This window comes from Triticum urartu, chromosome 2A, assembly GCF_056163025.1.
Source record: "Triticum urartu cultivar PI428250 chromosome 2A, HENAU_Tu73, whole genome shotgun sequence".
Lineage (NCBI taxonomy): Eukaryota > Viridiplantae > Streptophyta > Magnoliopsida > Poales > Poaceae > Triticum > Triticum urartu.
The window spans coordinates 48269266-48341354 of NC_141874.1; the positions used below are offsets into that span (position 1 = coordinate 48269266).

General features: G+C 46.0%; 3 protein-coding genes and 1 pseudogene across 4 annotated transcripts; 2 read left to right on the forward strand and 2 right to left on the reverse strand.

Annotated features, from left to right (window-relative positions):
• Positions 1 to 1687: 1687 nt before the first annotated feature.
• LOC125540875 (uncharacterized) lies at positions 1688 to 3890 on the reverse strand. Its single transcript, XM_048704410.2, has 2 exons — positions 3665 to 3890; positions 1688 to 3553 (listed from the first exon to the last, which is right to left on the reverse strand). Exons 1-2 carry the CDS (start codon positions 3774 to 3776, stop codon positions 1779 to 1781), a joined length of 1887 nt encoding a protein of 628 aa, XP_048560367.2. The 5' UTR covers positions 3777 to 3890; the 3' UTR covers positions 1688 to 1778.
• A 28548-nt stretch (positions 3891 to 32438) lies between these two features.
• LOC125540876 (putative F-box/FBD/LRR-repeat protein At4g03220) lies at positions 32439 to 35171 on the forward strand (annotated as a pseudogene). The gene is made up of 2 exons (XR_015614992.1): positions 32439 to 34046; positions 34718 to 35171. The product of XR_015614992.1 is annotated as a putative F-box/FBD/LRR-repeat protein At4g03220 (transcript).
• Positions 35172 to 42603: 7432 nt separating this feature from the next.
• Positions 42604 to 43968, forward strand: LOC125540877 (dof zinc finger protein DOF5.7-like). The gene has a single exon (XM_048704413.2). The coding sequence runs from the start codon at positions 42802 to 42804 to the stop codon at positions 43780 to 43782; it is 981 nt and encodes a 326-aa protein (XP_048560370.2). The 5' UTR covers positions 42604 to 42801; the 3' UTR covers positions 43783 to 43968.
• Positions 43969 to 64934: 20966 nt separating this feature from the next.
• LOC147983579 (uncharacterized) lies at positions 64935 to 66233 on the reverse strand. The gene has a single exon (XM_087540782.1). The coding sequence runs from the start codon at positions 66231 to 66233 to the stop codon at positions 64935 to 64937; it is 1299 nt and encodes a 432-aa protein (XP_087396908.1).
• Between the last annotated feature and the right edge of the window lie 5856 nt (positions 66234 to 72089).

Consider the following 72089-nt stretch of genomic DNA (forward strand, 5'->3'; position numbering starts at 1 on the left):
ATCCCAGTTGCAAGTCCACCCTCGACACGCAACTGAGCACATAGTTGTTTGCTGTATTTTCTTGTGCGAGTTGAAAGCCCATGCTAGTCTATCGCAATTGGGCCTTTGTGGTTATTTTCTTCCCAGTTTCAAGCCCACCCTCAACGGATCCAAATTATCATTGACTCACAACGGGTCCCCGTAGTTGTTTTTGTCCCCGTTGCAAGCTTACCCTCGACTCGCAACTGCGCCCATTTTTTTTGTTGTTGTTAGCACAGTTGCATGTCCGTCCTCGACTCGCAACTGGGGCCCATTTTTTCTTGTTGTTATCACAGTTGCATGTCCCCACTCGACTCGCAACTTCCTCTTTTTTTATTTTCCCTTTCTTTTCAACTTTTTTCAGATGCATGACCTTTTTCAAAATTTGTTTTTTTAATTCATGAACTTTTTCCAAATTTCTTTAACCATTTTTCAAATTGTGAACTCTTTTTTCAAAAACAATATGAACATTTTTAATTTTCACTTTTTTCCTCAAATTACATCATTTGCCAAGTCGTGAACTTTTTCCAAATTCATTAATTTTTTAAGAATTTTTTCAAATTACGAACCTTTTCAAGTCGTGAACTTTTAAAACAATTATGAACCTTTTTAAATTCCTTATATTTTTATTTTAATGAACACTATTCAAATTTTTGTTTTTTAAGTCAGCGTTTGTTGGTCAATAGTCAATGCTTTTTAAATTCGCAAACTTTTCCAGATGTTCGTGAGGAAAAAGGAGCTAGCAACGCCCGCAAAAAAAGGAGCTAGCAACGAACCTGTAGCTACCTACACTACAATCCATGTGTCACAGTCTGTAGCGACTTCCCTCCAAAAAAAACCTGTGCGACCTAGTGACCTAGCGACGTGTAGCAATCTAAAACGCGGCCTAGCAAAAAAAAAATCTGTAGCAAAAAACCTTTAACAACCTAGCAGTCAACGAGGAGTGAAAACCAGTCAGCGGTGGTGCGAGCTGCCAATGGGCCATAGCCCGCGGGAAGGGCGTGAGCATCAAACAAGTCTCCGGCGCTTCGTTTGGTCCTGAGTTCGGTTCACAGGATGTGCTGAGCGTCTTAATTTTTTTGTTGCGCTCAAGCTGGCTGTGCAGCGCGACGGTTCACAAAAGAAACAAACAAACAATAGAACGAAGCGTCAAAAAAAACAATAGAACGATATTTGGTGGGCATGCCCTGATTCCTGCTGATGTCACAATTTAGATGTAGATATTATCTCACATCTAAATGAGATATAGATAGACCCTTCATATATATAGTCAGTAAACTATTTCACTAACTGGACGTACACCTTTTTAATTTGCTTCTACTAATTCCGAGTTGCCTATATTCCACCATAAATCTAAGTAAGTTATCGCACATTAGTCCTACAGTTGACTCTTTAAAGTTCACAATTTGAAGTAAATGTTACTCCCTACGTTCACAAATTTTTATCTAACTTTTTCTGAATCAGATGTAGACATGTTTATTGTTTGTTTATTCATTTTAGTCTGTATGTAGCTTATATTAAAATATTTAAAATATATTATATTTGTGAATGAAGAGAGTAGAGTACTTTGCCAAATCGTGGCTCCGCCCCTTGGTCAAGTCTCAAGTGGATGCCCCCCGCTACAACTACTCTCCCAAATTTTCTTGTTTCATGGCGAAAAGAAAAAGAATTTGGTGCCAAGACGAATCCTACAAAAAATCAGTTCTATACAAGTATACAACATGGGTTACACAATGGCCCGAGCCGAACCACCTCCATAATCAACCGCCGCCCTGTTGTCGCCGTCTCTTGGCCGCGAGCACTGCGAGAGCGAGCAAGATCACAGCAGGAGCAACCACCATGCCCAACGGGAACCTGCCACGCCGCCTGCGCCTCCGTCGTCCTTTCCCGCCACTGCGTCGCTTACCCTTGCGGCCACCCCCCTCGCCGTTGTCCTCATCACCGGTGCTACCATCTGATTCATCACTGCCATCAGATGGTTTTGCCTCTGCTGGTGCACTAGGTGGCTCCTGGACTGGTGTTGGGGCCACAGGTTGTGGCTCATGCGCTGGTGGTGGCTCCTCAACCGGTGGTGGCTCCACGGATGGCTCCTCCATGGGCGGCGGTTCCACGAGCGGGTCGATCGCTGCCGGAGGATCCTCGGCGGGTGGTGGCTCCTCAACTGGTGGTGGGTCCATCGGCGGCTCCTGCATGGGTGGCGGTTCCACGGGTGGGTCGACCGGCATCGGAGGATCCTCGGCAGGCGGTGGCTCCTCAACCAATGGTGGGTCCACCGGCGGCTCCTCTATGGGTGGCGGTTCCACAAGCGGGTTGACCTGCGCCGGAGGATCCTCGGCAGGTGGTGGCTCCACCGGCGGTTCCTCCATGGGAGGCGGTTCCACGGGCGGGTCGACCGGCGCCGGAGGATCCTCGACGGGTGGTGGCTCCTCAACCGATGGTGGGTCCACCGACGGCTCTTTGGTGGGTGGTGGCTCCTCAACCGGTGGTGGCTCCACCGGCGGTTCCTCCATGGGAGGCAGTTTCACGGGCGGGTCAACCGGTGCCAGAGGATCCTCAACCGATGGTGGGTCCACCGACGGCTCTTCGGCGGGTGGCTCCTCCATGGGCGGGTCGACCGGTGCTGGAGGCTCCTCCATGGGCGGGTCGACCGGTGCTGGAAGCTCCTCGGTGAGCGGTGGCCCCTCAACCGGTGGTGGGTCCATCGGTGGCTCTTCAACCGGTGGGTCTACGACAGGTGGTGGCTTGGGCTCCTCGATGACGTCGGGTGGCGTCTCGACCGGCGGGTGCCGGGGCTCCGGCTCGAACTCGACATCGCACGGGATGTCGACCGCCGGCTCTCCCACGTCGTCAGCCGATGGGTCGGACCCGAGCACTTCGATCGGCGTCTCCACCGGCAGCTCAGTGTACACCGGGACGTCGAACACGACGTCACACTCGATGTCGAGCACCGGAGGCTCCTCCTCCTCCTCGACCTCCATCGGCGTCTCGACCGCCACGTCCGTGATTATGGGATCCGGCCCATGAATCTCCACGAGCACGTCCTCCTGTATCTCCACGGGCGTCTCCACCGGCACGTCTCGAGGCGGCGGCTCAGGCTCGGACCCCGACGAATCGCCGTCGACGTCGACCCACTCCTCCTGCTCCAGCTCGAGGCTAGCCGACGACCACCCGTCGTCGAGCTCCACCTCCGTCCCGTCCGACGACGCGCACTCGTAGTCGTCCGTGCTCTCGACGTCGACGCGCGCCTCGTCGTCCGGCGGGGAGGCCTGCGGCTGCCGCAGCTTGGGCAGGATGATGACGAGCAGCTCGTCGTCCTCCTCGAACCCGACGGAGACCCGGCCCACGTCGACCCCGGCCGGCACGTCGAACACACGGCGGAAACCCTCCACCGCCCGCCGGTGCGCCACCCGCAGCCGCGTCCCGGCGCGCGCCGCCTCCACCGCGAGCCCGGCGCCGTCCTTCCGCGCGGTCACGTCGACGCGGATCTCCCTGCCGCCGTCGCCGACGCGGACCTCGATCGCATCCTTGTCATACCCTGCACGCACGCAAGAACGTCACCACCAACTCATCCGTGCTCGCATCAATGGCACACCAAACACGGTCGGTGCAGCGGCAGCGCAACTTCGAGGATGCATGCTTGGCTTACCTGGGAGGTGGGCGAGGACGAGGAAGGCGTCGTCGGTCTCGGTGGTGGTGAAGGCGAAGTCCTCGCCGGCGACGGCCGGGCGGGTCTCTTGCAGGGCGAGGTCGAGGTCCATGGCCTAGCTCGTAGCGCGTGTGCATCATCTGCAGTGGGAAGCTGGTTTCGTGTCGACCCAATAAACGTCGCGGCGCTCTGTACGTCAAATCCTAAGCGCGCGCGTGTGCACGGACGCCGGACATGACAGGTAATTTAGGATTGTGCGTAGGGTCCGATGCTTGGGATGCACGTATGCGTTCCTTGGCGACATGGGTTTGCGGGAGATGCTTGCGCTTTGGCGCACTGACAAGGCCAACGAAGGACAACGCACTTGAGAAAGAGAAGTTTGTTCCCTTCTTTCTCTTCTGATTCTATTCTTCTAGAACTACTTGGAGAACACGGCTCTGGCCTTTTTTCTTTTTGAGATCGGCTCAATATGCACTAATCAAAATGTTCGAAGGGATACAAAGGCCATCCGGGGTTCAACAAACCAAACCAGACGATTACACGCAAATTCTCATAGATGAAACACCAGCTAGAAGGAAATGCGCGCTTTGTTGTGCTGATGGATTCTTATTAGTTAACTTATACGAATATCCACATAACCTTTTCATTGATGTTGGATGGCAAGCGACTCGATTTAGAAAGAAGCAAAGTATCCGAAAATAGGAATATAGAAAATTAGAAACTCACAAACAGCCATTAAGAAAACTGCACACCATACACTGCTCAGGAAACCACAATTCTACACACTAGGACCGAATTATTCATACATGAAGTTGTAAAAGGGGAATGGGTTATATAATGGGAAACTCTTACGATCACCCGGTGGATCGCAGCGGCGCGTCCGCCACCTCCCCTATGTTACACGTGTTCAAGTGAGACCCCGCACTCGAACGCGCTTTTGCAACAGGAGCTATATTTCTGAAACATGTGTAGTGTTGCAATGGTCTACGACGGATCTACGTTTTATAACAAAACTTCTCTTACAAATTTTTTCTGCAACAAGACCTTAATTGCAGAAAACATTAAACTCAGTTGCAAAAAATGCAATAAAACAACTGTTGCAAAGAAATTCTGTAACAAGACCTATGTTGCAGAAATAATTCCGCAACAAGACATACGTTGCAGAAATAATTCTGTAAGAAGACCTGTGTTGCAATGGTGGGGCGCACCCGGCCGCTTGATGCGGCATCTGACGGCTCGCGACCCGGCTGGTCTATTAAAAAGATCAGCCGGCGGTTGCGTAGCACGTCCCTTATATAATTACTGGTACAATATACGACTATTTTACATGTCACGCTTGACAGCTTAATTACATTACCCAAGTTATTGCTTACTTGCTTTAGAAGAAAGAAGATACAACTTTTTAGATGAAAAGGCACCCGAAGTGCCTAAGTTTAACATTACTAAAGACCATTTAAGTTAAAATCAAAGTTTTTAAATAGCTGCTATCTGTTTGAGCACGGTGCATCTAAAGCATATTCATGTGTAATTGTCCGATAAGTTACAAAATAGTGGCCTATAGCGTCCTTTAGCTGATTCCACTACATGAGAAACGTTTTTTGTCTTCTGCTTCTCCATAAGCCGAGTGTAAATTATTGGCCACTCAGCTTATATTAGTGTCCCTTCCATGTACAACAAATATAAGCCCGCTCTTATATTCGAATTCAAGTTGAGTCCAGCTAGCCCTTATATTCAAATTCAAGCCGAGCCGAGACATTACTAAAGGAACTCTTGGTACACTCCTGTCCCTTCTTATTAATGAGCTAAATGAGTAACTCGTTAGCTCGGCTCGTTAAACTCGTTTCGTTAACAAGTTCAGATTAAAACTCGAATCGACATGTTAGTCACCGAGTTGGAGTTGAGTCGAGTCACGAGCTACTCGTTTAGCTTGTGAGTTTCGAGTTAAAATTCCAGCCCTAGTGTAAGCTGAGCCCAAACACCAAAGCACACGGCGGAGGAGGGACGCTCGGCTTATAGCACTCTACGCCGAGCAGCGACCAAAAATCACTTGGCTTATGCTAGGTTGTCGTATACAGTTATCACTTAAAGCAAAACATGTAAAAATGCATTCAACACCTCTTAGGGCATCCCAAAGCGGACCCTCAAACATCCTCAATCAGAAAGTTATTATGAAGCTCTTATCTCGGGATTTTGGGCTACCAGGAACCATAGAAACATGATCATATTTGAAGGTGATGCCATTGCTTTGCTCCATTGCTTGATGATGTTTAGAGGCTACTAGTCGAGTATTCTCCATAGCTTTCATGCAGCCAATAAACTAATTCAGTAACTGGAGTATACCTTTTAAATTTACTTCTACTAATTCTGAGTTGCCTAAACACTACCTGAGCTGCTTGAGCCTCGTACCCCTTCGCATGGGCGACCTGGGTGAACAGGAATACGGTTATCGCTGCCTCCCGTTGGCGCCGCCGCCGATCCTCCTTGTCTCCTATGGCCTTCGGGCTATGGAGCTGTGGTGGATCCAGGCCCTTGTAGATGGGAGGGCTCCGTTATTAGGTGTTTTTCCTGTTTGGTTAGAGTTTGTGTCATGCTCAGGAAGGCGAGGCGGTGGCGGCTTTCTAAAGATGGAATAAGATTCCTCGTCTAGCCCCGTCCCGGCGATACGTGTAGCATCGTCGGAGGGCGTATGGAAGTGTGTCTCTTACGGATCTCGCGTGATTCAGTCGGTGTTTGCCTTTGGTAAATCCGGTTGGATTCGGTCTTCGTTCGTTTACGTTCATGTGTTACAGGTTGGATCCTTCCGATCTCCACTTTGCTCATATGCGACAGTTGTCTCGAATGTGTTGGTCTTGTGAGACCTTAGCACAATGACTTCCCAACTGTCTACTGCAACAAGTTTTGCCCGGTTCCAGGGAGGGAAAGGCGATGACAATGGCGCACCTTCGGCTCACTCCAGTCCATCTAGTCATTTCTAGTTGATCTACGGACATGGATGTAATTTGTACTTTGTTTTTATACTATCTTGCTAGTTGTTGAATAGATCAAAAGAATTCCCTCAAAAAAAATCTTACTTGCATATTTCTTTGAAAAATCTAAGTAAGTTATCACACATTAGTCGTACAATTGATTGTTGAAAGTTCACAGCTTGAATTAAATGTTAGAACACTTTGCAAATAGAATTTTATGCTGGGACAACTTGAGATGAGGATCGTTGGATCAAATCCCAGGGTAGAGAAGATAGCCAAGATAAAGTATGCAACTTCAAGATAAATTATGCAACTTATAAATGGACACACTCAAATATTGTTATCACACGAGAACGAGGGGGAAAGCATCTATACCTACAAATAAAGGGAGGAGCGTTTCTGACCGTCCGTCATGCATTTTGCAAAAAAAAAACCTTGTCTTTTCTGAGAGTCAACCCCTTGTCCAATTTTAAGTTAGATTTTCGCTTTTGCAAAAAAAACTGATGTTTCTGTTAATCAGCTGACAATCCAGTTTTTAGTCAGATTTACGTTTTTGCAGGAAACTCTCTGATATTTGGGTTAATCAAACCATAGTCCATATCAAATGCTTTTTTAAAATACCCATATCTTATAATCGTAACTCTAAATTGTTAATCAGCTTACAGTCCAGTTTTTAGTCAGATTTACGTTTTTGTAGGAAACTCTCTGATATTTGGGTTAATCAAACCACAGTCCATATCAAATGCTTTTTAAAAATATCCATATCTTATAAACCATAACTCTAAATTTAACAATCATATATGAAATTTGATTAGAGAAATATGTAGAATCTCAAATGATGTTATTTTAGCTGTTAACCATTTGAAAAATGTTATTCAGGTGCAACCTTAATCAATGGTGCATGATCCGTCTTTTTTTCATACTGAGGCCGATCTGGATTGAAAATGAACACCTCATTGAAACCAGATTGGAGATGAAAGAAATTATCTATAACCATCCATGCACATTGTCAAAACCTCACAGGAAAAAATATCAAATTTCTCATCTTATGCCGAGAGAGACGCCTTGATTAGCATTGGCCACATTCAAGTGACTTGGGATTGTGTGAGCATTGAGGCCACTGTCGGCGAGGGTGAGAAGGAGGATAAGAGAAAACAGAGGTTGTGATCCTGCACTCTGATCCACCTCTGGGGTGGTATAGGATCTCGAATGAAAGATTTACCAAACATTGAGGTTTAGTTAGAGTCACTCCTCCCCCAAGATGGGGGAGACCTAAGGGGGCTGGCCAGCAAGCCGGGTTATTAGGTTAGAGAGACCAGGTTATTTCTCCGGCTTGGATGCCAAGTGTTGAAATAAAGGACGTGGATCTATTGGGGTCCTTAGTCATCATTATTGGGTTAAGGCCATGTAGTACTTTTTTCCACCCCTTGCAACGCACAGTCTTTTTTACTAGTAAACAATAAGTGAGATATGATATATTGATGCTTTATTTTTTGTGCGATCAATATTCTTTTTCACCCCTCATGCCTAAATCCTAACTCCGCCCTTGGTCAAGTGGATGCCACCTGCTACAAATCATCTTTCAAATTTCCTTGATTTGTGGCAAAATGAAACCAAATTCCGTGCCAAAAATTCAGATGATAAACCAGTTGTATACTATACAATGCGGGTTACACGTTCAAGTGAGCCGAGCCATGTCAATGCCCAACCACCGCGCAGCAGCTACCGTCTCTTGGCCACGGCCACTAAAACAACGAGTTTTGACATAAGAGCGGCTGAATATTGACGTTGGCTTATCAAGCATATCACAGCCATCCTCTTTTACCCTGGTCTGTGATCGGCTATATGAGACAACATAGACGGAGTTCAAAAAGAAAAAAAATTCCATGAAAATAATAAATCAGTCTGATACAAGGTCACGTGAGCCGAGCCATGTCAATTCTCAACCACCGCGCTGCTGCTGCCGTCTCTTGGCCACGGCCACTAAAACAACGAGTTTTGACATAAGAGCGGCTGAATATTGACGTTGGCTTATCAAGCATATCACAGCCATCCTCTTTTACCCTGGTCTGTGATCGGCTATATGAGACAACATAGACGGAGTTCAAAAAGAAAAAGAATTCCATGAAAATAATAAATCAGTCCGATACAAGGTCACGTGAGCCGAGCCATGTCAATTCTCAACCACCGCGCTGCTGCTACCGTCTCTTGGCCACGGCCACTAAAACAACGAGTTTTGACATAAGAGCGGCTGAATATTGACGTTGGCTTATCAAGCATATCACAGCCATCCTCTTTTACCCTGGTCTGTGATCGGCTATATGAGACAACATAGACGGAGTTCAAAAAGAAAAAGAATTCCATGAAAATAATAAATCAGTCCGATACAAGGTCACGTGAGCCGAGCCATGTCAATTCTCAACCACCGCGCTGCTGCTGCCGTCTCTTGGCCACGGCCACTGCGACAGCGAGCAGGATCACGACAGGAGCAACCAACATGCCCCACGGGAACCTCGCACGCCGCGTGCGCCTCCGTCGTCCTCTCCTGCCACGACGTCGCTTGCCCTTGCGGCGGCCCCCCTCGGCGTTGTCCTCGCCAGCGCTACTGCTCGATTCGTCGCTGCCCTCGGATGGCTTCGCCTCTGTTGGTGGTGCACTAGGTGGCTCCTGGACAGGTGTTGGGTCCACGGGATGTGGCTCCAGCACTGGAGGCGGTTCCACGTGAAGTGGCTCCTCAATCGGCGCCGGCGGATCCTTGGCAGGTGGTTCAGCAGCAGGCCTTGGCTCCTCAATCGATGGTGGGTCCTTCATGGATGGCGGTTCCACAGGCGGGTCGACCGGCGCCGGAGGCTCCTCGGTGGGTGGTGGCTCCTTAGCCAGTGGCTCTTCGGCAGGCGGTGGCTTGGGCTCCTCGATGACGTCAGGCGGCGGGTGTTGGGGTTCCGGCTTGGACTCGACGTCGCACGGGATGTCGACCGACGGGTCTGTCACGTCGTCAGCCGACAGGCCTCTCGCAGGGCGAGGTCGAGGTCCATGACCTTGCTCGTAGCTTGTGTGCATCATCTGTGGCAGGGCTAAGTGCAAAGCTGGTTTCGTGTCGATCGAATAAACGTCGCGGCAGTAGTGTAAGATCCTAAGCGCGCGCGTGTGGACGGACGCTGGATAGGACAGGTAATCTTATTGGGACCGATGCTTGGGATGCACGTATGCGTTCCCTGGCGACATGGGTTCGAGGGAGATGCTTGTGCTTTGGCGCACTGACAAGGGCAACGAAGGACAATGCACTTGAGAAACAGAGTTTTTTTTTAGCATACACTTGAGAAACAGAGTTTGTTCCTGGCCCTCTTTCTCTTTGATTCTCTTTTTTTTTAGCATCAGTACAGACACAAGCGCTCATATACATGCGCATATACTCATTCTTATGAAGGCACACACGCACACCCTACCCCTATGAGCACCTCCGAGAGACTGAGCCGGCATATTATCTTGAGATTTACGAAGTCACCGTAGGCGCCTCGTCGTCGAGGGGAACGTCTCCTTCCACTGAAAGCGCATCGCCGGAAATCCTGAAATAAATCCAGGAATAATGCGAGCACCAGGATTTGAACCCTGGTGGGTTAGGGATACCACTATCCACCTGACCAACTCAACCACAGGTTGATTCGCCTGATTCTCTTCTTCTAGAACTACTTGGAGAACACGACTCCAGCTTTTTCTTTTTCTTTTTGAGATCAGCTCACTATGTTAACTAATCAAAATGTTCAAAGGGATACAAACACCCATCCGATTTGGAATTCTTATAGGTAGTTGCTGCGCCAATGGATTTTCTTATTAGTAAACTTATGAATACACATATAACCTTTTTCATCAATGTTGGATGGCCACCAATTGATTTTAAAAGAAGCAAAGCATCCGAAAACAGGAAAACAGAAAACTCTCAAACAACCACTAAGCAAACCGCACACAAAACACTGCTTAGGAAACAATAATTCTAGAGTTTTGGACATGATGTGTGAGGAGCCATCCAACGCTATTCACAAATTAATTCGGTTGAGAAAGAGAGTAGGGGGTCATGCATGCGGTGAGATATTTTAGTGTGATGGCCGGTTAGGAGAAGAGAGTGGAGAGATGGACCATGCATGTGAAGAGAGAAAAAAGAGAAGGACCACATGAGTTTTTTTTGTTGGTCACTTGCATGTCCGAACACTACCAAAGCTCCTCCAAGTAGGTTCCGGTTTGCGGGAAAAAGGATGTTTGAACCACTCCACGAACGGATAGTGGTCCCAATTGGATTATGGTTCGGACAGTACAATCCGAATATATACCAGAGGTTTGAGGGTCCCTAATCTAGTTAAATGCAATAGTTATCATTAGTAATAACCACGTTCAGTTGGTCCTGCATGCGACCATCAATAGCTGATACCAGCCCAATACGACACCCCTCCTAGCGCACTCTATATAAGCCAGGATTAGGGCCTGGGCAGATGGTTAAACTCTCTCATTCTGTAGCATACGCCAAGAGCAATAACACCACACAGGAGAAGGGTATACCTTCACCGCCGAGGGCATGAACCTGTATAATTCCTTGAGTCTATTTCCATCCACACTGATTGGTAGATATGATTGCTTCTACATTCACACCGTCGTAGTATTGTGAGGATCATATCCACGACAGAAGCAATTAACTTTTTTTCAAAATTTGGAACATTTATTTAAAATTCATGAATATTTTTGAACCCATAGACATTTCTTAAAATGCACAACTTTTTGAATATGCAAAATAGAATCGATATAATGGAAATTTTATGACCTAGTAAACATTTGTTTTCAAAATCATGAACATTTTTTGAATATGTGAACATCATTTCAAAATCGCGGACAGTTGAAACCGCGCACATTTTTTATTTCATGGACATAATTTTGAATTCACTAATATTTTATATGTCCTCGATATTTTTTTCAAAATTCGCATTTTTGAAAATTGGGACCTTTTATGCAATCATGGATTAGAAAATGAAAAAAGGGGGCGTCCCGGCCGTACATATGGACTGGCCCAAAATGGCACAGGGTGGTGTACTGTCTTGTCTGTATCGATTTCTATCGGCCCGACCCAACATTGTAGCTAGAATGACTTTTTCTCAGTAGTATTTTTGCTGGTTTTTCCACTGGCTGTAATATGATTTTCCTCGGGTTTTCTTCAGTTTTTCTCTGTTTTTTCATAGGTTCTGTTTCCCTTTTTTATTTTCATTTTTATTTCTTAGGTTTTGTACGGGTTTTTTTCTTCTTCTTTTTGGAACATGTCTTCATTTTTTCATACCGTTGCACATTTTTTGTATATAACAGCACTATTTTTGTTGTGCTCATTTAACATTTATCAAACACATGATAAACATCCCTTGCGAAAAAATACTCCCTCCGTCCCAAAATAAGTGACTCAAATTTGTACTAGCTTTGTACTAAATTGAGTACAAAGTTGAGTCACTTATTTTGCGACGGAGGGAGTACATGATAAATATTTTTGCAAATTATAAGTTTTCTTGACCATTTTTTATACATGTCGCAAAAATATAATACAAGTAAATTATTATTATATATATATATATATATATATATATTCTTAACATTTTTAATGTATGATTTCACATTTTCTTCAGATACTTGTTTTGTATATTTTTACAAATATGTGTACCTTTTCAAATACATGTTGTAAGATATTTTTTTGCATCATATAAAATATATTTTTTAACTATGACAATATTTTTTTTACATTGGATAATTGTTTTTTCAAAACTGTCACAAACATTTTGTTTGAAAAGAGTGAGCATTTTTTCCTAAATGTAACATACATTTTTTGTGTGGTGCAAAACATTTTTTGTATTACACGAACATCTATTTTACATTGCATAAACAAAAAACATTTAAATGTTACATAATCCCTCCATAAAGAAATATAAGAGTGTTTAGAACACTAAAATAGTGATCTAAATGCTCTTATATTTCTTCACAGAGGGAGTACTTTTTTTGAAACATGCAAACATTTTTTAAATGCCCATACTTTTTTAGAATGCTAGAAACATTTTTTAAAAGTGGGGCCAAACATTTTATTGTACGCTGCATTTACTAATGTTTTCTTAATATATGTTGGTTTTCTAAAAATATCTATATCTATATACCTATAGATACTAGTAAAAAGTGGTGATATTCTTGATTTGGTTCATCATCATATTTTAGAAAAGTGTCCCTAATAGAATCAATCCAAGTAGGTTGTGTTTCTTCCTTCATCCCCTGCCCGTACCGTGGGCGCCCCTATGTATCGCTTTAAGCAAGAGCTAGGGAAACACTCGCGTATGGGCCGCTCAAGATGGGTCGGCCCAGGTGCGCTGGAGGACACATCCTCATTTTTTTCTGTTATTCTTTCATGTTTTTTGTTTATACGAGTTTCAAAAATGTTGAACAAGTATTTCACAAACGTTGAACAAGAATTTGAAAAATATTAATCAAGCATTTGGAAATGTTAAATGTGTATAGAAAAAATGGTGTTCATGTATTAAAAAATGACGAAGCTTTTTAATCATGTATATAAAATTCTTAATCAAGAATATAAAAATATGTTGAACAAGTGTTTGAAAAATGTTAATCAAGCATTTGAAAAGTACCAAATGTGTATAGAACAAATGTTGACCATGTATTCAAAAAATGTTTATATTTTTACTTGAAGACTGTTAATCATGCATTTAAAGAAATGTTAAAATGTGCATAGAAAAAATGTTAAACGTACATATACAAAAAGTAGAATGAAAAAATATGAAAACCAAAAAAGAAACAAAATAAACCAAAGGAAAAAGGAAATGAAAAATAAAATTGGGAAACAAATGAAAAAGGAATAAAAACAACAAAAAATGGAGAAGATAGAAGAAAGGAAACAAAAATGTTGACCATGGTGAAGAAAGAATTCTAAATATACTAATTCTTTTGCTTGGTTTTTCTGACTTTTTTCTATCAGCGGAAAACCGACCAATCAAGATGCGAGTAATTAATTACTGGAATCTGGATCTGGAAGACTCTCCTTCCTCTCAATTCTCTACGCGTGTCGCTCCGCTCTGGATCTGGAAGACTCGCATGGAGTCCTGGCCTCCAGCGTCCATCGCTCAACGGCAGGCGGACGCCGCTTCAGTGTTGTCCAGGCCTATAAAAATCCCTCGTCCCTATGGCATCTCGTTGCTCACTTCATCGTCCGCCACCGCCTACGCCTTGTGCACATCCTGCTTCTTCTCATCGCCCTGGCCAGCCGCTCAATGTTGCCTAGCCCGCCGATGGAATGTTGCCTCGCCACCGTTCGCTACCTCGCCGAGCAAGCCCCTCCCCGGCGCCCCTGGCATCCGTCGTTTGTGGCCTCCACCCGACTCCTCTGTGTGCCATGGTCGATTGGGTGGGAGGGGACGGCGCTGCCCCATATCCCACGCATCCGTCTTCTACTGGATCGTGCCACCGTCTTCTGCCGACGTCTCCCAGAACACTGTGGCATGGTCGCCGTTTAACAAGATACCTTGGCCCCACCCCATCTTTCAGGCGGTCGCTGAAGAGGCATCGAAGGGTCATCCCACTATACGAGCACCTGTTGCATCTACTGGACTTGATCTTCATCTACCGACTTCTTTTTGGAAGGTATACGACTGCTGCACAATTATCTTCTTTTAGTTGTTTGCATCTACTTGTTGATAGAGATGATTATCTCTTTTTTCGGGAGAAGGGAGGGACTCCGCCATGCTGTGGTATGTGTTGGGTTTCGTAGTAATTTTAAAAAAAATTCCTACGCACACGCAAGATCATGGTGATGCAAAGCAACGAGAGGGGAGAGTGTTGTCTACGTACCCACGCAGACCGACTGCGGAAGCGTTGACACAACGTAGAGGAAGTAGTCGTACGTTTTCGCGATCCAACCGATCAAGCACCGAAACTACGGCACCTCCTAGTTCGAGCACACATTCAGCTCGATGACGATCCCCGGACTCTGATCCAGCAAAGTGTCGGGGAAGAGTTCCGTCAGCACGACGGCGTGGTGACGATCTTGATGTACTACAGCAGCAGGGCTTCGCCTAAACTTCGCTACAGTATTATCAAGGACTATGGTGGCTGGGGGCACCGCACACGGCTAAGGAATAGATCACGTGGATCAACTTCTGTGTTCTAGGGTGCCTCTACCTCAGTATATAAAGGACCAAAGGGGGGAGGCTGGCCGGCCACAAGGGGCGCGCCAGAAGAGTCCTACTCCCTCCGGGAGTAGGATTCTCCCCCCCCCAATCCTAGTTGGAATAGGATTCCTCGGGGGGGGGGGGGGAGAGAGGGGGCCGGCCACCTCTCCTAGTCCTAATAGGACTAGGGGAATGGGGGAGGCGCGCGGCCACCTTGGGCTGCCCCTTTCTCCTTTCCACTAAGGCCCACTAAGGCCCATATGGTTCCCGGGGGGTTCCGGTAACCTCCCGGTACTCCGGTAAAATCCCGATTTCACCCGGAACACTTCCAATATCCAAACATAGGCTCCCAATATATCAATCTTTATGTCTCGACCATTTCGAGACTCCTCGTCATGTCCGTGATCACATCCGGGACTCCGAACTAACTTCGGTACATCAAAATGCATAAACTCATAATATAACTGTCATCGTAACCTTAAGCGTGCGGACCCTACGGGTTCGAGAACAATGTAGACATGACCGAGACATGTCTCCGGTCAATAACCAATAGCGGGACCTGGATGCCCATATTGGCTCCTACATATTCTACGAAGATCTTTATCGGTCAGACCGCATAACAACATACGTTGTTCCCTTTGTCATCGGTATGTTACTTGCCCGAGATTCGATCGTTGGTATTCCAATACCTAGTTCAATCTCGTTACCGGCAAGTCTCTTTACTCGTTCTGTAATACATCATCCCGCAACTAACTCATTTAGTTGCAATGCTTGCAAGGCTTAAGTGATGTGCATTACCGAGAGGGCCCAGAGATACCTCTCCGACAATCGGAGTGACAAATCCTAATCTCGAAATACGCCAACCCAACATCTACCTTTGGAGACACCTGTAATGCTCCTTTATAATCACCCAGTTACTGTTTGGTAGCACCCAAAGTGTTCCTCCGGCAAACGGGAGTTGCATAATCTCATAGTCATAGGAACATGTATAAGTCATGAAGAAAGCAATAGCAACATACTAAACGATCGGGTGCTAAGCTAATGGAATGGGTCATGTCAATCAGATCATTCAACTAATGATGTGACCTCGTTAATCAAATAACAACTCTTTGTTCATGGTTAGGAAACATAACCATCTTTGATTAATGAGCTAGTCAAGTAGAGGCATACTAGTGACACTCTGTTTGTCTATGTATTCACACATGTATTATGTTTCCGGTTAATACAATTCTAGCATGAATAATAAACATTTATCATGATATAAGGAAATAAATAATAACTTTATTATTGCCTCTAGGGCATATTTCCTTCAGTCTCCCACTTGCACTAGAGTCAATAATCTAGATTACACTGTAATGATTCTAACACCCATGGAGCTTTGGTGCTGATCATGTTTTGCTTGTGGAAGAGGCTTAGTCAACGGGTCTGCAACATTTAGATCCGTATGTATCTTGCAAATCTCTATATCTCCCACCTGGACTAGATCCCGGATGGAATTGAAGCGTCTCTTGATGTGCTTGGTTCTCTTGTGAAATCTGGATTCCTTTGCCAAGGCAATTGCACCAGTATTGTCACAAAAGATTTTCATTGGACCCGATGCACTAGGTATGACACCTAGATCGGATATGAACTCCTTCATCCAGACTCCTTCGTTCGCCGCTTCCGAAGCAGCTATGTACTCCGCTTCACATGTAGATCCCGCTACGACGCTTTGTTTAGAACTGCACCAACTGACAGCTCCACCGTTTAATGTAAACACGTATCCGGTTTGCGATTTAGAATCGTCCGGATCAGTGTCAAAGCTTGCATCAACGTAACCATTTACGACGAGCTCTTTGTCACCTCCATATACGAGAAGCATATCCTTAGTCCTTTTCAGGTATTTCAGGATGTTCTTGACCGCTGTCCAGTGATCCTCTCCTGGATTACTTTGGTACCTCCCTGCTAGACTTATAGCAAGGCACACATCAGGTCTGGTACACAGCATTGCATACATGATATATCCTATTGCTGATGCATAGGGAACATCTTTCATATTCTCTCTATCTTCTGCAGTGGTCGGGCATTGAGTCTTACTCAATTTCACACCTTGTAACACAGGCAAGAATCCTTTCTTTGCTTGATCCATTTTGAACTTCTTCAAAATTTTGTCAAGGTATGTTGTTTGTGAAAGTCCAATTAAGCGTCTTGATCTATCTCTATAGATCTTAATGCCTAATATGTAAGCAGCTTCACCGAGGTCTTTCATTGAAAAACTCTTATTCAAGTATCCCTTTATGCTATCCAGAAATTCCATATCATTTCCAATTAATAATATGTCATCCACATATAATATCAGAAATGCTACAGAGCTCCCACTCACTTTCTTGTAAATACAGGCTTCTCCAAAAGTCTGTATAAAACCAAATGCTTTGATCACACTATCAAAACGTTTATTCCAACTCCGAGAGGTTTGCACCAGTCCATAAATGGATCGCTAGAGCTTGCACACTTTGTTAGCTCCCTTTGGATCGACAAAACCTTCCGGTTGCATCATATACAACTCTTCTTCCAGAAATCCATTCAGGAATGCAGTTTTGACATCCATCTGCCAAATTTCATAATCATAAAATGCGGCAATTGCTAACATGATTCAGACAGACTTAAGCATCGCTACGGGTGAGAAGGTCTCATCGTAGTCAACCCCTTGAACTTGTCGAAAACCTTTTGCGACAAGTTGAGCTTTGTAGACAGTAACATCACCATCAGCGTCAGTCTTCTTCTTGAAGATCCATTTATTCTCAATTGCTTGCCGATCATCGGGCAAGTCAACCAAAGTCCATACTTTGTTCTCATACATGGATCCCATCTCAGATTTCATGGCTTCAAGCCACTTTGCGGAATCTGGGCTCACCATCGCTTCTTCATAGTTCGTAGGTTCATCATGATCTAGTAGCATGATTTCCAGAACAGGATTACCGTACCACTCTGGCGCGGATCTTACTCTGGTTGATCTACGAGGTTCAGTAGTATCTTGTTCTGAAGTTTCATGATCATCATCATTAGCTTCCTCACTAACTGGTGTACGTGTCATAGAAACAGTTTTCTGTGATGTACTACTTTCCAATAAGGGAGTAGGTACATTTACCTCGTCAAGTTCTACTTTCCTCCCACTCACTTCTTTCGAGAGAAACTCCTTCTCTAGAAAGGATCCATTCTTAGCAACGAATGTCTTGCCTTCGGATCTGTGATAGAAGGTGTACCCAACAATCTCCTTTGGGTATCCTATGAAGACACATTTCTCCGATTTGGGTTCGAGCTTATCAGGTTGAAGCTTTTTCACATAAGCATCGCAGCCCCAAACTTTAAGAAATGACAACTTTGGTTTCTTGCCAAACCATAGTTCATAAGGCGTCGTCTCAACGGATTTTGATGGTGCCCTATTTAACGTGAATGCGGCCGTCTTTAAAGCATAACCCCAAAACGATAGCGGTAAATCAGTAAGAGACATCATAGATCGCACCATATCTAGTAAAGTACGATTACGACGTTCGGACACACCATTATGCTGTGGTGTTCCGGGTGGCGTGAGTTGCGAAACTATTCCACAATTTTTCAAATGTACACCAAACTCGTAACTCAAATATTCTCCTCCACGATCAGATCGTAGAAACTTTATTTTCTTATTACGATGATTTTCCACTTCACTCTGAAATTCTTTGAACGTTTCAAATGTTTCAGACTTATGTTTCATTAAGTAGATATATCCATATCTGCTTAAGTCATCTGTGAAGGTGAGAAAATAACGATATCCGCCACGAGCCTCAATATTCATCGGACCACATACATCGGTATGTATGATTTCCAACAAATCTGTTGCTCTCTCCATAGTACCGGAGAACGGTGTTTTGGTCATCTTGCCCATGAGGCACGGTTCGCAAGTACCAAGTGATTCATAATCAAGTGGTTCCAAAAGTCCATCAGTATGGAGTTTCTTCATGCGCTTTACACCGATATGACCTAAACGACAGTGCCACAAATAAGTTGCACTTTCATTATCAACTCTGCATCTTTTGGCTTCAACATTATGAATATGTGTATCACTACTATCGAGATTCATCAAAAATAGACCACTCTTCAAAGGTGCATGACCATAAAAGATATTACTCATATAAATAGAACAACCATTATTCTCTGATTTAAATGAATAACCGTCTCGCATTAAACAAGATCCAGATATAATGTTCATGCTCAACGCTGGCACCAAATAACAATTATTTAGGTCTAATATTAATCCCGAAGGTAGATGTAGAGGTAGCGTGCCGACCGCGATCACATCGACTTTGGAACCGTTTCCTACGCGCATCGTCACCTCGTCCTTTGCCAGTGCCCGCTTATTCCGTAGTCCCTATTTCGAGTTGCAAATATTAGCAACAGAACCAGTATCAAATACCCAGGTGCTACTGCGAGCTCTAGTAAGGTACACATCAATAACATGTATATCACATATACCTTTGTTCACCTTGCCATCCTTCTTATCTGCTAAATACTTGGGGCAGTTCCGCTTCCAGTGACCAGTCTGCTTGCAGTAGAAGCACTCAGTTTCAGGCTTAGGTCCAGACTTGGGTTTCTTCTCCTGAGCAGCAACTTGCTTGCTGTTCTTCTTGAAGTTCCCCTTCTTCTTCCCTTTGCCCTTTTTCTTGAAACTAGTGGTCTTGTTAACCATCAACACTTGATGCTCCTTCTTGATTTCTACCTCCGCAGCTTTCAGCATTGCGAAGCGCTCGGGAATAGTCTTGTTCATCCCTTGCATATTATAGTTCATCACGAAGCTCTTGTAGCTTGGTGGCAGTGATTGGAGAATTCTGTCAATGACGCAATCATCCGGAAGATTAACTCCCAATTGTATCAAGTGATTATTATACCCAGACATTTTGAGTATATGCTCACTGACAGAACTGTTCTCCTCCATCTTGCAGCTATAGAACTTATTGGAGACTTCATATCTCTCAATCCGGGCATTTGCTTGAAATATTAACTTCAACTCCTGGAACATCTCATATGCTCCATGACGTTCAAAACATCGTTGAAGTCCCGATTCTAAGCCGTAAAGCATGGCACACCGAACTATCTGTTGGGGAACGTTGCAGAAAACAAAAAAATTTCCTACGGTTTCACCAAGATCCATCTATGTGTTCATCTAGCAACGAGTGATTGGATTGCATCTACATACCTTTGTAGATCACGCGTGGAAGCGTTCAAAGAACGGGGATGAGGAAGGCGTACTCGACGTGATCCAAATCACCGGAGATCCTAGCGCCGAACGGACGGCACCTCCGCGTTCAACACACGTACGGTCAGCGTAATGTCTCCTCCTTCTTGATCCAGCAAGGGGGAAGGAGAGGTTGAGGAAGATGGCTCCAGCAGCAGCACGACGACATGGTGGTGATGGAGCTGCAGTACTCCGGCAGGGCTTCGCCAAGCACTATGGAGGAGGAGGAGGTGTTGGAGAGGGAGAGGGAGGCACCAAAGGCATGGGGTAAGAAGTCCTCCATCTCCCCACTATATATAGGAGGGCCAAGGGGGGGGGCGCCGGCCCTAGGAGATCCAATCTCCTAGGGGGGTGCGGCCAAGGGGAGGAATCCCTCCTCCCCAAGGCACCTAGGAGGTGCCTTCCCCTCCTAGGACTCTTCCTTTAGGGTTTCCCCCACCCTAGGCGCATGGGCCCTAGGGGGAAGTGGCGCCCCAGCCCACTTTGGGCTGGATCCCTTTCCACTTCAGCCCATGGGGCCCTCCGGGATAGGTGGCCCCACCCGGTGGACCCCCGGGACCCTTCCGGTGGTCCCGGTACAATACCGGTGACCCCGAAACTTGTCCCGATGGCCGAAATAGCACTTCCTATATATAATTCTTTACCTCCGGACCATTCCGGAACTCCTCGTGATGTCCGAGATCTCATACGGGACTCCGAACAACATTCGGGTTACTGCATATACATATCCCTACAACCCTAGCGTCACCGAACCTTAAGTGTGTAGACCCTACGGGTTCGGGAGACATGTAGACATGACCGAGATCGCTCTCTGGTCAATAACCAACAGCGGGATCTGGATACCCATGTTGGCTCCCACATGCTCCTCGATGATCTCATCGGATGAACCACTATGTCGAGGATTCAAGCAACCCCGTATACGATTCCCTTCGTCAATCGGAATGTTACTTGCCCGAGATTCGATCGTCGGTATCCCAATACCTCGTTCAATCTCGTTACCGGCAAGTCACTTTACTCGTACCATAATGCATGATCCCGTGACCAGACACTTGGTCACTTTGAGCTCATAATGATGATGCATTACCGAGTGGGCCCAGTGATACCTCTCCGTTATACGGAGTGACAAATCCCAGTCTTGATCCGTGTCAACCCAACAGACACTTTCGGAGATACCCGTAGTATACCTTTATAGTCACCCAGTTACGTTGTGACGTTTGGCACACCCAAAGCACTCCTACGGTATCCGGGAGTTACACGATCTCATGGTCTAAGGAAAAGATACTTGACATTGGAAAACTCTAGCAAACGAACTATACGATCTTGTGCTATGTTTAGGATTGGGTCTTGTCCATCACATCATTCTCCTAATGATGTGATCTCGTTATCAATGACATCCAATGTCCATAGTCAGGAAACCATGACTATCCGTTGATCAACAAGCTAGTCAACTAGAGGCTTACTAGGGACATGTTGGTGTCTATTATTCACACATGTATTACGATTTCCGGATAACACAATTATAGCATGAATAAAGACAATTATCATGAACAAGGAAATATAATAATAATGCTTTTATTATTGCCTCTAGGGCATATTTCCAACAGTCTCCCACTTGCACTAGAGTCAATAATCTAGTTACATTGTGATGAATCGAACACCCATGGAATTCTGGTGTTGATCATGTTTTGCTCTAGGGAGAGGTTTAGTCAACGGATCTGCTACATTCAGGTCCGTGTGTACTTTACAAATATCTATGTCTCCATCTTGAACATTTTCACGAATGGAGTTGAAGCGACGCTTGATGTGCCTTGTCTTCTTGTAAAACCTGGGCTCCTTGGCAAGAGCAATAGCTCCAGTGTTGTCACAGAAGAGCTTGATCGGCCCCGACGCATTGGGTATGACTCCTAGGTCGGTGATGAACTCCTTCACCCAAATTGCTTCATGTGCTGCCTCCGAGGCTGCCATGTACTCCGCTTCACATTTAGATCCCGCCACGACGCTCTGCTTGCAACTGCACCAGCTTACTGCCCCACCATTCAAAATATACACGTATCCGGTTTGTGACTTTGAGTCATCCAGATCTGTGTCGAAGCTAGCGTCGACGTAACCCTTTACGACGAGCTCTTCGTCACCTCCATAAACGAGAAACATTTCCTTAGTCCTTTTCAGGTACTTCAGGATATTCTTGACCGCTGTCCAGTGTTCCTTGCCGGGATTACTTTGGTACCTTCCTACCAAACTTACGGCAAGGTTTACATCAGGTCTGGTACACAGCATGGCATACATAATAGAACCTATGGTTGAGGCATAGGGGATGGCACTCATCTCTTCTATATCTTCTGCCGTGGTCGGACATTGAGCTGAGCTCAATTTCACACCTTGCAACACAGGCAAGAACCCCTTCTTAGACTGATCCATATTGAACTTCTTCAATATCTTATCAAGGTATGTGCTTTGTGAAAGACCTATGAGGCGTCTTGATCTATCTCTGTAGATCTTGATGCCTAATATATAAGCAGCTTCTCCAAGGTCCTTCATTGAAAAACTCTTATTCAAGTAGGCCTTAATGCTATCCAAAAGTTCTATATCATTTCCCATCAAAAGTATGTCATCTACAGACAATATGAGAAATGCTACAGAGCTCCCACTCACTTTCTTGTAAACGCAGACTTGTCGATAAGTCTGCGTAAACCCAAACGCTTTGATCATCTCATCAAAGCGAATGTTCCAACTCCGAGATGCTTGCACCAGCCCATAAATCGAGCGTTGGAGCTTGCACACCTTGTCAGCATTCTTAGGATCGACAAAACCTTCCGGCTGCATCATATACAATTCTTCCTTAAGGAAACCATTAAGGAATGCCGTTTTGACGTCCATTTGCCATATCTCATAATCGTAGAAAGCGACAATTGCTAACATGATTCGGACGGACTTTAGCTTCGCTACCGGTGAGAAAGTCTCATCGTAGTCAACCCCTTGAACTTGTGGATAACCCTTAGCGACAAGCCGAGCTTTATAGATGGTCACATTACCATCCGCGTCTGTCTTCTTCTTAAAGATCCATTTATTTTCTATGGCTCGCCGCTCTACGGGCAAGTCAGTCAAAGTCCATACTTCATTTTCATACATGGATCCTATCTCGGATTTCATGGCTTCTAGCCATTTGTCGGAATCCGGGCCCGCCATCGCTTCTTCATAGTTCGAAGGTTCACCGTTGTCTAACAACATGATTTCCAAGACAGGGTTGCCGTACCACTCTGGTGCGGAACGTGTCCTTGTGGACCTTTGAATTTCAGTAGGAGCTTGATCAGAAGTATCTTGATCATCATCATTAACTTCCTCTCTTGTCGGTGTAGGCACCTCAGAAACATTTTCTTGAGTTGCGCCATTTTCCGGTTCAAGAGGTAATACTTCATCAAGGTCTACTTTCCTCCCACTTACTTCTTTCGAGAGAAACTCCTTCTCTAGAAAGGATCCATTCTTGGCAACAAAGATCTTGCCTTCGGATCTGAGGTAGAAGGTATACCCAATAGTTTCTTTAGGGTATCCTATGAAGACGCATTTTTCCGACTTGGGTTTGAGCTTTTCAGGTTGAAGTTTCTTGACATAAGCATCGCATCCCCAAACTTTCAGAAACGACAGATTAGGTTTCTTCCCAAACCATAATTCATACGGTGTCGTCTCAACGGATTTCGACGGAGCCCTATTTAAAGTGAATGCGGCAGTCTCTAAAGCATACCCCCAAAAAGATAACGGTGAATCGGCAAGAGACATCATAGATCGCACCATATCCAATAGAGTGCGATTACGACGTTCGGACACACCATTACACTGAGGTGTTCTAGGCGGCGTGAGTTGTGAAACTATTCCACATTTTCTTAAGTGTGTGCCAAACTCGTGACTCAAGTATTCTCCTCCACGATCTGATCGTAGGAACTTGATTTTCCTGTCACGTTGATTCTCAACCTCACTCTGAAATTCCTTGAACTTTTCAAAGGTCTCAGACTTGTGTTTCATTAAGTAGACATACCCATATCTACTCAAGTCATCAGTGAGGGTGAGAACATAACGATAGCCACCGCGAGCCTCAACGCTCATTGGACCGCACACATCAGTATGTATGATTTCCAATAAGTTGGTTGCTCGCTCCATTGTTCCTGAGAACGGAGTCTTGGTCATTTTACCCATGAGGCATGGTTCGCACGTGTCAAATGATTCGTAATCAAGAGACTCTAAAAGTCCATCTGCATGGAGCTTCTTCATGCGTTTGACACCTATGTGACCAAGGCGGCAGTGCCACAAGTATGTGGGACTATCATTATCAATCTTACATCTTTTGGTATTCACACTATGAATATGTGTAGCATTGCGCTCGAGATTCATTAAGAATAAACCATTCACCATCGGAGCATGACCATAAAACATATCTCTCATATAAATAGAACAACCATTATTCTCGGATTTAAATGAGTAGCCATCTCGTATTAAACGAGATCCTGATACAATGTTCATGCTCAAACTTGGCACTAAATAACAATTATTGAGGTTCAAAACTAATCCCGTAGGTAAATGTAGAGGTAGCGTGCCGACGGCGATCACATCGACCTTGGAACCATTCCCGACGCGCATTGTCACCTCGTCCTTTGCCAGTCTCCGCTTATTCCATAGCTCCTGCTTTGAGTTACAAATGTGAGCAACTGCACCGGTATCAAATACCCAGGAGCTACTACGATTACTGGTAAGGTACACATCAATTACATGTATATCACATATACCTTTTGTTTTGCCGGCCTTCTTGTCCGCTAAGTATTTGGGGCAGTTCCGCTTCTAGTGACCACTTTCCTTGCAATAAAAGCACTCAGTCTCGGGCTTGGGTCCATTCTTTGGCTTCTTCCCGGCAGCTTGCTTGCCGGGCGCGGCAACTCCCTTGCCGTCTTTCTTGAAGGTTTTCTTACCCTTGCCTTTCTTGAACTTAGTGGTTTTATTCACCATCAACACTTGATGTTCCTTTTTGACTTCTACCTCTGCTGATTTCAGCATTGCAAATACTTCAGGAATGGTCTTTTCCATCCCCTGCATATTGAAGTTCATCACAAAGCTCTTGTAGCTCGGTGGAAGCGACTGAAGGATTCTGTCAATGACCGCGTCATCCGGGAGATTAACTCCCAGCTGAGTCAAGCGGTTATGTAACCCAGACATTGTGAGTATGTGCTCACTGACAGAACTATTTTCCTCCATCTTACAGCTGAAGAATTTGTCGGAGACTTCATATCTCTCGACCCGGGCATGAGCTTGGAAAACCATTTTCAGCTCTTCGAACATCTCATATGCTCCGTGTCTCTCAAAACGCTTTTGGAGCCCCGGCTCTAAGCTGTAAAGCATGCCGCACTGAACGAGGGAGTAGTCATCGGTACGTGCCTGCCAAGCGTTCATAACGTCTTGTTCTGCAGGGAGAACAGGTGCATCACCTAGCAGTGCTTGTAGGAAATAATCTTTCTTGGCAGCTATGAGGATGATCCTCAGGTTCCGGACCAGTCCGTGTAGTTACTGCCATTGTCTTTCAGCTTGGTTTTCTCTAGGAACGCGTTGAAGTTGAGGACTACGTTGGCCATTTGATCTACAAGACATATTGTAAAGATTTTAGACTAAGTTCATGATAATTAACTTCATCTAATCAAATTATAATGAACTCCCACTCAGATAGACATCCCTCCAGTCATCTAAGTATAACATGATCCGAGTTAACTAGGCCGTGTCCGATCATCACGTGAGACGGACTAGTCAACGTCGCTGAACATCTTCATGTTGATCGTATCTTCTATACGACTCATGCTCGACCTTTCGGTCTTCTGTGTTCCGAGGCCATGTTTGTACATGCTAGGCTCGTCAGGTCAACCTAAGTGTTTTGCATGTGTAAATCTGTCTTACACCCGTTGTATGTGAGCGTTAGAATCTATCACACCCGATCATCACGTGGTGCTTCGAAACAACGAACTGTCGCAACAGTGCACAGTTAGGGGGAACACTTTCTTGAAATTATTATGAGGGATCATCTTATTTACTACCGTCATTCTAAGTAAACAAGATGCATAAATATGATAAACATCACATGCAATCAAATAATAAAAGTGACATGATATGGCCAATATCACATAGCTCCTTTGATCTCCATCTTGGGGCTCCATGATCATCTTGTCACCGGCATGACACCATGATCTCCATCATCATGATCTCCATTATCGTGTCTCCATGAAGTTGCTCGCCAACTATTACTTCTACTACTATGGCTAACGCGTTTAGCAATAAAGTAAAGTAATTTACATGGCGTTTCTCAATGACACGCAGGTCATACAAAAAATAAAGACAACTCCTATGGCTCCTGCCGGTTGTCATACTCATCGACATGCAAGTCGTGATTCTTATTACAATAGCATGAACATCTCATACATCACATATATATCATTCATCATTCATCACAACTTTGGCCATATCATATCACAAAGCACTTGCTGCAAAAACAAGTTAGACGTCCTCTAATTGTTGTTGCAAGGTTTACGTGGCTGAAATAGGGTTCTAGCAAGAACGTTTTCTTACCTACGTGAAAGCCACAACGTGATTTGTCAACTTCTATTTACCCTTCATAAGGACCCTTTTCATCGAATCCGCTCCAACTAAAGTGGGAGAGACAGACACCCGCCAGCCACCTTATGCAACTTGTGCATGTTAGTCGGTGGAACCGGTCTCACGTAAGCGTACGTGTAAGGTTGGTCCGGGCCGCTTCATCCCACAATACCGTTGAAGCAAGATAAGACTAGTAGCGGCAATAAAGTTGACAACATCAACGCCCACAACAAATTGTGTTCTACTCGTGCAAGAGAACTACGCATAGACCTAGCTCATGATGCCACTGTTGGGGAACGTTGCAGAAAACAAAAAAAATTCCTACGGTTTCACCAAGATCCATCTATGAGTTCATCTAGCAACGAGTGATTGGATTGCATCTACATACCTTTGTAGATCACGCGCGGAAGCGTTCAAAGAACGGGGATGAGGAAGGCGTACTCGACGTGATCCAAATCACCGGAGATCCTAGCGCCGAACGGACGGCACCTCCGCGTTCAACACACGTACGGTCAGCGTAACGTCTCCTCCTTCTTGATCCAGCAAGGGGGAAGGAGAGGTTGAGGAAGATGGCTCCAGCAGCAGCACGACGGCGTGGTGGTGATGGAGCTGCAGTACTCCGGCAGGGCTTCGCCAAGCACTATGGAGGAGGAGGAGGTGTTGGAGAGGGAGAGGGAGGCACCAAAGGCATGGGGTAAGAAGTCCTCCATCTCCCCACTATATATAGGAGGGCCAAGGGGGGGGGGGGCGCCGGCCCTAGGAGATCCAATCTCCTAGGGGGGTGCGGCCAAGGGGAGGAATCCCTCCTCCCCAAGGCACCTAGGAGGTGCCTTCCCCTCCTAGGACTCTTCCTTTAGGGTTTCCCCCACCCTAGGCGCATGGGCCCTAGGGGGAAGTGGCGCCCCAGCCCACTTTGGGCTGGATCCCTTTCCACTTCAGCCCATGGGGCCCTCCGGGATAGGTGGCCCCACCCGGTGGACCCCCGGGACCCTTCCGGTGGTCCCGGTACAATACCGGTGACCCCGAAACTTGTCCCGATGGCCGAAATAGCACTTCCTATATATAATTCTTTACCTCCGGACCATTCCGGAACTCCTCGTGATGTCCGGGATCTCATCCGGGACTCCGAACAACATTCGGGTTACTGCATATACATATCCCTACAGCCCTAGCGTCACCGAACCTTAAGTGTGTAGACCCTACGGGTTCGGGAGACATGTAGACATGACTGAGATCGCTCTCTGGTCAATAACCAACAGCGGGATCTGGATACCCATGTTGGCTCCCACATGCTCCTCGATGATCTCATCGGATGAACCACTATGTCGAGGATTCAAGCAACCCCGTATACGATTCCCTTTGTCAATCGGTATGTTACTTGCCCGAGATTCGATCGTCGGTATCCCAATACCTCGTTCAATCTCGTTACCGGCAAGTCACTTTACTCGTACCGTAATGCATGATCACGTGACCAGACACTTGGTATCGAGTGGGCCCAGTGATACCTCTCCGTTATACGGAGTGACAAATCCCAGTCTTGATCCGTGTCAACCCAACAGACACTTTCGGAGATACCCGTAGTATACCTTTATATTCACCCAGTTACGTTGTGACGTTTGGCACACCCAAAGCACTCCTACGGTATCCGGGAGTTACACGATCTCATGGTCTAAGGAAAAGATACTTGACATTGGAAAACTCTAGCAAACGAACTATACGATCTTGTGCTATGTTTAGGATTGGGTATTGTCCATCACATCATTCTCCTAATGATGTGATCTCGTTATCAATGACATCCAATGTCCATAGTCAGGAAACCATGACTATCCGTTGATCAACGAGCTAGTCAACTAGAGGCTTACTAGGGACATGTTGGTGTCTATTATTCACACATGTATTACGATTTCCGGATAACACAATTATAGCATGAATAAAGACAATTATCATGAACAAGGAAATATAATAATAATGCTTTTATTATTGCCTCTAGGGCATATTTCCAACACTATCGAGTAGTCATCAGCTTTGCTCTGCCAGACGTTCATAACATCTGGTGTTGCTCCAGCAGCAGGCCTGGCACCCAGCGGTGCTTCCAGGACGTAATTCTTCTGAGCAGCAATGAGGATAATCCTCAAGTTACGGACCCAGTCCGTATAATTGCTACCATCATCTTTCAACTTTGCTTTCTCAAGGAACGCATTAAAATTCAACGGAACAACAGCACGAGCCATCTATCTACAATCAACATAAACAAGCAAGATACTATCAGGGACTAAGTTCATGATAAGTTTAAGTTCAATTAATCAAATTACTTAAGAACTCCCACTTAGATAGACATCCCTCTAATCTTCTAAGTGATTACGTGATCCAAATCAACTAAACCATAACCGATCATCACGTGAGATGGAGTAGTTTTCAATGGTGAACATCGTTATGTTGATCATATCTACTATATGATTCACGCTCGACCTTTCGGTCTCCGTGTTCCGAGGCCATATCTGCATATGCTAGGCTCGTCAAGTTTAACCTGAGTATTCTGCGTGTGCAAAACTGGCTTGCACCCGTTGTAGATGGACGTAGAGCTTATCACACCCGATCATCACGTGGTGTCTGGACACGACGAACTTTGGCAACGGTGCATACTCAGGGAGAACACTTCTTGATAATTTAGTGAGAGATCATCTTATAATGCTACCGTCAATCAAAGCAAGATAAGATGCATAAAAGGATAAACATCACATGCAATCAATATAAGTGATATGATATGGCCATCATCATCTTGTGCTTGTGATCTCCATCTTCGAAGCACCGTCATGATCACTATCGTCACCGGCGCAACACCTTGATCTCCATCGCAGCATCATTGTCGTCTCGCCAATCTTATGCTTCCACGACTATCACTACCGCTTAGTAATAAAGTAAAGCATTACATCGCGATTTCATTGCATACAATAAAGCGACAACCATATGGCTCCTGCCAGTTGCCGATAACTCGGTTACAAAACATGATCATCTCATACAATAAAATTCAGCATCATGTCTTGACCATATCACATCACAACATGCCCTGCAAAAACAAGTTAGACGTCCTCTACTTTGTTGTTGCAAGTTTTACGTGGCTGCTACGGGCTTAAGTAAGAACCAATCTCACCTACGCATCAAAACCACAACGATAGTTTGTCAAATAGACTCCGTTTTAACCTTCGCAAGGACCGGGCGTAGCCACACTCGGTTCAGCTAAAGTTGGAGAGACAGTCGCCCGCAAGCCACCTATGTGCAAAGCACGTCGGGGGAACCGGTCTCGCGTAAGCGTACGCGTAATGTTGGTCCGGGTCGTCTCGTCCAACAATACCGCCGAACCAAAGTATGACATGCTGGTAGGCAGTATGACTTATATCGCCCACAACTCACTTGTGTTCTACTCGTGCATATAACATCAAAATAAATAACCTAGGCTCGGATGCACTGTTGGGTTTCGTAGTAATTTCAAAAAATTTCCTACACACACGCAAGATCATGGTGATGCAAAGCAACGAGAGGGGAGAGTGTTGTCTACGTACCCACGCAGACCGACTGCGGAAGCGTTGACACAACGTAGAGGAAGTAGTCGTACGTCTTCGCGATCCAACTGATCAAGCACCGAAACTACGGCACCTCCGAGTTCGAGCACACGTTCAGCTCGATGACAATCCCCGGACTCCGATCCAGCAAAGTGTCGGGGAAGAGTTCCATCAGCACGACGGCGTGGTGACGATCTTGATGTACTACAGCAGCAGGGCTTCGCCTAAACTCCGCTACAGTATTATCGAGGACTATGGTGGCTGGGGGCACCGCACACGGCTAAGGAATAGATCACGTGGATCAACTTCTGTGTTCTAGGGTGCCTCTACCTTAGTATATAAAGGACCAAAGGGGGGGAGGCTGGCCGGCCACAAGGGGCGCGCCAGAAGAGTCCTACTCCCTCCGGGAGTAGGATCCCCCCCCCCAATCCTAGTTGGAATAGGATTCCTCGGGGGGGGGGGGGGGGGAAGAGAGAGAGGGGGCCGACCACCTCTCCTAGTCCTAATAGGACTAGGGGAAGGGGGGAGGCACGCGGCCACCTTGGGCTGCCCCTTTCTCCTTTCCACTAAGGCCCACTAAGGCCCATATGGTTCCCGGGGGGTTCCGGTAACCTCCCGGTACTCCGGTAAAATCTCGATTTCACCCGGAACACTTCCGATATCCAAACATAGGCTTCCAATATATCAATCTTTATGTCTCGACCATTTTGAGACTCCTCGTCATGTCCGTGATCACATCCGGGACTCCGAACTAACTTCGGTACATCAAAATGCATAAATCATAATATAACTGTCATCGTAACCTTAAGCGTGCGGACCCTACGGGTTCGAGAACAATGTAGACATGACCGAGACATGTCTCCGGTCAATAACCAATAGCGGGACCTGGATGCCCATATTGGCTCCTACATATTCTACGAAGATCTTTATCGGTCAGACCGCATAACAACATACGTTGTTCCCTTTGTCATCGGTATGTTACTTGCCCGAGATTCGATCGTCGGTATTCCAATACCTAGTTCAATCTCGTTACCGGCAAGTCTCTTTACTCGTTCTGTAATACATCATCCCGCAACTAACTCATTTAGTTGCAATGCTTGCAAGGCTTAAGTGATGTGCATTACCGAGAGGGCCTAGAGATACCTCTCCGACAATCGAAGTGACAAATCCTAATCTCGAAATACGCCAACCCAACATCTACCTTTGGAGACACCTGTAATGCTCCTTTATAATCACCCAGTTACGTTGTGACGTTTGGTAGCACCCAAAGTGTTCCTCCGGCAAACGGGGGTTGCATAATCTCATAGTCATAGGAACATGTATAAGTCATGAAGAAAGCAATAGCAACATACTAAACGATCGGGTGCTAAGCTAATGGAATGGGTCATGTCAATCAGATCATTCAACTAATGATGTGACCTCATTAATCAAATAACAACTCTTTGTTCATGGTTAGGAAACATAACCATCTTTGATTAATGAGCTAGTCAAGTAGAGACATACTAGTGACACTCTGTTTGTCTATGTATTCACACATGTATTATGTTTCCGGTTAATACAATTCTAGCATGAATAATAAACATTTATCATGATATAAGGAAATAAATAATAACTTTATTATTGCCTCTAGGGCATATTTCCTTCAGTATGATGTCGGTTTTGTGCAGCACTCCCCTCTCCATCAAGGTCGGCGGCGGCCTAGCCGGTCGATTTGATTGCCCAGAGTGGAGCCATGAAGGTGGGCAAGGCTGTCAGTTTTGCTCTGGGCGCCTGCTTGTGCCATGGGCAGGATGAACGTGAGCAGTGGCGTACACGGCAGCAAGCCAACACAGGTCCACAACGGAGCAGTTCATCGGATGGTTGCCACTTATAGCAGGCGGTAGCAGCTGCATCACCAAGGTATGCAGCTCCTTTTATTCTTTTTTCAGACCCATTCTTTTGCATGTGGGCTTCTAAAAATTGTGGTTCAGCACATTCATCGGTGTGAAGTACTGAGCATACGTACAGTTTCTTATGCTTCAAGGTAAAAGTCATGGTTTTTTTTGTTGTCAATTCTTGCAAGACAGGTTTCTTTGGTGGTCTAGGTTAGAAACTATCTCACGGCAACGCATGGGCATTCACCTAGCCAATATAAAAAAGAAAAAGTCATCGGGAGGTCCAACAGAACCTGTCCAGCTAAAAAGAACGAAAATCCCAAACTTCCGATCCCCAATCCCGGAAAACCCTAGCCCCCAAATCGACTGAGCTGAGTGCAGCCTCCTCCTGAGCCCCGACCATGACTCCGACCCATCCCCATTGCCATCCCCAGCCACCGGCGGCCCGCAACAATGGTGTGATCTGAGGCGCGCCACATCGCTCTTGGTTCCTGCTGCTTGCATGGAGCGGGCACCGGAGCATCGGCCGCAAAAGCTCTCCGTCGCCGCCGGCGTCGGCGGTGGAGGCGGCGAGGACCGCCTCAGCGCACTGCCGGACGACGTCCTCGTCCACATCCTCCTCAAGCTCTGCGACACTGCCCTCGCCGCTCGGACCAGCGTCCTCGCCCGACGCTGGCGCCGCGTCTGGGCTCTCCTCCCGGAGCTCCATTTTCCCGTCGGCACTGGCCCCGACCGGATACGCGCCGCTCTCACCGCCCACGATGCGCCGGCCTTCCGGCACCTCTTCGTCGCCGCCATCGAGGTCACCCCGGAATCCGCTGCGTCATGGCTCCCCATCGCCGCGCGCCGCCTCTCTGGTGTCCTGCATTTCAAGAACAGGGGGGACATGAACGAGGCCTCCGCCGGGGAGAGAGGTGCCTTGCAGTTGCCTTGCTTCGAGAAAGCAACCAAGGTCGTGCTCGATCTACGTTCTATTGGCCTCACCCTGCCGCCTTCCGGCGAATTTACCCGGCTCACCGATCTGGAGCTGGTTCACATACAGCTGCACGGTCCGTGTAGCCTCAGCGACGTTGTCTCTTCACCGCGGTGTCCATCTCTGCTTCGCCTTTCCGTTCGCAGTGTCAGGGGCTCACAATCCAGTCGCAATCTCTCCTGCAGTTGAAACTGAGCGGTCTGCGTACCTTGCAGCAGCTCAATATTGTTGCCTTGTCTCTGCAAAAACTAAAAGTAAAACTTTGCTTCACCGATGCTCCGAATCAAAGTCAACCAGTTGCTCACATCTCAGCCCCTCAGCTGGTGGCACTAGATTGGACGAGTGCTTATGATCCTAGCTCCGTTCTGTTTGGCGAGATGCCACATCTCCAACAACTCATCACCCGTCCTCTTATTGTATATGGAGGAGATATGTTTTCTGCACGCAATCGTCACAGCTTGATGCTTCCACACCATTTTCACCACATCAGCAAACTTATTCTCATCCTTCTCTATCTACCGGTATGTGATTGTGAGTCAATCGGGCCAAACTCTGACTGAGAGTTAAACGTCAGGAATACTATGTCATTTGGAATACGTACTTGTGAAACCATACAAAAATTGAAAATTCACAACTATGCATGCACACAGGTGAATTGTTTAAGTATTGTGTGTTGCTAGTCACTTTGTAGAAATATGAGATTTTTGTGTCCTTAATTGTCCAACTATTGACCTGCTGTATGACTTCCTATATATGAACCTACAGGTCTGTGGGGACAAACGATTCTTGATGGAGGAGATGACAAAGTTACCTAACATCACCACCTTGGGACTGGTCGTATTGGCCTGTGGACATTCGTTTGGAGCCGGCTCATTCCATGTTCTCAAGATGTCTAGTGGTATAAGAGAGCTGACGCTTCAACTTGTCACTCGGAGCGACTGTAAGGTAACACTATACTTAGTTTGTGGCGAATCCTATTGCTTAGCAGCATGTTGACCTACTCTTGTTGTTGGTTCGGGTTAGATACTCATGTGTTGCTTATTAAACTTGACGACGTAATATACTACTCCCTCCGATCCATATGAGTTGTCGCTGAAACAGATGTATCTAGACATATTTTAGCGCTAGATACATCCATTTAAGCGACAACTAATTTGGATCGGAGGGAGTACTTGGGTTCATGACTTTGTAGTAGGTTTTATTTCAAAAGATCACATGTCTTTTTGAAAATGTCAAAGCAAATTGATGGGGTCATATTTCCACTTTTCCAGCATAAAATTGGAACCCTCATTTGTTCTTCTTGAGAAAATATAAATTCTTCTTTTATTTTTTTCATGGGTTGATGATAGCATGATGCATCAGCATTGGTATAAGGTTGATAATCTGTTGGCTGTACTTTTTTCTGTATGCATACAACAATTATACTTTCAACGATATTCTGGTTACAGATTAATTTGTCTGTCTTATTCTTCTGTAAATTTTGTTGTTGGCAACTTGACATATCTAAGATTATCCATGCAGTCTAATAATTTCTAGTTTCATGTCTCTTGTCTCAAACCATATCATTTGATCTTAGTACTACTTATTAGAGCTGATATATATGCATCTTGTTTCAGGCATTTGCTGTGTGCCAATCAGGTTGCATTTGTGCTGAGCCATCAAACTGGGAAACCGAGGACCTCGTGCTACCTTGCCTCAAAGAATTAGCAATCAATGACCTGAGAGGAACTGAACATGAACTCGCTCTTGTGAAAAGGTTATTCAAGTGGGCAGCAATGCTAGAAAGGGTGGCAGTAATTTTCGAGGACTCGATCGCTGAAAGCAACTGTGAAGAGTTGCGCCGGTTGCTACTAAGCTTCTCTAGGCCAGCAATATGTATGAAATTCTCGCATGGAGGATGTTTGCCATTTGACTAGGGCACCAGCTTTGCCGATTTGCTATGGTTGTCAGTTCAGCGGGCCTACTTTTGTGAGACTGAACCTTGGTACAGCTTGTTTAGGTCCCGCAACTTGTTTCCAGTTTTTCTGAGACTGAACTCCTGTAACATGTTCAATTGGAACCTTGTTTCCAGTCTCATCCAGCTCAGTCGTTTTAGTTTTTCATTCAGTTCTTCCCTCTGTGCGTGGGCGGGTGTTCGTGTGAGAAAGACAAAAATGGGAAGCAAGTCTTCTGTTTTCTTTGTTTTTGCAGGAAACAAGTCGCTACTGTTTTGTCACACAAAGACCGGAATCAAGTTGTTGAGTCCCGTGATGTAAAAAAACCCAAAAAAAACTAGTTAGAGTCTCGTGTAAACTAAAAGAAAGTACAAACTAAAATCGATTTCAGCCTCACAAGTATTTTAGAAACAACTTATGATCTGCTGTTTTTCTCTCCTCTCTTGCGGGGCGACTAGGGAAAGGCTTCCTCCCCTCGATCTCCACCGGTGAGTCTGTGGATTCGCCTCTCCTCCGCTCGCCGCCTCGGTGGCCGGTGGCGGGGAGGTGATTTCTGATGCCTCGGCTTTGGTTAGTAGATAGATAGGATTTTAGGGGCCGTTTGCTTTGCGCCCGTGATGGCCGCGCCCATATTTTGGCGCAGAAATTGGCCACCCTGGTTTCGCCCGCGTGTGGCCGTGAAATCTGAACCGCCCAACCAAAATATTGGCGTGGTCATGGGACTTGGGCTTTGATCCAAACGCTACTCCCTGCAATCAGTCAACGCCAAAATTTTGAGGTGGCACCCGTCGGCCATCATCCAAACAGCCCCTTAGTCATCACAGAGACGACGCTCAGACGGATGATGACGTTTTGGGCTCCATTCCTACTCAAGTTCTTAAAAGGGGCAGCAAAATGCTTAAGAGCATCTCCAACACTTCACCGAAAACACTCCCCCAATAACCACTTATTGGATGGTAAAAGAAAATTAACCACTTACTGGGGCTCGTGAATAACACTTTTCTGATCATTAGGGACGGATGCTCCAGTAGTTCCCCAATAATCAATCTCGACATACAAATGACCCACTTGTCAATTGGTAAGCGATGGCATGGCGGTGCTCCGGCGGCTGTTCAGGCGGTCTAACGAAACTTCGATGGCAACGCGTGTCTGGTGGTGGCGGCGATGCTCCGACGGGTCCGATGGGGGTCCAGCAATGGCGGCGATCTGAAGTGGTCTTGCTGCGGCCCGGTGTCCATTTATGGCGGAGCAATGACGTGGCAGCATTTGGGATCATATTGAGAGAGGGCCGACTCCCCCTCATTTAAGGAAAGATGGGCGGTTTTATTGGTGGTCACCAATAATTTATTAGGGAAAGAGGAGCTGTTGGAACTATTTTATTTCGCTCAACTCTCCAATACGAAGAAATTATTGGGGAAAAGCGATCTGTCGGAGATGCTCTATGCAATTAATTAATTGACTCAATCACTACATTTTAGGCTACTCGGGAAGTATCATATACTAGTATCATGCATAGATACTAGTATATGATACCATTTTCATAGTGCATAGTATCATAAAGTAATAGTATTATAAATTATCTTATTGGGCCATTTGCATTTATGTCCCTAACTCGAACCACCTACTCAAATTTTACCCCTAATTTTGAAGCATGCTCAAATTTGCCCCTCTGTTGTTAAGTGACCTTACAGAAATGCCCTCCCGTTCCATTTTCGTCTAGTCAAAGGGGTTTGACCGTCTACCTGACGTTTTTGTGGACAATTTGCCTCCATGGGTCACTTACAAGTGGGACCCAGTCAGAAAAAATAAAAATGAAAAACTCTTTCTCTCACCCCTCACTCTCTCACTTACATGTGGAACCCATAGAAAAAATAAGAACAAAACTCTATCCACCCTCTCTCTCACTTACACGTGGGATCCCACATGTAAGTGTCTAGTTATTTTTCTTAATTAGTTTAGCAATTGTGTTAATTGGTAGGGCCCACTTATTAGTCCCAATAATTAGCCCAATATTTAACACTAGCTAGCATTAGTGTTAATCTAACTAATGGGCCCCACATGTCATAGGCAACCCATTAGTACTAGTAAAAAAATCATTTGAAAATGTTAAATGTATATAGGAAAAAATGTTGACCAAGTATTTAAAAAATGTAAATACTTCATTAGAAAAAAATGTTAATCAAACATTTGAAAAAATGTTAAATGTGCATAGAAAAAATGTTGCCATGTATTAAAAAATTGCAAATCTTGTATTGGAAAAATGTTAATCAAGCATTTGAAAAATGTAAATGTTTTTATAGAAAAAAAATTATTGACCATGTGCTAGAAAATGGTTAATCTTGTATTTAAAAAATATTAATCCAGCATTTGAAAAATGTTGAAAATGTGCATAGGAAAAATGTTGTGCAGGTACTAAAAAAATGCTGAATGTATATTGAAGAAATGTTGACCATCTATTAAAAAAATGTAATATTGCATTTGAAAAGATGTAAATCAAGCATTTGAAAAATGTTAAATATGTATAGAAAAAATGTTGACCATGTGTTAAAAAATGTTAATCTTGTATTTGAAAAAGAATTAATCAAGCATTTGAAAAATATTTAAGAAAATGTGTATAGCTAAAATGTTGACCATGTATTAAAAAATGTTAATTTTGTATTTGAAAAATGTTGAAGTATGTAATAAAAAATTGTTGACCATGTATTAAGAAAATGTGAAACTCATATTTGAAAATTGTTAAATGTATATTTTGAAAATTTTCTTGATACAAAAAATGTAGAATGAAAACCAAAAGAAAGAAAGAAAAATGAAAAAACAATGAAATCCAAAAAATAAACAAAACGAAAAAAAGAAAACGAAAAATAAAAGGGAAGAAACAAACGCAAAAAGAATAGAAAAAATATGAATACTGACAAAGAAACAAAGAATAACAAAAACTCCCTGAAAACTAAGAAGGAAACAAAAAAACCGAAGGAAAAAGAAGGAAAATTTAAAAAAAAGGAAAATGCATAAAAACCATGAAAGGAACAAAGAGAAACCAAAAGAAAAACGAAAAAACAAGGTATAACGACAAAAAAAAAAGAAAACCGAAGAAGAAAGAAGAAAACCAAACAAATCACAAAAAAAAGAAATAAAAACAAGTACGATATTTTCACCCTAAAGTAGCATGTGCCTTATTTAGTTCCACGACCTGGGATCATATCCTCGCGTGCCCTATTTTTCTCTTCCCTTTTCTCATGTTTTACTACCGCTACTGGCCCGGCCCATTACTGTATCGTCTTCATGCGAGAGATCCTTCCATCTTGCGTAAAGCGAGATATAGCCGCCACGCCGTACTGCACGCACAGCCTCACTCTTGTACATGGTCCAAGTAGTTGCATTGTTGGGCCTTTTTTATGGGCCACGGGTGACATTTCGCGATTGGCCTACACGAAAAATAAAAACCGTTCCCACCAGTATAAATAAGTTCACAAATTTCCTTAAATATCAGCCAAAGTGCCAGGAATAAATAAACAGATTATGAGGAAAACACCGAGGCCTTGAAGGCTTCGGGTGAACAGGTTTAAAACATGCATATAAGCAATGGTGCGTAATGGCACGCCGAACAGGTTTTGCGTTTTTTTTCGCCTTTTGCAACGCACGGGCATTCGTCCTAGTACAAACAAAAAGCGAAAAACAAAACTAACACGCATGACGTCCAACGCGGCAGGACCATGTCGTAACGGGGCCGGCCCACTACGAGCCAGCTGCTGGCGTTGGCGTATGGCTCGCTTCGGGCGACACATAGCCGCGCCCGAAGGTCCGCTAAAACAAAAGGCAGCTCGAAGTGCCATGGGTAGTGAAAAGTCTGCGAGACTGAATATTACTCCGTCTGAACCTACTGTAAGCACGCATATCCATCCATCCACAGTGATTTTGCTGGCACTGGCAGAATTAATCACGCCGGCCCCCATGGCCAAATTCCCCTACCCGTCCATCCATCACGCGTCATCGTCAACGGTGGAGCAGCAGCGGCGGCAGAGCACGTACTCTGCCCCGCCTGTCTCCCCTGGACACGCTTTGCTCCGCTGCTGTGCTGCAATGGAGCAGTGGAGCTGCAATGCATCCTCTCTGTGATCTCTTCGCATGCACGTACTGAGAATAGCGGCAGCTTCTTATTGGCTCCTTTCTGCAGTGCGACAATAGTTACTACTACTGGCCAGCGAGGAGAATGGAGCCCAAGCGCAGCTCCACACTGTTAGATCGTAGGCCGGAAAATACGTACTACACGCGTAGACTCCGAGGAAAATTGATGAGACGCACACAATGACCGGCCCATGTTTGAAGGTTGTGGCCAGGGGGGTCGTCGACGAAGAAATAGAGGAAGAAGACGGGGCGCCCCAAATCCACATCTTCTCTTCATCTCGGCGGCGGGCGAACTCGGGTGCCTATCGGGTTCACCCCGCCCAAAGATTTGCCGATGAGGTAAAAAAGGACATCCTGTCTCGTCTTTTCTTTGGATTGCTTCGGTTGAATGCAATGTGGCTATAGAAACAATGGTTGCAATTGTGCAATGTTTGTGTTTTGTAATGTTTTCGCGTATTTTGGAGGTGGACTGGTTGTCGCAAGCCAGGATAGCCGAGGGGAAGCGGTTCATGATGCTGGATCCAAATGCCATGGACCAATTGCAAGATCGTTTTGGGATCGATGGGTACGTACCATGATGGTGAGCGGGGAGGCGTACATTGCCAAGCCGAATATGACGTAGAGGATGCCGCGCTATCAGGCCATACCTCAAAAGGCTCGCTGCCTTCTCTAGATACTTGATTGGAAGAGAGGGTAGATGTAAGGTAGTTGATGTGAGCGGAGATCACGCGTTATAGGATGACATGGAGCTCCAAACACGCGTGAGATGACGATGCACACACCGGAGGAGGGAGCAATGCAAATAGTGAAGCATGCGACATGTGATATATGCATATGGTTGAGTGCTTTATTTTTTTGCTCATGTAACTTGTTTAAAAAAATATGTGCATGATTACTTTTGAGATTAATTATATGAAACGCTCCGGCAAGAAGGAGATTATTATATATGTAACGTTCCGGCAAAAAGGAGATTGCAAGAAACGTTAATTCGAGTGATAGAATGAATATGAGGGGGGAAATTGAGGGCTGAAATATGGAAACTCTGGGTTTGCACCTTTCCTCGGCAGCTTCTAAAATTTTAAGGAATACGCTCCATATATGCTTTGACGACAGCACATACACAACTATGCTAGAGTTGCTCTTAGCTTAGTGCTCGATTTCCAAAAGCTCCAAAGAGGGGGTATACATGGTTGAAGCTGTACGGAAGGGCATGAGAGCATCTATAGCCGGGTCACCAAATTCAGCCCCTAAAACATCCGCAGACGCGCATCTACAGTCGAGGTCACCAAATTCGGCCCTTAACCGCGGACACTGGCTGGGCACTCGTCAATTTGTGTCCTCCACACCCACACTCCTCATATCTAATACCCTATATCCATACTGCCATGCAATGTGAACATAAAATTACCATGTAGATCACCACGCGGACTAGGAAACGGACATAGGTATGCACATCCGATCACCAAAAGATCACAGACGGATCTTCAAAAGCTACTCACGATGGAGACGGCGAAGATTCACCACTTCCTCGTTGGGCCTTTGCCCTTCTGGTCGCCGGCGCAGCTATAGGCGTCGGCGGCAGGTGGTGGATCATCGCAATCATTGGAGGTGGAGTTGTGGTCGTCATCGGAGAGAACGATGAGCCCCTTCATCGGACGGACGGCCCGTCCTACTGCCGCTTGAGCTTGGCCACCCGAGCAGCCCGTTCATCGGGCGCGACGGCAGTTCCACCGCACGCCCCGACTCGCAAACCGCTGTCGTCCGAGGAAGAAACGGCGTGCGGGCGAACCAACTACACACCACACACATGCTTTGTCCTACATGGCACACGAAATTTGCCATCCCGTGTCAAGATTCGTGCACAAACGAATCGACGGCGATCAACACGTGCGGGCGAGTTGGAGAAGTGCCACACGTGTGGGCGTTAGTGTTTCCGAAAAACTAAAGGTACGTATAAGGCAAGTTACAAAGTCCATAATTAAGAAATTAGCAAGCTAGTACTTTTGGAAGCGCAATTTTTTAACCATCATATTTGTTTTGTCATATACCGTTTTTTAAGCATCCTATATATTAATTATGAAAAAAACATAATGCACTCTCTTACAATAACAATGCTAGATCTTAGTTCTTGGAATCTTCTTATACGGAATTATCTGGAATATAACATCTGTCATTCTACATTCATCGATGTTGTCCATTGAAACATATCATCGAGAGGGAAAGTCAACCATCGGTTATCACTATACACCGTCGGATATTTTCTTAAATAATCGAGAGGCACACATGTACCGTCGGCCATTTTCACTCATAGATGAGAGTTTTGTTTTCACCTTCGGCTATTAAATTTCACCGCCGGGCATTACATGTAATCCCCGTGGGTGTGGTAAAAACCGCCGGGCATTGCATGTAATCCCCGAGCTCTGTCGTGTCTCCCTCCCTTGCTCGCTGCCTCTCGCGGCGGGCGGCGCGCGCCACTGATTCTGGCGTGCGCGTGCGGACGAGCGAAGCGGGCACTAGCACCCACCGCTGCCCGTGTGGACCAGCGGCTGGCACGAGAGCAGGCTACGCAACCCTCAGGGAGCTGCGCATGGGCCGGGAGGGGCCAACTCCGGCGTCCGCGCTACATCGACGGGAGATCGGCGACAATGCAGATCCGGCGCTGCCCCTCTGTCCACCTTGGACCGCTCCAGCGCAATGTGGAGGGCCAGCTCCTCCTCGACGTCTAGGTCAAAGCCGGAGTGGCTGCCGGAGCTCGACATCTCGCCGGATTCGATCGAAATCGAAGAGGGAGAGGAGGGGACGGAGCGAGATGGAAGAGTGGAGTAAGATCTAGGGTTCATACAGGGGACGGACTATGGTTTTTGTGGGGATGGTGTGGGTCGATGGTGAACCGGGCTGACGTGGCGGGAGCACCCGGGTCGCCTCATATCCATCCTACATTTGGCCGGATATAAGCGGCGCAGGACAGCCCGGACGTTTGAGACGTCCATATGAGTTAATTTTTTCGATCGGTGACTGATCGATTCGTCTGTCCGAATATTTGAGACGGGTCTGAGGCGCCCGGCTGGCCAGTCAGGAGGTGGATGGATCATGGATGCAGCAGCTAGCGGCAGTACGTACGTACGCACTGGATAGTGGGTCCAGCCGAAGCATCGGGCGTCGACCATCAAGGCTAGTTATTTGTCCTGCAGCTAGCTAGCTAAGCCTGGGCTGGGCTGGGCTGGGCTGGGGCCGGGCACTTGATGGCAATCACAGGCGCCACTCTGCAGTGACGATCGCCGTCGCTTTCCCCTCTCCCGTTAAACCCATGCACACAGTCGCAGCCAGCCTAGCTTCGCATCGCACGGGACGCCATTCAATAACCCGCTCACGGCTAACCTAATTCCCTCCCCGCCAGGAAACCCTCCGTCCACATCGATCCCATGATTCCCATCTCCACCTCCACCACCTCCGTGCTCCGTCTCCCTCTCCCTCCGTATATACGCGCCCGTGTCCCCTCCCACCTTCCTCCCCGCGTCCGTGGCCAGCACCCAATCCACAGCCGTACCATTGCTCGCTGTCGCTGGCCGGCTAGCTAGCTGCCTCTCGCTTCCTACGTGCCTCGTTGGGAGAAGAGGCCACGTACGCGCGTACGTCGTCGGATGGCGTCCACGACGGCCGACGACGCGGGGGCGGGGCGGCGCAAGGCGGGCACGCCGCCGGCCCTGCCGCCGCCCCCGGCGGAGCAGGCCGTGAGGTGCCCGCGCTGCGACTCGCCCAACACCAAGTTCTGCTACTACAACAACTACAGCCTGTCGCAGCCGCGCCACTTCTGCAAGACCTGCCGCCGGTACTGGACCAAGGGCGGCGCGCTCCGCAGCGTCCCCGTCGGCGGCGGCTGCCGCAAGAACAAGCGCTCCCGCTCCGCCTCCTCCGCCTCCCGCGGCCTCTCCCTCACCACCCCGGCCGGGGGCGCCGCCGACCAGGACCAGCACGCCGCGAGGATGGGCGTGGGCGGGTTTCCTGGTGGCGGCGGCGACTTCCGCGGCGTGGTCGGCATGCTGCCGGTGCTCCACTCCCCGGCCGTCGTCGGCCAGTACGTGCCGTTCGGGGACTGGTCCTCGGGGGAAACCAACGGCGGTGGCGCCGCACGCCACGCAACCAACGGATCAGGAGGAGCCGGGAACGGAGCGGCGAGCAGCGCCATCGCGTCGTCCATCGAGTCGCTCAGCTTCATCAACCAGGACCTCCACTGGAAGCTGCAGCAGCAGCGGGTCGCCACCATGTTCCTCGGCCCGCCTAGCGCCTCCTCGTCCTCCCACCCCCACGCCGTCGGTGGTGGCAGCAATGGCATGCCAGCCGCCGCGCAGTTCGGGGGAGGCGGCACCTTCCTGCAGATGGCGGGGCTATCCGGCTGCATGGAGACGCTGCCGGCGGCCACGACGTGGTTCATGGATAACTCCTACGCGTTGCCTTCCCCGCCCCGACCCGCTGCCGGCGTGGGCGCCGCCAGTAGCAACATCAACAGCAGCCGGAGTAGCGGCGGCGGCGGGGACGATAACGCCACGTCGAACGACAACAACAACTGCGGCGGCTCGATCCCGTCCTGGGGCGACATTTCGACGTTCGCAATGCTGCCGTAGAAACTTCAACGACTTCCGAGTGCGGATTCCGAAGGAATCGAGCTTGTTGCTAGGGCGGAGGCTAATTTATCCCTGTTATTAATTCATTAGCGAATGGTTGGTCTCTAACTGGGTTGAGATATACTAAGTGTATTAATTTTACTTCTTATGAAGTGATATAGTCTGTCAGTTGTCACAGAATCCTAATCAGCAATCCATGTATCATGTAATCTTCTTTACCGTTTCTTTATTTTGTTTCATTTTCATTCGCTTTTGCCTTTGTCTATGCATTTTTACATGCATTCGTGTTGTTAAATGACATGTGAGCGACTATTTGTAAGTCGTCTAAATTTTAAATTTGATGTAAGTCGAACTTTTTCATATATTGTTGTTCTTCCTATTTGGGTTCTCCTTCCCCACACTCCCTGTTGTCACCGGCCGAACCGCCTGCCACCATGGCAAGCGGCACTTCCACGCACCTCCCAGCTCCACCATTCCGTCGCCTCCGGCCTAGCCGGCAATGGCGGAGCCAGAAAAAATCGATCGAGGGGGCCAAGTGATGGTGAATCAGATTGGGGAGGGCCAAACCATTGAAAGAGAGGCATTTAGCAGCAAGTAATGACTAATTTTACACTGTTCACAAGAAAATTATCAACAAATCTTGGATGTTAGGGGGGCCAGGGCCCCTACTGGCACCCCCCTGTCTCCGCCACTGCTAGTCGGCCATCCCTCTAACCCCGCTCCCCCTCCCGGCCCACACCCCCACACCCCACACACCTTCTGTTCTTCTCCAACACCGGTAGCCCTACCCCGCACCTGACCGTCAAGTCTTCGACTCACCTCCACCTAAGAGATGCGGCGAGCCATATCACTAGGGCTCTAGTTTGTTCCTGAACCGGACTCGCCTACAGCCCCGCGTATAGCATCCACCCGCTGCGGCGCCCCAGGCCTGACCTTGGAGCTGCACCTCGCATCCTAGCTTCTTCTCTTCTCACAAAAAATTGAATTACACGCAAATTCAGATAAGTTACAAATAGTTCATGTGAAATGACTTAGATCTCATGTCTAGGCTGGATTTAAACGTGTTCGATTTGAGCTGGATGACGTTGTGTTTGTGTCTAGCCTCTTTTTTCACCTACCGAGTTTCATGAAAGCTAGACAGACAGATCGATGAGAGATGGGCTCAAGTGTTTGATGTTTATGACCATCTTTATCACACAAGGTTCATCACTTCGGTTGCCTGCACGCTACCTCTCTCACAAAAAGTGCAAGCAGAGGCGAGCTCTATTGGGCTCTTTATTTTTTTCCAGGGAAAATGCTTTTTCCACACGTCCAAAAAATCTGGAAAAAAGTATACATGTAGACATATAGTTGTAGTATGTATGTATAAAATTTTATGAACATATATATCCATATGTGATGTACACAAAAAAGACAAATACACAGATTAAAATTCGCCTTTTCTTTGTTGTATTTGGGTCAAATATTTGTCTTTTTTGGTAGCATGCAAATAATCAAAATAGTTGATGCAATTTTATGCGCACTTGAAGAATATGCATATCTTTGTAGAAAAAAATAACAATTTTTGAAACTTTAAAATATTTTTGAAACGAGCTCCATGGAGCTCTGACCTCGGTCTTTGCAACGCCGCACTCACCTCTCTCTGTCTCTCTCTAAAAGAACGATGCAGGGTTGCAGGAAGTAGCAAGACATTCATGGCCGCCAATGTGAAGCCCTAAATCAGTAATGGCGAGGCAGGTTGTCAGAGCCTAGTAACTCCATCCCCTGTGGTAAGTACGAGAGAGCAAGATATGTTGGATGCATCATGGATGGTTCCGAAATGAAGGCTCCTTTTTCATCTTCCCAGTAAGATTCTTCCATTCCTAGGAGCATCGATCACACCCAAGGCCGACAGGAAAGCAGTAATTCTTACTCTCCAACAGGACCGAAGACTGTTGTGAGATCTTGAATACGTACTCACTTCAGATCGATCTAGGAGCCTAGCTAGGCTGTAGGGGACCACTTTGCCTCGAGCTCGATTAATTTCACCACTATCAGAGCATATGGCTAAGGGCGTGTTCGGATCTCCTCCAGCTTCACAAAACTCTCTAAATTCAGCTTCTTAAAATAGCTTCCCGCTCCACCTGGCGAATTCCATCCGTTCGGCGCCGAGCGCAACTTCTCCCATCGCCACCTTTCAGCTGGCAACCCAGCTGTGGAGACAACTGGCCTGTTCAGTGCCACTTTTGGCCCGCTGAAACCAGCCTAGTTCGGGATGCTGCTCCTCGCTCGTGCAAGGTGACTCGGGCATCAATAGCATCGCCGCATCGGGCTGGGCTTCTCCTTCCGGTGAGCTCCCTCACTAGTAGAAAAAGGGTCAAACGTGAAGCACATTAGTGCCGGTTTGTATTTGAGCCGGCACTAATGTATACATTAGTGCCGGTTCCAACGGCTAGCCGGGCCGCTTTCATTAGTATCGGTTCGTGGCAAACCTTTAGCACCGATTCGTGCCACGAACCGGTACTAATGAGAGTGGTGGCAGGATGTTGTCAGACTGGGGCCCCTCCAGCCCCTTTAGTACCGGTTCTTGGCACGAACCGGTACTAAAGGTCGTCCTACATAAACCCTTCGTCCACCCGAGCTCGCTCTGTTCTTCCCCTTTCCCCTCTCCTCTCTCTGTTTTTCCCCTCTTCCTCTCGAGCTCATCACACATTTTACCCAAAATTTGTCAAGATTTGAAGGCCCTCACCCATTCAAATGATCACAAAGGTTAGCAACTTTGTCCTTTCATCTCTCATTGCTAGATTAGCTCTTGCAATGCTTTATATAGTGATTAATTTGTGAGTTTAGTAATTTGGGAGGATATATATATATGTGCTAGTATTTGATTTATATGCAGTTTGAGGTCAAAAATAACACTTAGTTTGCATATGTAGGTGTGGTTTACTTAGTGCCTTCTAAATCTCCGTCGTAACCACCCTCGATCGCCCGCACCGTCCCGTCGCCAGAACCACCTTGTGGTGAGCCTCTTGTTCATGAAATTTTATATAAAAATTGATGTTTGTGTGATTTGGATATATAGTTACTTGTATAATTATCTTACCCGTACGTTGTTTGTTATACATATAGTGCCATGGTTTTGATATCCGTCCCCGTCGGCCCTCGTCCTTGTTATGATTCGGATGTGGTATATATATTCTCTTTTAAAACTAGTTGCATTTCGTGTTTATGACAAATTATGCCCATCAAGTTGACATAGAAATTTTTTCTAGGAGGTATGTGAACCGGAAATTCCAACCGACCCTATTGTCGAGAGGTTAAATTTAGTTGAAAGAGAAAACGAGTACTTGAAAGAAAAATTGAAAAGAATTGAGGGGGAGAAGATGGAATTGGAGTTGCATGTTGCCGATGTCGTCGATGATCACAAGATCAAGATGGAGAAAATGCGCTTGAAGATTAGAAAGATTAGAAAATATGCCATCGATAATGAGGCTTGGTATCATTATGCTATTGGATCCATTGTTACCTTAGTTACGATCTTGATTGCATTTGTTGTTGCATTTAAATGCTTTAGCTAGAGAGTTATTTGTTTGTTGCATTTAAGTGTTGTATGAACTTGTATTAATTTGGTCTATTCGGTGTTGTGTAATGAAGATGAGCTGGCAATGGATGTACGATGACCGATGTTCTCCCCAGTTCGTTGAGGGCGTGCATACTTTTCTGCTTGCGGCTGAGGCAAACAAGCGGGCGGATGGTTTTATGCCTTGTCCATGTGCTGGCTGTAAGAATGGTCACAATTACTCTACGTCAAGAACCATTCACGTCCACCTGTTTAAGTCCGGTTTCATGCCCCACTATAATGTTTGGACCAAGCACGGAGAAAGAGGGGTTATGATGGAAGACAATGAAGAAGAAGAGGACGACGACAGCTATTCTGGCCATGGGTTCCCTGAATACGATGATACAACAATGGGGGAAGAAGCTGAGCCGGTAATGCGGGAAGAAGCTGAGCCGGCAATGCGGGAACAAGCTGAAGAAGAGGCATCAGATGAGCCCGTTGATGATCTAGGTCGGGCCATTGCCGATGCAAAGAGAAACTGCGCAAGTGATTTGGAGAAGAAGAAGTTGCAGCGCATGTTAGAGGATCACAAAAAATTGTTGTACCCGAATTGCGTAGGTGACAAGAAAAAGCTGGGCACCACACTGGAATTGCTGCAATGGAAGGCAGAGAATGGTGTATCTGACAAGGGATTTGGAAAGTTGCTGGTAATGATAAAGGATATGCTTCCAAAGGACAACGAATTGCCTGAGAGTACGTACGAAGAAAAGAAGGCTGTCTGCCCTCTAGGGTTAGAGGTGCAGAAGATACATGCATGCCCTAATGATTGCATCCTCTACCGCGGTGAGTACGAGGATTTGAACGCTTGCCCGGTATGTGGTGCATTGCGCTATAAGATCAGCCGCGATGACCTTGGTGATGTCGAGGGCGAGCGCCCCAGGAAGAAGATTCCTGCCAAGGTGATGTGGTATGCTCCTATAATACCACGGTTGAAACGTTTGTTCCAAAACAAAGAGCATGCCAAGGCGATGCGATGGCACAGATAAGACCGTAAGAAAGACGGAAAGTTGAGAGTACCCGCTGACGGGTCGCAGTGGAGAAAAATCGAAAGAAAGTACGAGAAGGAGTTTGCAGATGACGCAAGGAGCATATGGTTTGGTCTAAGCGCAGATGGCATTAATCCTTTTGGGGAGCAGAGCAGCAACCATAGCACCTGGCCTGTGACTATATATTTGTATAACCTTCCTCCTTAGTTGTGCATGAAGCGGAAGTTCATTATGATGCCAGTGCTCATCCAAGGCCCTAAGCAACCCGGCAACGACATTGATGTGTAACTAAGGCCATTAGTTGAAGAACTCTTACAACTGTGGAATGGAACAGGTGTACGTGCGTGGGATGAGCACATGGGGGAAGAATTTGACCTAAAGGCGTTGATGTTCGTGACCATCAATGATTGGCCTGCTCTCAGTAACCTTTCAGGACAGACAAACAAGGGATACCGCGCATGCACGCACTATTTGGACGATACCGATAGTATATATTTGGCTAATTGTAAGAAGAATGTGTACCTGGGATATCGTCGATTTCTTCCGAGTAGGCATCCCGTAAGAAAGAAAGGCAAGCATTTCAAACGTGAGGCGGATCACCGGACGAAGCCTCGCCACCGTACTGGTGCTGATGTACATGATATGGTCAAGGATTTGAAGGTGGTCTTTGAAAAGGGTCCTGGTGGACAACCTGTTCCGAATGACGCTGACGGACGCGCACCCATGTGGAAGAAGAAATCTATATTTTGGGACCTGCCCTATTGGAAAGACCTAGAGGTCCGCTCCGCAATCGACGTGATGCACGTGACGAAGAATCTTTGTGTGACTCTGCTTGGCTTCTTGGGCGTGTATGGGAAGACAAAAGATACACCTGAGGCACGAGAGGACCAGCAACGTATGCACGGAAAAGACGGCATACATCAGGGTCATGCAAGCTACGCTCTTACCAAAGAAGAGAAGGAAATATTCTTTGAATGCCTGCTCAGTATTAAGGTACCGTCTGGCTTCTCGTCGAATATAAAGGGAATAATAAATATGGCAGAGAAAAAGTTCCAGAACCTGAAGTCTCATGACTGCCACGTGATTATGATGCAACTGCTTCCGGTTGCATTTAGGGGGCTTCTACCGGAAAACGTTCGATTAGCCATTGTGAAGCTATGTGCATTTCTCAATGCAATCTCTCAGAAGGTAATCGATCCAGAAATCATACCAAGGTTAGAGAATGATTTGGTGCAATGTCTTGTCAGTTTCGAGTTGGTGTTCCCACCATCCTTCTTCAACATCATGACGCACGTCCTAGTTCACCTATGCGAAGAGATTAACGTTTTGGGTCCTGTATTTCTACACAATATGTTCCCCTTTGAGAGGTTCACGGGAGTCTTAAAGAAATATGTTCATAACCGTGCTAGGCCAGAAGGAAGCATCTCCAAGGGCCGTCAAAATGAGGAGGTCATTGAGTTTTGTATTGACTTTATTCCTAACCTTAAGCCGATTAGTGTTCCTGAATCGTGACATAAGGGCAGACTGGATGGAAAAGGCACGCTAGGAGGGGAACAAATAATATGTATGGACGGACATTCTCTCACTGAAGCACACTACACAGTTCTATAAAATTCTGCCTTGGTGGCTCCGTATATGGATGAACACAAGAATTTGCTACGCTCCAAACACCCGGAGCGGTCTGATGACTGGATTACACGTGAACAAACCAGGAGTTTCGCCAGCTGGTTGCAGACACGTACCATGCATGACACCTCTATTGAAGATGACCTGTACTTGCTGTCCCAGTTACCATCTTTGAATATAATGACTTTCAAAGGGTACGAGATAAATGGTAATACATTTTACACGATCGCCCAAAATAAGAAGAGCACCAACCAAAACAGTGGTGTCCGCTTTGATGCGGAAACCAAGACGGGAAAGGAAACATATTATGGTTATATACAGGACATATGGGAACTTGACTATCGACGTGGTTTGAAGGTCCCTTTGTTTCGGTGCAAATGGGTCAATATGACACGAGGCGGGGTAACGGAAGACCCGCAGTACGGAATGACAACAGTGGATCTCAACAATCTTGCGTATGCAGACAAACCATTCGTCCTAGCCTATGATGTGGCACAGGTTTTCTATGTGAAGGACATGTCTACCAAGCCAAGAAAAAGAAAAGATAAGGAAGCGAATGCATCGTACGATGAGCCAAAGCGGCACATAGTTCTTTCTGGGAAGAGAAACATCGTGGGAGTGGATGACAAGACAGACAAGTCAGAAGATTATGAAAAGTTTGATGAAATTGCTCCATTCACAGTGAATATTGACCCGAACATCCCGTTAAATGATGAAGATTTTCCATGGTTACGGCGCAAAGGGACACACGCGAAGAAAAAGTTTCACACCCAAAGATCTGGGATGTGATCGGCTTCACTATCATCACTTTTTTTTGTGTTTCACACCCAGAAGGGAATCTCTGTAATAGTTAGAGTAGTTAATTATGTGTTTTGGCATTTGAAACGCGAAGAAATTTTATGTGCAAACAAATTCTTTCATGCCTTTACTGATTTTAAAGTTAAGTTATTCAAAAACTAGTGATTCACATTAATTTCAAATAATTCAAAATTTAAACTATTCAAATTTAAAAACTACGGGCACTAACAGAAAGTTTGTAATTTTTTGTACCTAAAGCAAAAATATTCACAAAGAAACTCTAAATACACAAAAAAAACAACTCAAAAATAAATAAAGCAAAAAAAATAAAAAAGCCCGCCTACTAGGCCAGAGCGGCCTGCATACGACTAGAAACCCAACCTGTTGTTGGGCCAGGATGCAGGCCCGCAAAGGCCCAGTAGGCCAACAGGGCAGCACAGAACATGTAGGCCCAGTAGGCCTGCTTTGGAGAGGAGCTCGAGAGAGCTACCGCACGGGGGTTTATAAACCAGTGCGGTCGCCCCTCGGCTAGCGAGGTGGGACTAAACTTACGCACCGCACCTGCGCCAGCGCACCCCTTTAGTACCGGTTGGTGGCTCCAACCGGTACTAAAGGCCCCCCTTTAGTACCGGTTGGAGCCACCAACCGGTACTAAAGGGGGTGCGGTTCCCGCCGCTTGGCCTGGCCAAAACAGGCCTTTAATACTGGTTGGTGGCTCCAACCGGTACTAAAGGTGCCTTCTATATATACAACACTTACGAAAATTTCATTCTCCCTCTGTTTCTTCCTCTGTTTCCCCATTGAAGCACCGCCGGCGCGCCCCGATCGATCGACGCCGTCGCCGTCGCCGCCCCCGTCTCCGTCGCCGCCCCGGGCCCGTCCCCGTCGCGCCGTCCCCGCGTCGCCGCCCCCGCGTCACGCCCCGGCCCGTCGCCGCCCTCGGCCGTCGCCTCGGCGTCACCGTCGCCCCGCTGTGAGCTCTCCCCCTCTAACCCCTCTCCCTCGCCCCCGGCGGCCACCATGGGCGCCGCCCCTCCCCGAGCCCATACACACACACAAGCATGATGAACACACACACACACGTACATATGTATGAATTAATGCATGTATATATTAGTATATACGCATTTTGTATGTTTAATTAGTTTAGATTTTTTTAGATTATTATTTTTTCACTAGTATATATGTATGAATGCATGTTAGATGGATATAATTAGTGTTTAATTAGTATGGAATTTTTTTATATAATGTTGTTTTTCAGTTTTTTAATGGATGTATAAAAGTTGTGTTTTCTGTTTTTAGTGTTAGATGCTTAATTAGTATGAAATAGCATATGGAATTTTGACATATGCAATGATAGCATAATTAGTGTTATATAGAAATGTTAGAAATTTTAGTTATCAAAATCCAATCATTAAAAAAATGTTACTTTTTGCGGGCATATAGCTAGTATTTGTTCTCGACGATGCCCGGCCCGCATCCTCGCCGTCGACCCGTCCGCGACGACGTCCGACTGACCCATGTCCGGGACTGGGCTCCGCCGGGCTGGCACTGGGAGGTGCTGCCTGGAGGGGCGCGCCGCTTGATGAGGAACCCGGCCCCGGGTCCCGTCGTCGACCCTGATCTCGTTTGGTGGCGTTCGCGTGGGCCAGTATCGGTGCGGAGGGAGCCGGCCCCGTCGGAGGTGGTACGTCGCCGTGTTAGGGAGGAGGACGAGCACGTCCATCGCTACATGGTTGCGTTAGAGGGCGGCAGGTTCTCCAATACCTGGCAGTTTCTTCAGGGATCTCACTTCAGCTATGATCTTGTGAGGGTTCCTTCTCTTTGGGTGTCCACCGCCCGCGCCGCAGGAACCGCGAGTGTCCTAGATTCTTCTGTAGTATTCGATCTTTAATTAGCTACCTAGCCAGTGATGTACTATTCAATATTATATATTATTCGAGACGATGTATTCGAGATTATATCTATTATTCGAGACGATGTATTCGAGATTATATCTATTATTCGAGACGATGTATTCGAGATTATATCTATTATTTGAGACGATGTATTCGAGATTATATCTATTATTCGAGACGATGTAATTTGAATACTAAATTGTTTTATATTTCTTTTGGCATAGTTAAATAAAAGCTATGGCGGACAATACCGACAGAGAGGGAGAACAAACCATGTTCGATATAATACGCGGGCCAGATGATGATCAGAATGAAGAAGATTATGACGGCTCCAAATTTCTAAACAACACCGGAGAGGGTGATATGATATTCGATCGCGACGACGAATTGATGAAGTCATGAACTACGATTATGACAATGACGAAGAACATGTTGATCCTGAAACAACAAAGACCGGCGAGGTATATATATTTATATAAGCAGGCATCTGGTGATCATCACATGTTTTAAATGAGTTGAAGATATATTAATGAATCGATTTTCTTCTTTCAGCCATCCGGATCGAGCAAATCTTCAGGCAACAGGACGAAACGAGGCCCAAACAAAAAGTTGAAGGAGGGCGTAAAGTATAATATCGAGGCAATCAGACCTAATGGCTAACCATTAGCGCCTAAGAAGATTGCGGACAAGTTCGTTCGTCAGTGCGGAGTTCTTGTGAAGGACCAACTCCCGATCTCCCTTCAAGAATGGAGAGAGCCAGCAAAGCCACGTCCAGATCTTACTTTTGTCGATGACAGACAAAAAAGTCTGCTTTGGGATACTCTCATGGAACATTTCACCCTACCATATCATTTCACATAAGCAGATGTGCAGAAAGTCAAGGACGTTGCTCTTAGGAAGATGGCGGTTGCATTCAAGAACCACAAGAATCGTGAATGGGACAAGTACGTCAAGGGAGGAAGGAAGACTCTAGTATTCGAGGGAACACTAGAGAATCAAAGTGCTCATTGGGACGATTTCGTGAAATTCAAGGATTCAGAATTAGCTAAGGAACGGTCGAAAATAAATAAGAAGAATGCCGAAAAAAGGATAAGTTTCATAAGCTGGGGCCAGGTGGCTACGCGGTGGCAATGCCTAAGTGGGATAAGTCTGAGAAAGAGATGGAGGATGCAGGTGTCACTCCGGTTACTAAGAGCTGGCCCCCCAGGTGCAGGACTTGGTTCTATGCGCATGGGGGGGAGTTGGACCCGAAGACAGGCAAAGTTTCGATGAAGGCATGTCTGAACGGAGCCAACGATAATATACTTGTTGCAATAGAAGAGGCTCGAACGGGGGTGTTCTAGCCCAACAGAGAGAACGACGAGCTTACACGTGCCCTGGGAAATCCTGAACACCCGGGAAGAACATGAGGCAAGGGCGCTATTCCGTGGTATGAGGGGTTTTCGGACTGGAACGCCGACTACAGAACCTGTGCGAGAAGGAAGATTGTGGAGGAGAAGCAAAGGAAGATGGAGGAGGAGAAGAGGAAGCTGGACTATGAATGCCTTCAAGGCCTAGAATCAGCGCACGCGGACTTGGTAGTCAAATTCCAGCGGCAGCAGGAGTAGATCGACTCACTTAGCCAGCAAAGGGGGTCTCAGCAGCTGCAGCAGCTAGCGGATGATCCAGCATTGGATACCACCGCCCCATCCATGCCGAGAAGCAGCATGGGTTCCGCCCCGTTTGACGCAATGCTGGATAGATACCCTGTGGATGACATCGCAGAGAACACTAACTGCGAGCTACACTTCAAAATTAAGAACATATCCTTGAAGGCGGCGGACGGCGTTGCTTATACAAATTCCCCCGATGCAACCTTCCATTGCAACCCGATTCCAGCAGGCTATGCTTGTGTCGTGGTTGATGAGGTGGTGGACCAATATTCGGGGCTAGAGCTTGACATTCCTGGAGGTGACGAGGAGCACACACTCGGAGATGCCAAACATCGTATCATCCTATGGAGAAAGGATTGCATCATCTTTCGAAGGCCACCGACACCGCGCCACCCGACTCCTCGTCGAAGTCCGCCACCGAGTCAGCAGACTCCCGCTCCTCCAAGTCCACCAACGCGTGAGGCCACTCCTCCTCCAAGTCCGGCAAAGTGTCAGGCCACTCCTCCTCCAAGTCCGACACAGCATCAGACGTCCACTCCTCCTCCAAGTCCGGCACAACCTCAGGCCACTCCTCCTCCAAGTCCGACACAGCTTCAGGCCACTCCTCCTCATTCAACGCAGCCCCGTCAGCCGTCTCCGCCGCCTCAGCAATCGCAGAAGAGACACCCCGCAGCTATGGTGCGTAGCGGTACGAGTCGAGGTCATAGTACCAGAAGTACAGGCGGAGGCAAGCGATATAAATATGGTCCAAACCTCACTACTCCTCTTCCTGAGAGGGCTTACGACAGGACCGAGGAGCAAACCAATGCCATAGTGCGGGCAGAAGTCGACGCCCATTTTGGACCGAAACCGCCACCGCCGCCAAGGGAGAAAGTGCCTGTGGAAGTAGTTGACCACTTCATTCGTATGGCTCAACCACCAGCTCCTAAGCCTATTGACACAGACTATGAGCGCCACATCAGGAAGTTACATCGACAACGTCTACATAAGGAGGCGAGCTCGAGCAAACAACAAGCAGCTGTCAAAAAATGCGGGAAAACCGTTGCCCAGCTGGGAGAACAGGCGGCGCAATCGATCCCCCCGCTTGTTGTGCCGCCAACAACACGTGATAGTACGCGTGTCCAATATTATTGTGGGCAAACAGTTTACGTTCCCAAGGTGGGCGATGTGGTAATAACCCAGGAGCATATAATGCAGGCTGAAACTCTCAACATCACTGTTGGACAACTCCTCGAGATGGAGGACATGCCTGTGCTTACAGAGGAGGAAATAAAACGGAAATATGCCCGGGGCCAACCTTTGGTCAAGCCAGAAGAGGTCAAGAAGCTACCAACGAGAATGTATGAATTGCATCAATGGTACATGGACATTACCAAGAGATCCGATCGAGAGTCCCTCATGGTGCAAGTCAAGAAGGATCATTACTACCATCAGAAACCTATGACCGTTGAGTATTCTGAACTGTTTCAGTTATACAATCAAGACGCACTCGACAAATCTATCGTCAGTTGCTACTGTCTGTAAGTGATTTCTTTCTGTAATTTAAGTCTCAAGCTAGCTGTAGTGATCCTTTTGATCAATCATTACCTATAATTATCCTCACTATATTCTTTTCTGTGGTATTATGCAGGATGAAGATGTATGAAATGAGAAAAGGTGGACACTATGGCATTGGGTTCATTGACCCAAACACCGTTAATGAATACACATGGAAAATAAACAAGCATCATGAAAAGCAGGTAGAGGACAGCATGCTAGAGTTCTTGAAGCGCCTCAAATACAATGAAGATATACTACTTCCTTACAACTTCTAGTGAGTCACACTTTCTTGTACTACAAATTCTCTGTTTTTACCTACTAGCTAGCTACATGTTTTTGCTTATATATGCCCGCTTAATTAAGACATGCAAACGTGTGTGCATGCAGATTTCACTGGATCTTGTGTATCATTAAAGTTGACGCCGGAACAATTGAAATACTGGACTCACTACTCAAAGCAAATAGTGACTATAACATCTTGTTTGGGATAGTCAACAGGTAATTTCAATCATTATTAACTATATATCTCGGCCTATTTAGTTCATCATTTCATGATATGAACTATTTAATAACCCCTTTATTCATTTTCTTTGTCGGCGGGCAGGGCTTGGGCAAGGTTCATCAGCGTCACGGAAGGCGAATGAAAACGACAGCTGAAATGGTTTCGACCCAAGGTAAGTAATTAAGTAGTACTAGCTAGCTAGCTAGCTAGCTGCCATCTCTTTAATTATCATGCTTGATTAATTATTATCTGATCAAATTTAATTCCATTATCGTAATAAAGGCCCTGAAGCAGGCGCAGGGGACTAATCTGTGTGCATTCTGCGTTTGCGAGAACATTCGCATGATGGCGTCCGAAAGGAGCAGATCTCAAAGACAGGAATGGGTACGCTTGTTAGAACACTATTCACAATTTTTACACCATTATCGATATCTAGTCACACAACTAATACACATGCATATTGATCTCCTTCTTAACAGTTCACAGAGGTGCGGGACAAGCTCCTAGAAACAGAGCACGTAGAAGCACTTCAAGAGGAAATAGCGGGATTTTTGCTCGACCAGGTCATAAATCCGAAGGGAGAATACTATTACCCGCTACTGCCCCCATCGACCAGGTCATGAACCACTTCCAATTGTCATCGTGCTCCGAAGGCACCAATTAGGCTAATGCCACTGGCTCCGAAGGCAACATGCATATGTAGGAGAAATTGTATATAGCTATACATGTGTGTATGTGTGAATTAATATGTGGTGGTTTGTGAGACATTGATGATATATATATATATATATGATTGGTTCTACTAGAAATTCTATTTATATATATATATATATATATGCATAACGTGTACAATGTGTAGTATCGTAAAATACCAGTAAACGAAAAAGTATTAAAATGGAAAACACAAAATTAAATGAAAAAGAAATCATAAAACCAAAAACCCCCCAAACATTTTAGTACCGGTTGGTGTTACCAACCGGTACTAAAGGGCTCCCGGCCCCCGGAGCTGGCTCGTGCCACGTGGTTGCCCTTTAGCACCGGTTCGTGCTGAACCGGTACTAAAGGGGGGGCCTTTAGTGCCCACACTTTAGTGCCGGTTATGGAACCGATACTAAAGGGCCTTACGAACCGGTACTATTGCCCGGTTCTGCACTAGTGCCTGCTCCTGGTTGGCGGCGAGGGAACCACACCGGAGGGACAAGATCTGGCGGGGATAGGCCTGTAATGGCTTGATCTACCACCGGATAGGAGCGGAGGCCGGCGACGGACTGGCGGCGGTGGTCACGGTGGCGGCTAGGGTTGGCGCTAGGAAGAGGGACTGAGAAACTGTCAAGAGAGAGAGAGCGTCGGGGGTGAGCCTTGCAAATCGTTTCTCGATTTGGTGGTGGCATCCCCTTGTAATTATGCCGAACTCCTCGCTTCTCCATTTTGTGAAGCTGGCTCGCATTTTGCACCAGAGGATCGCAACACTTCATGAAGCCCACTCCACAGAGCTCAGACGTTCGGTCCGGCTCCGCATGTAGAGTTGGAGAAGCGCTATCCCGTTTTGCATGAAAATTGCCAAGCACGCTTGCTAGACTAACATGAACATCCTCAAAAAAAATTATGATTTTTATACTTTATTTACTATTCATCCAAAAGCATATGCTTTCCAGAGGCAAGATGGCCCTCCCATCCTTTTTGTGTGTAATAAAAGGAGGGAGGAGGCCGCCGAAGCGTCAGGCGTGGCTAAGGAAGCTTCAACGTCAATGCCGTCCGTGCAGTACAGACGGTTCAACCATGAGAACTTCTGCATTTGGACAACGGCTATGGAGTGCCTGTACATGTGCACGGGCTCTAGAACGAAATATGGACCACCTTTCAATTTTTCTGAAGTGAAATTGAAATATGAATGAAATAATCAAAATTCGTGTGAAATGTCTGTTCAAAGTTTATGAAATTAATTAAAATAGGTATGGATCGATTAGAAAATGAGGATTACCCCCGCCTCTGCATCAAGTAATGCAAACACCCATTTTATTAAGCGAATAAAACATTGTGGATGCCTTTGAAATTTATGTGAACAATATGTGAAACTATGTTGAACAGAATGAAATGCCATTGAAATAATAAATGAAAATGGGAATTAAGTGCAAGGTTGGTAACATGACATTTGACAACTATTGATAAAAATTTGTGAAACTTGCACAAAATGATTTTTAAATTTTTTGCCTTTGACTATTTTAAAGTTTCCGGAATGGTTTTCTACGGTGCACAAAATGTTTCAAATTTATTGGGATATATTTCCTGTATTTACCTGTCTGCTATATGAAACCAAAAAATAATCTGAAATTCAGGAAATTATGGGAATACAAATAAATATGTGGTTTCGTAGAACGATTTATTTTGAGTTGGCAAAAAAAGGTACCCCGCTACCTAGCGGCTTCATAAAAACATTTTCTTCACCCAATGCCAAAAAAAAGGACAATCATCCCTAGATACATACACGCCCATTTAATTTCTCCGACGTTGATGCTCGTCAGGTTGTCATCACCAAAGTACCAACAGTCACCTTCACACGCTCTATTTGGGAAGGACGCTAAGGCCACGTTGCACACCACTGAAACAGACAACCAGTTGATCTAACACACATAGTTGGATCGCACCCCCGGGCATGGCTCCGGCTCCACCGCGCGGCTCGCACCACCGCTTGGCTGGTGTTCTTGCCAACGAACAAGGAGCAGCCTGCTAGATCCTCCACTCCACCGCGTGACCGAAGAGCCGCTAAATTGGACCGCCGCAAAGAGATGAAGAATCAGACAGATTGAGAGGAAAACACGTAGGCCATAGTTTTTTTTTTTCATGATAATATGTGTCTTATTTTTTCTGCGCAAAAATATGAGTCTTATTTATATCATAATGATCATAGTACAAGCCTTTGCACAAAGAAACATCAGCCAAAAAAGAGAAATACAATCAAGACCGAAGGATCCCCTAAGCTTGACACCAACATCAGTCACCAAAGAAAAAAAATACGGATCACCTCCTCAGCCAAGCTCGACGTGGCGCCATTGCTAATATGTAGCATTGCAGATCTCCAAGATGGCTCAACAAAGGCGGAGTCATTGCCATTGAATGAACCACACCGGGCCAACACCCTGTACACGCCATCGAACTCTAGATCCTCGCATGACTAAGACGTCGAAGGAGGTTACCATACCTGCCTTCCATGAACCATGAACCCGGCCAACACACGATCCATCATCTTCCATATGTCTCCGATGCAGGCTATAATTTACATCCGCCCAAGGACACAAGTCATGCCATCCTTACTTGAACAAACATGTTTCCAAATTGTTACAAGCAGGAGTTTTTTTTAGCATCAGTACAGACATAAGCGTTCATATACACACACATACACTCATTCCTATGAACGCACACACGCACACCGCATCGCCGAAAATCCTGAAATAAATGCAGGAATAATGCGAGTATCAGGATTTGAACCCTGGTGAGCTGGGGATACCACTGTCTATCTAACCATCTCAACCACAGGTTGGTTCGCGTTACAAGCAGGAGTCGTCGTTGTCTATACATGTAATTGATTTGTATTTTTCCCTGCAAAAAAAATTTGATTTGCATTTTCAGTTTTCCTCCTACCAATCAATGAAAAGTCACGATGACGACCTATTCGTCAAAAAGGAAAGATCCTTCACTCCTTTCAAGAACGGTCGGTGTCCCGGGTCATACCTCTCGATGAAGATCTCTTCCGCGGACATTCTATAAGAGCATCTCTAACAGACTTTTTAAAATCGCAAATTGTACAATTGGAATATAAATCGAAAAAAAAATACATTTTAAGAGTTCATTTTAGTTACGACCGAACAGTTACTGTAAAACAAACTGTAAAACTGGGATAAAGAGCTCCTTCCTCCGGTCCGGCCGCCGCCGCCCCTTCCCCAGCCGGCTGCGCCCAACCCCGTTGGCCGCGCCCCGTCCCTGCCGGTCGCGCCCCATCACCACGCCGGCCACGCCCAGCCTCGGCGGCCGCGCCCCGTCGCCTCCGCCGTCCACGCCTTGCTCTATTGCCAGCCGCGTCGGCCGAGCCGTGCCCCTTTACCTGCCACGCAGGGAGGATTCCCGCGGCGGGGCTGAGGTCATGGGAGGCCACGACAATGTCGAGCTCGTCCAATTTGAACCGGGGCGATCAATTGCGACGTCTAGCAGCCTTTTTCGGTGTGCGGTGATAAATTCCGGCGAGTTTAGGGCGGATTCCGGCAAACTCCGCGGCGGCGTGTTTGCTCCGACAAGGTTTGACCGGTATACGGGGGCTCCTCGGTTCGGCCTTCCAACCTCCAAACATAAGGGTTTCGGGTGTGCATTTTTGGTGGTCCTTAAAAAATTTATGGATTGGACACTTTTACGGTTTATGTTCTAGACATTTTTTTTGACCAAAACTGTAAAACGCAAAAATTATAAAGGTTTAACCACTTATACGGGATCTGCTAGAAATACTTTAAAGTACCCACTAGCTGCTCGATCTAACGGTGGCATTGGTTTTCTAAGTTCTGACCACGTGGTAGCCCGGCTCCATGGTGTCTCGTTTGCACGTACCACACTTTCTTTTTCCGGAGATTTGGGAAAGATCAATGGACATGCCCATAGTCTACTTTTGTGCGGTACAATCTGTGAAAACAATTAGAAACAATTTGGGGAAAAAATTCATTAGAATACTATTTCAATTTGGAAACACTTATTCAGAAATGTGAAAACAATTATTTTTAAGTTGCTTTAAAATGTATGCCGAATGGTTGTCAAGTAAGCTGAAACAAAGGAAATAATCAGAGTTTGTGTTAAGTGTATGTTGAATTTTTCTAAAATTAATTAAAATATATCTGAATTCATTAAAATATTCTTTTTTGCGGGGTTCATTAAAATATTCTAATTCATATGAAATTTGTTTGACCAATTAGTGAAACTTTACCGGCAAAAAACTTAAATTTCACTGGAAAATGCTGGAAAACTTAAATTAATTGAAAGATCTTTTTTTGTGAATAAATTAATTGAAATATTCGAGAGCGGATTTTCGTATTTGACATCTACCAATAGAAAACAAGTGTGAAATATACATTTTTGATTTCTTAATTTCATGAACATGAATACTTTATTTGTTTCAAAGTTTTTGAACTTTTTAATGTCTTTGATTTTTATTTTTGAATTTCTTGTATTGTTTGTTAAAAAGCTGTTTTGAATTTGATTGAAATATTATTTGGAATTAACATTCCTTGTAATATAAAACATCGAAATTTGTATTTTCCAAACGTTCTGTTTTTAAGAATAGATCCGAAAGATTGCAACAGCGTCCGATCTGCATCCAGCGGCCACCGATCCTTCTATGCATGCGAACGTGCGGGAGAAGTGGAGGAGAAAAATATTTAGTGATGGGTTGGGACTCGAACCCAAGCTACTGCCATTGCAACGAAGCTCTACCATCTCGGCTAGCAAGTGTTAACAGTCTACTTGATGCTTCCATTTCTATTTCATTCATACGCACGCCTTTATTTCTTTACAAAACGGGAAATTGGACCAGCTACTTGTCTGTTTATTCACCGGTCTGATTTTTCTCTTCTTCCTGTCATTTTTCTTTCATGATTAGTTTGGTTTTCTTGTGTAAATTGCATGCAGGGTTGTCACGTTTTCTTGCATGCTCTATCTCACGTGCATCACTGAATGCTTCAGTATAGTCTATCCATTAGCCACGCCAGCTCCCTTTTTTGTTGGGCATGTGCGGTCATGCATGCCCAAAAACACCTTATTTGTTTAGAGGTAAAACAAATCGTGATTTTAGAGGAGATACATGAACTTTGATTTGAGAAAGAGTTGTTTGAAAATCTCCCATATTGTTCGTATAAATAACATGGTAATTTACGCACCGCGGGCATGATAGTATATGTACAAACACCCGTGGTAACTTTTGGCCTGAGGAAGAAGTGTTGAAACATATCCATGATAACTTATATGTAAATCTCATGGTACTTACACATCGCATACCTGATAACTCATGTACAAGCACTATAGTAATGCTTTTACCCAAGAAAAAAATATTGAATTATATAGCCCGATAACTTGTGTGTAAATAACATGGTGATGTACACACAATAAATATGATAACTCAAGTACAGACACTATGGTAACCTTTTGACCCGTGAAATTTTTTATTGACAAACAAACTCCGATAACTTCTGTGTAAATATGATGGTAATATATGCATAACATAGCTGATAACTCACGTACAAACACCGCGGTAACTCTTTTGAGCCCGGGATAAAAGTTCTTGAAAACATACCCCGATAACTTATGCAAATAGCATGGTAATATACGCACAACAGAGGTTGATAACTCACCTACAAGCACCATGATAACATTTTACCAAGAGATTTTTTTTAAAAATAATATAGCCCGATAACTTGTATATAAATAGCATGATAATATACACAAAACAAAGGTGATAACTCACATACAAACACTACGGGAAAAAGTTATTGAAAAGCAAACCCTTGTAATTTTTGTGTAAATAGGATGGTAATATACACACAACACAGCTGATAACTCACACCGTGATAACTCTTTCAACCCCAGGATAGAAGTTGTTGAAAACCATAACCCTGATAACTTCTGTGCAAATAGCATGGTAATATACACACAACAGAGCTGATAACTCAGGTACAAATACCGCGATAACTTTGGCTAGGATTTTTTTCCTTTGAGAAACATAGTTCCGATAACTGTTGTAAATGATCTGGTAACATCCAACCGCTTACTTGATAACTTGCGTGCAAACACCAACGGTAACATTACCCCTGGGGAAAGAAGTTTTTGAAAATATACCCCCGATAACTTCTACGTAAATGGCATTATATTTTTACGCGCCACGGACTTGATCATGGGTGGCCAACGGGGCGGCTTGGTATTGAGCCAACCCGGCACACCTAAACGGGCTTGGCCCGACACGAGCCACAAAATTCTGTTCATAAGCAGGCCTTACCGTGTCTACACGTGGACCTCACCTTGTGGCCTAGGCATGACACTGATGCTAGAAGGGGTATTGTGGACCTGATAATTAACTTACAAATATCAGGGCAATTTTTTACCCAGACAAGAAAGTAGTCAAAACTTACCCCTGATAACTTTAGTGTAAACACCCTGATAAGTTACATACTTCTGGCATGATAACATACGTAATTCAGGCGTGGTAACTTTTGACCTGAAAAAAAAGTCATCGAAACATATCAACACGCGATCTAGTTTCGAAGATCTCGTCGTGACAAATCTTTTATGTGAAAACAATTTTTTTATTGGAGCAACGGTTTGAGCTATAAAACATTTCAAATCTTAATTTTAGATGGAATTTTGCTTGACGTCGGCTATTTTGTTTTTTTCTGTATGCATGCACATAGGAAAGGATCGCTTCGTGTGAATGGTATACGCATGCATGCATGCATGCATGCATGTGGGCTGGCACTTGCTTTTGCCCGCACTGCTGGTGCCGCTTTTTGCGGCAAAATCGACAAATTTGACCTATGGACAAAATCAAATCACAAAATGAACAGTCCGTGAAATTATTTCACGCGGTTGACCTTTTTGTGTGACACCCGACACGAAAACATCACACCACACTGTGCAACGCCTCACACATAGGCACTACATGCCTGGCCAGCGTCGCACCCGTGTCATCCGAAACTTACTAAGTCAGTGTGCAGCGTCTGAGAGCTAGGCGCCACACTATACAGTGTAGCGCCTAGCTTCTAGGCGTTGCACTAGTGGTTGCTTCATTTTATAGTGCAACCACTAGTGCAGCGCCTGAGAGCTGTGCGCCACACTATACAGTGCATCGCCTAGCTCTCAGGCTCTGCACAATGACTTAGCAATTTTTAGGCAGTCTGAGGTGCAACACTGGCCAGACATGTAGCGCCTATCTGTGAGGCGTTGCACAGTGTAGTGTGACGCCTTCGTGTTGGGCGTCACACAAAAAGGTCAGTCGCGTGAAATAGCTTCACGGACAGTTCATTCTATGATTTGATTTCGTCCATAGGTCAAATTTGCCGCCTTTTGCGCTTGGGATCGTTCGGATGTATCGCAATATACCGAACGTTTGGAACGTATCATAGTCCATAAAACATATAAATGTTGAAATTTGGGAGATAGTGTTAGCGAACCTTCTATATTTAAATAGCTAGCCCCCACAAACATATTTTTCCCAACATGCAAGTGTGACACCTCATCAAGCAACATGCATTAGAGAAGACTCATCTCAACATGGAATGAGTCATAGAAAAAGGTTCATCTCAACATGCAAACATGTATGACATATTTAATAAATATTTTACAAAAATACAATAGTCCAACACAATAAACCATATGTGTTTGTAGTTATAACTCTCATATTATTTCTCTGAATATTCTTATTTCCATAAAATCAAATATCTCTGAAATGTGTTGCAAATATTCCCACAACACGTGCGGGGCATCATCTAGTTATCCTTAGCGCGCGCCCACATGCGGGGCGAACTTTGATTAGAAGAGAAGGGAGGTCCGCAACTGTCTGCTAATTGCCTGTAGGTGGAGGATTATTGATGTAGCTATTGGGGCACCCGGCCCGTCACAGTTGTTCCTTGTGCTGTCATCATCCAAGTACCAGCAGTCACCATTGCACACTCCATTGGGAGATGGAGTGAGAAACGGCACGGAGGTTCCGGTGGCCACGTCGCACACCATCGGGACACGCTGCCGGTTGATCCAGTACACACAGTTTGGCCGCACCCCAGGGCTGGCGCCGGCGGCTCGCACCACCGCCGGGTTGCTATTCTTGCCGATGAACACGGAGCTGCCTCCTAGATCCTTCACCACTTCCCATGCCGGCCAGCGTCCCGGGTCGTACCTCACGACGTGGATCCCGTCCATGGGAATCCTAAATCCGGAGGGCAACTTGATGGCGGCGATAGTGTTCTGCCAGATCTGGTACAAACTGCCATGGCAGAAGAAGAGATGCTTGGTCCTAGTTAGCGTGAACACTTCGTCGTAGGGCGCCGGGAAGAAGGCGGGCAGGCTGGTCAATGGGGGATCGTTGGCCACGGGCTCCGGGTCCTGGCAGCTGTGGGGGAAGCCGAGCACGTGCACGGCCCCGTATGAGTCCAGGCAGTACAGGTTGCGGCCTCCGGCGTCGAAGGCCAGGTCGGTGAGGTGCCTCGTGTGGCCAACGACGTTGACGGTCGTCCACACCATGTTCGCGCTCCCAGTGTCGATGTAGGACACCTTGCTGCTGTTCCACGTGGCCACGACCGTGCCACGGCCGGCGTCTCGCGTGAACACGACCTTGAGCACGCACTTGTAGTCGTCACTGCTGGTCGGCGGAGGGGGGAGCTCGCCGCACCCCCCACGGCCACTGACGGGGTCGAGGAGGAGGATCCTCACCGTCTGCCAGCCGGAGATGGTGACGAGACCGTGCATATCGTAACTCGGTTTGCCGTGGTCGACGGCCACGGCGAGGCGGCCGTTGCCCGAGCCGATGACGCTGACGCGGCTACCGTTGCGGTCGCGGCCTTCGCGGCAGCCCTCGTAGAGCGGCTCGGGAGCCGTGTAGAGGATGAACGACCGCCGCATCGGGAGGGAGAAGACGGAGGCGCTGCGGCCGCCGTCGTCGGCGAGGGAGAGCATGCATGGGTACGGCGGCGCGAGGACGGAGCGCCACGCGGAGCAGACGCCGCGGAGGCACTGGTAGTCTTGTATAGACAAGCCGTTGTCCGCGGCGGCGACGATGGACACGAGGAGCTCGCTGTTGAGATCGACCCAGGACCTGATCGCGGCCGCCGCCATCGCCAGGGCGTCCCAGCGGTTCGCGTGTGGAGGATCTTGGGACGCAGTTTGCATCATGCACGTACTCGGGTTCGTTTCATATGTGGGTCCCGCCGGAAAATCCGTATGGGACCGGGTCTTTTACCCTTGTCAAATAAAATCACTAGTTTGTTTTGATTTTATTATCTGTAGGTTTTTGCTACTAGGTATTTTATCTGAAGTAGATTTTTAAAAATCATTTCAAAAACGGAGCAAGTAATTGAGAGGATAAAAGATCTAGGAAGGTAATTAAAGGTTCGAAATCACCAACCTTCCTGTAGTTGCACGTGGCCCGGTAGAAAACTGTATGAAAGCTATCCGAAGTGGTTTTATTTTAGGCGACTGTTAGGCGCCGGTCGGCTGGTCGTAAATTTCGGCCGGTCACTGCGCAACCGCGGGATGGGTGGTCCCAGACCGTGCGTTCCCCTTCCTTCTTCCTCACGCGTGCCCCCTTCTTCTTTTCCCCCGCGTGCGATCACTTTTCTTCTTTCTCGCGTCTGACCCCATATCGCCCTCACTCCCTACAACCTTCGCTTGAATCTTCATGGCGGAGCACACTGACTCCCCGTCGCCACCCGCTGGCTCCTAGGCGTAGCTGGTCGTGCCCGCTCCAGCTCGCTATTGTAGCAAAAATCTCTGCTTTGGTGGTTTCAGCAAAATCAAAATCTGATTCCAACAAAAAAACACAAGATTGCAACAAAAATCAACGCAATCGGCGTCGTCGCCGCCCAGCACCATCTCACTGGTTCAATCATTGCAGCAAAATAGTGTAACGCCCTCGATGCGGCTATATCTCCCATATGTCGAAGCACGATTTAGAGGCATAACCGCATTGAAAGCAATGTCGCAAGTGAGGTAATATTCACAACAACTCATGTAATACATAATGGAAAGAGATACATAGCTGGCTTACGATCGCCACTTCACACAATACATGAATAAAGCATTATATCATCCAGATACAATCAAAGGTCCGACTACGGAACCAAAAATAAAAGAAGAATACCCCAAATGCTACATAGATCCCCAATCGACCCCAACTGGGCTCCACTACTGATCGACTATAACGAAACAACACAAAGGACAAGATCTTCAAAGAGCTGCTCCTTGAGCTTGGTTGCATCACCTGCACGGTATCATCGGCACCTGCAAACTGGTTTTGGAAGTATTTGTGAGTCACGGGGACTCAACAATCTCACACCCTCGCGATCAAGACTATTTAAGCTTATAGGTAGGGTAAAAGGTATGAGGTGAAGCTGCAGCAAGCGACTAGCATATTTGGTGGCTAACATATACGCAAAAGAGAGCGAGAAGAGAAGGCAAAGCACGATCGAGAAACTATGATCAAGAAGTGATCCTAGAACAACCTACGTCAAGCATAACTCCAACACCGTGTTCATTTCCCGGACTCCGCCGAGAAGAGACCATCACGGTTAACATTTGACTTTGAAGCAACTCGAATACCACAATCAAAACAAAACAAAGGTTTGGCTTGCAGAATAAGCCGGAACAAACATATGATAGAGATTTCGTCCGAAGTTTTCGTGGTGGGGCCTATACGGGCTCAATCGTACAGCACCATCATGTACAAGGCAGTTCACATGACATACGAAGTGTCCCCGAGTCGGCATAGCCAAGGACTCTTTAAGACACAACGAGACCACTGTAAAACCAACCGTAGATAGGCGGACCACTAGATGTCAAACCCCAATTTCATATCATACATCTGTCGGAAATATATCCTAAGAGCTACTTGAATTCCCACTTATAAACTCCCGAAATTTTCCGGTTATGCAATCAGGTGTTGGGGATACAGGGGAAGCATAATATCTCACCCAAAACTAACAAATCCTACATCCAGTTGTATCCATCCTTCAACACATAACCAAGAAACCTTCGGAAATCGTTTACCTCAACCTTCGAAAAGCATCCGTTATACGAGTTATGGCAATACTCCCGAACTCCCGCCCCAGTATTGGGTGGCGTCGAGGTTATCTCACCAACAACTGCATAAAAGAGATTTTCATGTCGGCGAAACTCAGGTATTCCAGAATCTCAACGATAAAATTGTGACGACAACACCTCGGAGCTCAACTCCCCGGGACACTGCCACAACCCCTAAATGCCAGGAGGCACCAAGAACAATGTTCTCGTCACAAAACCATCGGAGCGATTCCAAGATACCCGTGTGATCCTCAATTTTTTTTAGTGAAATTTGAGAAGAGAAGAGTCAAAACTCTATGTCAGGATGCCTCACCAGAGTGACGAAGGGACTGAGGAGTAAAAAGAAGTCCTACTCTCCGATATATATAATCCTAAATGACTCAAAACATTTTTCTAGACTCAACAGCGCCAGCGATTCGATCAAGCAGGGGGGCTCCTAAAGTCGGGGAAGGATCTGATACCAACTTGTAACACCCTCGATGCGGATATATCTCCCACGTGTCGAAGCACGACTTAGAGGCATAACCGCATTGAAAGCAATGTTGCAAGTGAGGTAATCTTCACAACAACCCATGTAATACATAATGGAAAGAGATACATAGCTGGCTTACAACCGCCACTTCACACAATACATGAATAAAGCATTACATCATCCAGATACAATCAAAGGTCCGACTACGGAACCGAAAATAAAAGAAGAATACCCCAAATGCTACACAGATCCCCGATCGACCCCAACTAGGCTCCACTACTGATCGACTAGAACGAAACAACACAAAGGACAAGATCTTCAAAGAGCTGCTCCTTGAGCTTGGTTGCATCACCTGCACGGTATCATCGGCACCTGCAAACTGGTTTTGGAACTATCTGTGAGTCACGGGGACTCATCAATCTCACACCCTCACGATCAAGACTATTTAAGCTTATAGGTAGGGTAAAAGGTATGAGGTGGAGGTGCAGCAAGCGACTAGCATATTTGGTGGCTAACATATACGCAAAAGAGAGCGAGAAGAGAAGGCAAAGCACGATCGAGAAACTATGATCAAGAAGTGATCCTAGAACAACCTACGTCAAGCATAACTCCAACACCGTGTTCACTTCCCAGACTCCGCCGAGAAGAGACCATCACGGTTACACACGCGGTTGATGTATTTTAATTAAGATCAACTTCAGGTTTTCTACAACCGGACATTAACAAATTCCCATCTGCCCATAACCGCGGGCACGGCTTTCGAAAGTTCAATCCCTGCAGGGGTGTCCCAACTTAGCCCATCACAAGCTCTCACAATCAACGAAGGATATTCCTTCTCCCAAGACAATCCGATCAGACTCGGCATCCCGGTTACAAGACATCCTCGACAATGGTAAAACAAGTCCAGCAAAGTCGCCCGAATGTGCCGATAAATCCCGATAGGAGCTGCACATATCTCGTTCTCAGGGCACACTCAGATGAGACTAGCTATGAGTAAAACCAACCCTCAAGTTTCCCCGAGGTGGCCCCACAGGCAGCTCAGTTCGGACCAACACTTAGAGAAGCACTGGCCCGGGGGGGTTAAAATAAAGATGACCCTTGAGTCTGTAGAACCCAAGGGAAGGTGGTAGGTTGTTAGTGCAAATGGTAAAACCAAGGTTGGGCCTTGCTGGAGGAGTTTTATTCAAGGCGAACTGTCAAGGGGCTCCCATTATAACCCAACCGTGTAAGGAAAGCAAAATCCGGGAACATAACACCGATATGACGGAAACTAGGGTGGCAAGAGTGGAACAAAATACCAGGCATAAGGCCGAGCCTTCCACCCTTTACCAAGTATATAGATGCATTAATTAAATAAGAGATATTGTGATATCCCAACAAAATATCCATGTTCCAACAAGGAACAAACTCCAATCTTCACCTACAACTAACAATGCTATAAGAGGGGCTGAGCAAAGCGGTAACATAGCCAAACAACGGTTTGCTAGAACAAGGTGGGTTAGAGGCTTGACATGACAATATGGGGGGCATGATAAAGCATGTGGTAGGTATCGCGGCATAGGCATAGCAAAAGAGCGAGCAACTAACAAGCAAAGATAGAAGTGATTCCGAGGGTATGGTCATCTTGCCTGAAATCCCGCAACGAAGAAGAACGAGTCCATGAAGAAGAGAAACAGACGTAGTCGAACGGTTCTTCACAAACGCGACGTTATCGGAACCAACCCGAAGAAGCAACACCGGAAAGAAGCACACAACATAGTAAACAACCAACACATGAACATGACATGATATGCAGGATGCGGTATGCGGTGCATATGCATGATTTGGAAAGGAATGATTGACCCTGGCCTCAACTTGGAAATCTAAGAGTGCCACTGTAAAGAGGAGTTGATTTCGGTCGAAATTGATATAAAGATCACTGGAATGGGATGCACGATTTGGAAATGACAAGCAAAACAAATATGGCACCGGTCTGCGATTAACAACAAGTAGCCTTCTAAATGCATCAAGATAAATATGCTACAACACTCAAACATGGCAACAAAATACATGGCAGGGATCCACTCATGATGCTTGACAAAAGATGAACACTAAGCTACGGCTAATTCACTCATTAACAGGTTCAAACAAGCATGAAAAAAGAGCAAAAGATAACAGGTTTCAGACTTAGTGAAATTAATAGCATATCATGAATTTATCATCAGGAAGCAATGTTTAGAGCATAATAACTACATGCTACAGGAACATATCATGGCAAAGCAAGACATGACATGAAGCTACTCAAAGCATATAACAAAAGTCCCTTAGTGACCATGAGCCAAAAGGGATCAGAAAATACAATTGCAAGCATGTAAACATAGCAAAAAACATAAACAGATTCATACTTCGTGAAAAACTGGAGCATGGCAAGACAGATAACGAGTAGGCGTGTTTACGAGCTCGATGCACTCACCACAAAGTATGGCATGACAAACTAAGCATACACCCATCAAGTAGACATGGCATAGAAGCTAGACATGGCAAGAACAACAACATAGCATGCACGGATCAACAACAACAAGCTTGGCAAAATTGCAAAACATGTCAACAATCTGCCAGGAACATTTTATAGCAAAAGTAGAGCTCGATTGACTCAAGCTAGGGTGCTCCATAAATGCAAACAAAGACATGGATGGATAGAGCACCACAATATTAAAAAAACATCCTTACTGATCATGCCCAAAAGATGCACGTGAAGGAAATATGCCCTAGAGGCAATAATAAAGTTATTATTTATTTCCTTATATCATGATAAAAGTTTATTATTCATGCTAGAATTGTATTAACCGGAAACATAATACATGTGTGAATACATAGACAAACAGAGTGTCACTAGTATGCCTCTACTTGACTAGCTCGTTAATCAAAGATGGTTATGTTTCCTAACCATGGACAAAGAGTTGTTATTTGATTAAAGGGATCACATCATTAGTTGAATGATCTGATTGACATGACCCATTCCATTAGCTTAGCACCCGATCATTTAGTATGTTGCTATTGCTTTCTTCATGACTTATACATGTTCCTATGACTATGAGATTATGCAACTCCTGTTTGCCAGAGGAACACTTTGTGTGCTACCAAATGTCACAACGTAACTGGGTGATTATAAAGGAGCTCTACAGGTGTCTCCAAAAGGTACATGTTGGTTTGGCGTATTTCGAGATTAGGATTTGTCACTCCGATTGTCGGAGAGGTATCTCTGGGCCCTCTCGGTAATGCACATCACTTAAGTCTTGCAAGCATTGCAACTAATGGGTTAGTTGCGGGATGATGTATTACAGAACGAGTAAAGAGACTTGCCGGTAACGAGATTGAACTAGGTATAGGATACCGACGATCAAATCTCGGGCAAGTAACATACCGATGACAAAGGGAACAAC

What these genes read in the sequence shown, in the direction of transcription:
- LOC125540875 (XM_048704410.2), bottom strand. Translation starts at nt 3,776, where the DNA reads ATGGACCTCGACCTCGCCCTGCAAGAGACCCGCCCGGCCGTCGCCGGC. An exon ending in CGTCCTCGCCCACCTCCCAG is followed by an intron (nt 3,554 to 3,664) that starts GTAAGCCAAGCA and finishes GCGTGCGTGCAG; the next exon opens with GGTATGACAAGGATGCGATC.
- LOC147983579 (XM_087540782.1), bottom strand. Translation starts at nt 66,233, where the DNA reads ATGGCGGCGGCCGCGATCAGGTCCTGGGTCGATCTCAACAGCGAGCTC.
- LOC125540877 (XM_048704413.2), top strand. Translation starts at nt 42,802, where the DNA reads ATGGCGTCCACGACGGCCGACGACGCGGGGGCGGGGCGGCGCAAGGCG.